This window comes from Microcebus murinus, chromosome 5, assembly GCF_040939455.1.
Source record: "Microcebus murinus isolate Inina chromosome 5, M.murinus_Inina_mat1.0, whole genome shotgun sequence".
NCBI lineage: Eukaryota > Metazoa > Chordata > Mammalia > Primates > Cheirogaleidae > Microcebus > Microcebus murinus.
Window position 1 is genome coordinate 54,837,567 of NC_134108.1, and position 72,089 is coordinate 54,909,655.

Here is a 72,089-nt window from a genome sequence, read left to right on the forward strand (position 1 = left end):
TAGGTTATCAAAATCTCTGCTGTAACCCAGAGATTATGATAAACTGTGTCACTATTATTCATTTTGAAAATTTTTAAAATTTCCATCTTGATTTCCTCATTGACCTAATGAGCAGTTTGTTTCATTTCTATTTATTTGTATAGTTTTGAGAGTTCCTCTTTGAATTAATTTCCAGTTTTATTCCACTGTGGTCTGAAATTTATTGAAGCTTGATTTGTGGTCTAGCGGGTGGTCTATCTTGGAATATGTTCCAGGTGCTAATGACAAGAAGGTATATTTTGCAGTTTTTAGGTAAAATGTTCTCTAAAGATCCATAAAGTTCATTTATTCTACAGTCCACTTGAAGTGCAGGGTTTCTTTGTTGATTTTCTGCACCAATCATCCATCTAGTGCTGTCAGTGGAGTGAAGTTCCTCACTATTCTGTTATTGTCTATCTCTTTTCTTAGGTCTAATTGTATTTGTTTTATGCACCTTGGAGCTCCAGACTTCACTGCAAATATATTTAGGATTGTTATATCTTCTTGTTGTATTGATCCCTTTATTACTATATGATGGCATTCTTTGTCTTTTTTACTGTCATTGATATAAAGTCTGTTTTATCTAATGTAAGAAAAGCTAATCTGGTTGTTTTTGTTCTTTATTTACATGGCATATTTTTTCTGCCCTTTTATCTTGATCTATAAGAATCTTTGAGTTAAGTGCATCTTCTTAGGCAGCAGATGTTTAGATTGTGTGTTGGTGGGGCGGGGGTTGTTTTTTTTTTTATCTTATTGTTGTTTTTTTCCATTCTATAGCTTTTAAGAGCAACATTTGGATTATTTACACTCAAATTTGATATTGATATTGAGATACTGTTCCTGATATCATGTTGACTGTTATCCAGTTGCTTTGTATTCTCCATTGTGTTACTTTTTGTATAAACCCTGTAAGTTTAATACTTGCCCCTTTCTCTCTATTCTCTTCTTTTATTGTTCCTTCACCACTGTCCTGCAAGCCATTACTGTTTTTATAGTCTTACTTCTTTGTGGTGCTTTCAATTTTGCTTTCATTCTTCTTAGGCACATATATTTTAACTCTGCCTTCTCACAATCTCTGTCTCTGTCTCTCTGTCTCTCTCTCTCTCTCTGTCTCTCTCATACACACACACACACACACACACACACACACACACACACACACACACACACACTATATAGCCAGGGCTATTTTATATTTGTTTTACATCCTTATTTTATATGAGATTGTTTCAAAAATAATTTTTAATTAGTGGCAATGTATTTTGTCAAAATATTTATCTCTACTGTGGCATATTTACTTAAGCTCTTCAGCTAATACCTATTTGATTGCCACAATCTTAGTGTTTTCTGAGAAAGCCATTTTCTAAATATTCATGTCAGGGCAGACACAAAGATGCCTTCCAGAATAAAACATCTTCTTGTAACCTAATATGTAGTGTGAGCTCTTTCAATTTTTATGTCTTCCCAGTCAATAAATATTACCCACAAAGGCTACTTACAGTGTGTCCCTTCATCCTTATCTCTTTTTAATCAGAAACTTTCTACAAATGCTTTGTTTAAAACATTAGTTTTTCAACTGTGAATTTCCTGCTTCTCCAGAATTAATATAAAACTTGGTTCAGTAAATACATCCAGCTTGTCTGAATATATGTTTTCATGTTTCTAAAGAGTGATTATTAGATTTTAATTTTAGATTAGGCTACTTACTTTAGAGGACAATATTTTTTGGCCTTATTTTATATATTTATCTATGAGCTTCCTGTCTGGGTTTGTTCCTGTAAAAGTAAATGTTACACACATACACATATAGGTACATATACATGTACAAACATGTGTATGTGTGTGTGTGTGTGTGTATGTGTGAGTTTTGGAGTACAGAGAGATACGTCTCCTAATCTCATGGATGATGACTGCGTGTTTTTCTTTTTCTATTTACCTTGTGCTTTTAGGTGGTTTTAGAGAAGAGAGAAACCATTGCTTTATTTTGAAGTTTAAAATTAGAATGGAAACTATATTTATAATTTCATATTTTACTTTCTCATAGAAGAGAGTTATAATCTACAGGTTTGTGGGGAAAAAAATTACATTACAGAGGAAATTTCTGGAAAGTGGGATAAAAAGTCATATAGGGAGTTTGAAAGAAAGCCTGCAGTTTGATGATGCTGCTGGTGGTAATTAGGTTTTGTTGTCTGGGCCACATTCTTATTTGACTTCACACATTTTCATTTGAACACCAACTGTTACAAAGCATATGGACTTCCATAGCAATCCCATATGCTACATAATGGCTGACTGCAATCTATTTAGGATTCAAACAATGATGAGATCTCATAATGGTTGTGAAGTAGGACAACTTTAAACTCTTTATCTAGTTTAATGTATATCTTAGAGACTCTAAAGTACAGACTCATGCTGTTAGGTTATGTTAGATTTTGTTTCTCCTTATGTACATTTGAAGCTTGAGGAGCAATGTTTATAAAATATTGTAAAACATAGTACTCTATGTGAGAAGTATCTTGAATTAAATGCAAATAATTGGAATTTCTAGTCACATTTTCATTTATAAGTAAGAACATCATTTTTCATATATATGATATATGTTTTAAAGGAAAATACAAAATGATCTTAATATCATAAGCAACTTAATATAATAAATTATGAATACATAAATTATATAAATGAACATGACTCAAATTACTCATATTATTATCTGGGGGAAATTTTCCAAATGAAAAAACCTAATTGGAGAGAATATATAATAGTGATAAAACAGTTGGCATATCCATGGTTTTAATGTCACTCAAATTGCTTAAATCTTTGAAAATCATTGCTTACATGAAATGTAGCAATTTTAAATTTGAAATGGGAGTTTTTAATTAATACATTCAAGATTTTAAATTATTGGGGTTTGGTATTATAGCTCTGTCTTAGTCTGTTTTCTGTTGTTAGAATACCAAAGACTGAGTAATTTATAAAGGAAAGAAATTTATTTCTTGGAGTTTGGAGGATAGGAAGTGCCAGGTTGAGGGGTTGCATCTGGTAAGAGCCATCTTATTTTGTCATAACATGGTGGAGTTCATCACATGGTGAGAGGACAAGAGCAAACCAGCTCAGGTCTTTCTTTCTTCTTATAAAGTAACCAGTCCCATCATGGGGGCCCCACCGTGATGACCTTATCTAGTCCTAATTACCTCTTAAAGGCTCCATCTCCAAATGGCATCAACATATGAATTTAAAAATTGTTTCCAACACATAAAATATGGTGTAAATATTTAAATCATAGCTGGACATTAACATACTATTTCTTAATATTGAAAGACATATAAAAGTCTATCTTCATCCATTGTTTCTGAAAATGTCATTTTCAGAAATGTTAAATATATGCTATATTAGAGTATCTTTTGTAATTTTCTAAATGATACAATTCAAATGTGGTAAAGTATTTATACATTTCTTTTATAATGTACCGGAAAGTTTTCCCAAATAATTTTCTGTTAAAAATTTTTTTATTTTGAATATTTTGGAAATGTTTTAAGAATAAAATGAACTATTAAAAGGATTATTTTTCCATAGCAAGAAGAGAGATTATAGGCAAACAGTGATTTTACAAAGCAAGAATGTACAAATTTGTCTTTTTGCTTCTCAGAAAATGACAAAAGGAAAAAAGACTTTTTAAAATTATATATTTTCAGGCTGGGTACAGTGGCTTATGTCTATGAACTCAGCACTTTGGGAAACTAAGGTGGGAGAATTACTTGAGGCCAGGAGTTTGAGACTAACATGGGCAATATAGTTGCCATCTCTACCAAAAAAAAAAAAAAAAATGGCCAAGTGTGGTGGCTATTGCCTGTAGTCTCAGCTACTTGGGAGCCTGATGTGGAAAGATTGTTTGAACTCAGGACTTTGAGATTACAGTGAGCTATGATCATGCCACTACATCTCAGCCTGGACAACAAAGTTGAAATCCTGTCTCTAAAAAAGAAATTATATATTTTCAAATGTTTTAAATCTTACACAACCTGATGAGAGTCTCTAAGAATGAGAAAAATCACTTGAGTGTTATCTTTTGGATATAATAAAAGCAACACTAAATAGGTATTTCAGAATGACATCTACATTAACTAATAAACATTCTTAAAGTCAATCTGTATTTTCACAGGCTAATGGAAGATACTAAACCTCTCCTTTTTCTAAATCCCTCCCTTTCCTCAAATTATAGATCATAAATCACATGTTCTTGCCCCTTTTGAAAATGTCCTTAGCACTTATATCTTTCTCACCTATTTTGGCATTTATAATTTATAGCCTTAAAAGTATACTCATTTTATTTAGATATATTATTACCTCATTATTTTTTTTTCCTTTTTGAGACAAGATCTCACTTTTGCCCAGGCCAGAGTGCAGTGGCATCTCATAGCCACTGCAACCTCAAATGCTTTGGCTTAAGTGATCCTCCTGACTCAGCCTCCCAAGTGGCTGGGAACAGGTGCATGCCACACACCCAGCTAATTTTTCTGTTTTTTTTTTTGTTTGTTTGTTTGTTTTTTACTGAGACAGGGTCTCACTGTGTTGCTCAAGCTGGTCTTGAACTCCTTGCCTCAAACAATTCTCCATCCTCAGCCTCCCAAAGTGCTAGAATTACAGACATGAGCCACTGCATCCAACCATATCTTCATTATTTTTAATTTATAAGAATACATCATTTTCTTCTTAGATTTACACTATGTCCTCATTGGAGGCTAGAATAACTTTACATGTGTCATAATATTCAATTAATAATTAGAAAATTAATAATAAATATAAATAAATTATTTTTCTTTAAAGAATGTATAATGTTATATCAGATAAAATCTTTGAATACATTTGTTTATGAAAAATAGTTACAGTTTAACACATTTTTACTATACCCAAAGACCTTAGCGTTAATGGACTTTTGATTATATGGGACATTAGACAAAAGAAATAATGAACTATCCATAATAGGGATCTTGCTATGTTTCTTCAAGTTTTGTTTTTCTGTGAGTTACTTTAAAATACTTGCCCTTTCCCTCCAAAACAAATATGATTCCTTTAGGAAAGAATATAATACAAACTATTTGATTATTCAATGTAAAGAATAAACTCTGTCATGGGCAGTAGCCACAGCAGAGAGAACACAATGCAAAGAAGGCCAGACTTACATACAAGCTGAGATCAGAAAGACACAGGGCCATGAAAGCAGGAAAAATAAAATAATCAATTAGTGAAACAGAGAAAAAAAAAGCCTATAGAAGGTTATATTAATGCTTATCAGTCATATATATTCATTAAACATTTATTGTGATTCTACTATGTGTTATACTGTGGTTATGTATCTCAGAATCAGGGATAAATAAGATATTATCCCATCCTCACAGATCTCATATTATACTGGGAAATAGTTGATAGAGCATTGATTGATATGTACATTTGGGGTGCTGTGTCAGAAAGGAGGTCCACCAATCTAGCTGGTGAGATGTAGCAGGAATTAAGACTTCCAGGAAAGTACAACTGCAACAAATGAAAACTACAATTAAATGAGAAAATTAGTTTATAATGCTTTTCAGGGGCATATTCATATTGTCATTTAAACCATAAGTATATAACCTTGATAAGAATCTTTGACAAATTGATGACAGTAAAAAATATACAGTTAATAAAAACTAAAATTGAAAAAAAATGGTTAGAATATTAACCTATTAATTCTGTGACCTGGAGCTGTCACTAAGCTATCCTTCCTATATTTTTTCAACCTTCACAATTGGTATACTATATTTAGCTCATAGAAAAATCATATGAATCAAATATGTATGATATTGAGCCCAGGGCTTAGGAAATAATTGTTGTTCAATAAAATGCATTGGTTCTCTTTCCAATTCACATAATACCCCTTTGAAATATGTATGAAAACAAGACTTTTAAAAGAAGACAAAGAAAAAAAAATGAGGACAGTATTTGAAGAAAGGAAACTTAACAGAATTCTGAAAGTCTTCTATCTTTGTCTTTGAATCCCTAGAGTCAAGCACAGTGCTTAGCACAAATTAGAATATTTGAGCTGAATAAATCCACAAAAACTTTGGAAAACATTTTTATGCAAATATAATAAATTAATCATTGTGCTGCATATCTATATAAATGAGAAAATTGAAATCATATATCAAAGCCTTTGATCAAATGGTTCCATTTCTATAAAGGTACCTGAAGAAAAGGGTGCAATTATTATTTGAAGCATTTAAAAGATAATATTAAAAGGTCCAGATTCTATTTGATCAGAAATAAAATATTGATAAAATAAATCCATAGAATAGCACTTGTAAATTGACACTAAATGTATATTTCAGACTCATATTTAATAATCCATGATATTGGTTATGATAATTTGTAAATTGCAGGGGACACAACTAACAAAGTGATATGAATTAGATTGCCACTGCAGTAAACATACCTATTATAAAGAGAGAACAAAATTAAAGTAAGATTAAGAAAGAAAGAATGGGAGTGCTTATGGAAAAGACTTGAAGGAGTCAAGTCTTTGAACTTGAAGCCCAAAATGTCAATAGTCCATTTCTCTGAAAATAATTTGGAGATAAGTGGTTGTGTGGCTATTGATTAACTTGGTGTATCTTTTAAATCACTTAGTTAAAAATGTATAGGCTTTTTCATGTAGATCCTACACTTCAGGTTTTCCATTTTATTGCTACACACACATGCCTACACAAACACACACATTTATCCCACTCATGTTATTCCTATAAAGATTATGCGTTTATATAATAATTTCTGCCTGTACTTGATTCACTAGAAATAGTCCCTGGGAGGTATTTGAATGCCTGCCATTTTGTTTTGAAAAAATCCTGGGACAGTATAGAAAAACCTCCCTTCAAACTGAGGTGGAGATAAGAAACTAGAGAATAACTCAGACAAGTCCAGCTTGGCAAGTTACATGAGTTTATTAGCTGTTGCTTATAAGGGCATTTGCTCCCGGATGGCATAGGAACTTCCTTCCACAGGAGCTTTCTTGCTAGCAAAATCTGCGTGTGCCCACTGATGATGTTGCCTTAAATCCCTTCCTAGTGAGTGGTGCATAATATTGTGTCATTGTATGTTCACATTGAAACAAATCAAGCATGCCCAGTACAATCATCATTTGCTGTCATACAACCCATATTATTTTAATGATATTATAATTCTGCGTCAGTTAGGAATTTTATCATTGCAATTAGCGAAATGGTATTAGAGGTCAGCTAAAGCAGTTCTAAAGCAGTCAGGGCTGGTTTACACCTATTGCCTCTGCAGCAAGAAAGTGCTGAGGCACAACCTCCTGTGCCTATTAACTATCTGTTGGCATTTGCTTAATCTATTTTGGATCAATTTTGTCAAGTATTCCAAGTTAACCCAGCACAGTGTTTCTTTGTGTGCTGAGGAACTTGCATTTTCACCTCAATCCACCCCCTTCCCCAGCTCTTACAATCATTCTCTCCATCTTCCATAATGATCCTTGAGTGGGGAATTAAGGGACATAATATCTATTATTTTTATAATGACTTGTATCTCATGGCAGTATCTTGTGCATTTAACCCACAACCAAAGTGGGTTATGCGACAACAAAAGCAAGTATTAATACTAAATATAATCATTTTACCAATTACTTAAACATAACTTCAATGCATAGGTAAAAAATGTAGTCACTCAGAAAAAGAATCAGAGACTTCTAATCACTCTGTGTTATTGATCTGGGCATCTGAATGATTTAAAGCATCAATAACACTATCTTCATCTGGGATGTATGCACAACAGGTGGTTCCTACTAACAAACAGGTTCAACCCTGAGCTGCAGTGAGCATGACCAGGATCATTCTGTTTTGTAAGACCACTTTCCTCATTTGTGCAGTTTCTTGGCTTAAGTGGTACACAGCGTATTTTGTGCGGTTCAGTGCTTTAGCTATGAATTGGGCCAGAGCATGGCCCAATTGAAGAGGCCTTGTAATGCTCCTGCCCTAGGGACTAGAATACTTGAGGTCATTCCTATTAAGCCAAAGACCTGGGGAAACAGTCTCTCAGAGTATTTATATATTTAGGCACCATGGGCAGAGTTGTATGTTTAATCCCTGCCAGGAAAGGCCTCCACATGGTACATCTCCCAGTCCAACTATGGGGGGCAGGGCATTTAAGGCCACAAGTGTGCACTGCACAACTGCCCAGCCACCAAAGGTGCAATATAAGCTCCAGCTCTCATGCAGCAGTTTTGCTTCCCTGTCCAGTCGGATTCCCATACTTGAATGGTGTGGGTACATGCTGAATGGCATAGCTATCCCATCAGCTAGGGATTAGTGGAGGACTTTATAGTATGATTTTGCCTTTCTATGCACAGGAGGTCCTTCTGGTATAATATCCCATGTGTAGCTATCATCCATCTTGATCCATCCCAAACTGATGTGTGTTTATTGTGTGTGATGTTTATATGCTGCCTCTTCAATGCAAAGACATATCTTTTAGTTTTCTTTACTGTTGGCATGAGGGAAGTATTCAAAGGTATAGGTAGCTACCAATGGTGAATGGGGGAATTGATGTCTTCAACATGGCTAGAACAACTGCTCCCCAGGGATCTCATCCAGTCACTCCAATTCTGTGATGTTAGAGGCAGCACATTCCATGGCATCCTATTCCCTCTGGACAAAGATAGATATACCCAAACCCAACAGTCAGACTGATTGGTGACCACTTTCACTGTTGTAGCCCAATCTGAAAAGACATTTCCATTTTGCATGAATAGCAGCAGCAACAGCCTATGGGCAAAACCACAGATGTTTAGAAGAAATGGTGAAGGGCAAATCTATTCCCTGGAACATCATTACTGATGTATTTTCTCCCATAAGCTCTATTAGGGAGGCTGCTACAGGCTTCCAGGCTGGTTTGCAATACCATATATGTCTTCCCTCCCCAGGACACAATAACCAATTGATAAATTTGTGGCCTTGCTCATGCCATTCACACTATAATGGCTCCAGATAGTATCATTGTTTTCACATGATGGTATTGCAAGTCTCTAGAACCTCCAATAAGAAGCACAGTTGTGGTCACCTCACCTTTGGCCACCTTCATGGCACCCTCCAGCACCATAAAGCCATTTCAATATGGAGGTAACTTCCAGCTCAATTTTAGTTCCATGTAGCCATTGCCACTAATCCAGTCTGTTGGTGTTCTCAGGAGCACAGTTTGGCCATATGCTTCAGGGCCATGGCTAGGTATCTCAGAAGCAACTCTGAGAGTTTACAGGGGATGTTTTACAGGCCCTGCCAAAAACTCATAGGGAGTGATACCATGCATGGCATGGGGTGGCTCACTCAAAACCTGTTATCACATCGACTTATCTGTCTTTATTTGAAATGTTGTCTGTCACTCGAAGTGTACATTTGTTATAAATTGGTTAACTACACATATGTGTATCTCAATTTGGACTCTTTTTTTTTTTTTTTTTTTGCTTGGGTCTATCTGTCTATCCATTTTGCCAGTCCTAAACTTGTCTAAATTAATATAACTTTATAGCAGATTTTCAAATAGTATGACTTCAATTTTGTTCTTACAGTCTATATTTCCTTGACTATTTTGATCTTTTACAATTCTTTAAAAGTTTTATTATCATATAGCACAACTTATTAAAAATTAACAAACAAAACTTCTGAAATTTTGACTTGTGGGAATTTTTTAATTTGTTATATTTTATTTTATTTTATTATTATTATATTTATTTTTTAACACTTCATTTTGAAGTCATGATGGAATCACAGGAATTTGCAGAAGTAATGCAAAGAGTTCCAATGTATCCTTCATTCAGCTTTCCTTTTTGGTAACATTTTATTGGTATAAAAATATTAACTAGAATACAAACCTTATTTATATTTTTCATATTTTTATTATAATTTATGTATGTGTACTTTATATAATTTTGTCACATGTATAGAGTTGTGTAAATACATCTTTTATTGGTACAAAAATGTTAACTAAAGCATATATCTTATTAATATTTCACCAATTTTTTACTGTAATTAATGTGTGTGTATAGTTCATGTTCATGCAACAATTGTATAGCTACTATTATAATTAACACTCAGAACTGTGCCATTGCCACAAAGAACTTCTGTATAGTCATATTCTCCAGTTCAGTTACCCTGGCAATTATTGATTTTTCTCTCTATTTATATAATATTGTCATTTCAAGAACATTATATAAATAAAATTATGCAGTATGTAAGCAACTGAGGTTTACATTTTTTCACTGAGAATAATTCCCTTGAGATACATTTAAGTTGTTTTGAGTATCAATAGTTCATTATTTTTGTATTGCTGACTAGTATCTATAGCATCAATGTATCAAAACTTAACTACTTATATGTATAAGTTCCATTTTGATAGCTTTCAGTTTTTTTAATTAGAAATAATGATGCTCTGAATATGCACATACAAGTAGTTGTGTTAAAAACATTATTAATTTATCTAGCATAAATGCCCAAGATTGCAATTGCTTGGTGCTATTTATATGCATGCTTAATTATGAAAAAGATTTTATTTATGTATGGAATTTCTTTAATAGTTATAAACCTAGTAATTTATTCTTTTTATTCCTTTTCTCTAGATGGGAAGTGTTATTTTTATAGAGATTCATCTACTTTTAAATTATCATATTATTATCATAAACTGGTTTGTAATTTCCCTTCATAACTTAATTTTTTTTACAGTGGACATTTTATATTTTACTATTACATTACTTGTATATTAGGATAACAGTTTTACATGTTTTATTCTTATTGTAATAATTACCCTGGAGATGAAAACATGTATCTTTAAATACTCAAAGTGGAATATAAATTATTACTGTAGCTCCTTCAAGGAGAGTGCAATTATGTTAGAACATTTTAACTCTTTTTCACTTCTTCCTGAATGAGATGATGGCATTGTATAATATGCTTATCTAAAAATTATAAATTCAAAATTACATTTTTATAATTATTATATAGTTGGTATTTATTTATATTTACACACATTTTTACCTTTTATTGCTTGTCTATCTTTTTTATTTTACCTTTGAGTTTCCATCTGAAATGATGGGTTTTAACATTGCCTTCTCTACCCCTCCAATAAAAAAGAAAATTAGTTTATTCTTGAATATGGATTCATTGTTCATATATTGAGTCAGTTGATCTTCTTGGTTTTTTTGTTTGTTTGTGTTTTTTGGACCAAAACTATCCATCTCATTTTCATTCCTGAAGTTAATTTTTTTCTGGCTATAGTATTTTGGGTCAAGCACGTTTTTCCCAGTATTTTTATAAAATTATTCCATGCCTATGGCTTTTACTTTTTATTATTTGATAAGTTAAGAAGTAAGTTTTGAAACTTAATTTTGCTTTTAATGGCAATATATCTTTTTCTCTGATTATTTTAAAGATTTCTATTTGTTTTTGTTTTTCAACAGTTTTATTAATATATATCTGCATGTGATATTTTTGTTTATCCTGTTGTGGTATTCTCTTTCATAATATATATTTTGATGTGCTTTATCAGTTAAAAATATTCTCAGCTATAATCATTATCTTAATCTTTTTTCTTTTACTATTTTTAGATCCTTGTGTATAGTTATCTCAGACCTTTCTCTTGCATCCTCCATTTTTAATGCATTTTAATTAATTAATTAATTTTTTTCCTTGCATCTATTAGATATTTTTAAAAATTATCTTCCAATGTATGATTAGCTCATAATGTGTGTCTATTCTCTTATTAAATCCATCCATTGAGTTCTGAATTTCCCTTCTGCATTTTTCATTTTCATTTTGTTCTAGTTTACTCTTTGCCAAAATTATTCAACTTGTTTATTTTTCATTTATTTGAACATATTTAAAGCATGGCTCTTTTATATTTTTTGTATGATAACTCCATTATTTCTACCAGTGGCTCTATTTGTATTGTCTTTTTTCACTCCTAAGTTTCAGTCACATTGTCAATCTCCATATATATTAATACTCAGTTATTATTTAATCGAATGTCTTATTTTAAATATAAAAAATCATAGAGATAATTTTGAACTTTTTTTTTTTTTTTTTTTTTGAGACAGAGTCTCGCTTTGTTGCCCAGGCTAGAGTGAGTGCCGTGGCGTCAGCCTAGCTCACAGCAACCTCAAACTCCTGGGCTCGAGTGATCCTTCTGCCTCAGCCTCCCGGGTAGCTGGGACTACAGGCATGCGCCACCATGCCCGGCTAATTTTTTATATATATATCAGTTGGCCAATTAATTTCTTTCTATTTATAGTAGAAACGGGGTCTCGCTCTTGCTCAGGCTGGTTTTGAACTCCTGACCTTGAGCAATCCGCCCGCCTCGGCCTCCCAAGAGCTAGGATTACAGGCGTGAGCCACAGCGCCCGGCCTTGAACTTTTGATAATGCCATTCCTTCAGAGATTAGCTGTGTAAGTTTCTACAAGGCAAATCGACTTAGCAGTATTTCCTTAGTTCAAAAGAAAATGAGATGACTCTAAACTGAGCTTCATCCCATGTGAAGATCAGTCTGCAGTTCACAATTATTTCTGTTGTCAACATGCAAAACCTGAGATGTCTAACATGCCTCTACCATTGGGCCTTGAATACAAATTTTGCATATTATTCTTTAAGTGAGTTGAACATTCTTCTGAGCTTCTCAGTTTATCATTCATTTGACTTAAAATTATCAGTCAGCTGACACTATTGTATTTTAATCAGTAGAAACTTCCAAGTAAAGATTAAAATTCAAAGCTGATCTCTCTGGCTAGTTTTCAAATCTAACCGCTAACAACTATGCTTCTCCGTATAAATAAATGATCCTTTTCACACCAGGAAATGGACCTATGACCCCTCCTCTCAATGGCTGAACCTCTGAATATTTTGGCTAACTGAATGTGAAAGAAGTAACATCCCAGTCCAGACACTAAGAAGTCTTCAAAGTTCCTGTATTGTACTATTTGGACCTCTGAGTAATCTAGTGACAGAGGCCACATGAAGAGGTGCTGGAGGAGGACACACCATATGGAGAAAGAGGCCGTATGGAGCAGTACTGAAGCTTTAGATATCTAATCTCAGGCACAACTCCCACTGCTCTCTGAAGGCAATTACACTAAGAAATTTAAAGTGAGGCCATTAGAGAAACCATCCAAGTCAGCTCAACCAATCTTTGGAATTGTGAGATATATATAATAATGAGTTTTGGCCATTAATTTGGTGCTAATTTTTTATGGTGCAATAGATCATGAAAACACAATTTTACACCTAGAATATCATGCTGCTATAAGAAATACTGAAAACACTGTTGTATTGGGTCAAGGTCTAAGTGTCAAGTGCAACCAGGAGAGTCTGAAAGATACTATTTGTGCACATTTGCGGGGTGATGAAGAAATTGTTGTTTGAGCTGGAGCTGTTATGTACTAGCAGGACAATTAGCTGAGTTGTCTCCAGAGGTAATGTGGGAGATAAAAAGGGTATCTAAAAAACTTGCAGATTGTGCTAAATGGATTTCCAAGTCTAAACTTCAGAAAATATCAGTGGGCTTCATTTATTTGTGCATAGTAAAACGTTTTCAGGCAGAATCTAGGTAAAATATAAAGAAACGTGAACTATTTTCTAGTTCCTAGGCTCTCCAGATGGCAAAATATTCTCAATGAAAAAAATTGGCCTTAGGATAGAGCTAAAATCCAGGCCACTGCTGGGAAAATATGGTCTCATGGTAAAATTTCAGAGTTCCTGTTAAGAGCTCAAGAAGATTTAGGATGTTATCTCATTGACTTCATTGTCTAAGCCAGAACATTTCTAAGAATCCTAAAGGTGTGGAATCTGGATCAGTTCAAATAACGAGCTATGTTCATAATACTTTAGAAATGATTCACTGCAGCTTTAGGTGTGACACATGGTAGAAATGTTCTTGACTTGGAAAAAAAAGTGAGAGTGCAATATATCTGATAGAGGTGATTATATTTGATAATCAAAGTCTCAAAAACTTTTTAAGGTACCAGCTTTGTATGAACAAGTTAGAAAGGATTCTGACCCCTCAAACTTCTACTGTCAGCAAAGGGGCTGAGAAAGACATAAGGTGAAAACATGGACTGTTTCTTGTGAATATGAAGAACAATTCACCGTGTGCAGTTAAGAGCCCATGGGTCTGAGCCCAAAACCATGAGAACCATTCCTAAAGATCAGAATTGGTCCCTAATTAAGGACTGTCAAAAAGTGTCAGAATTGTCAGTGACTACATGTTCTTTCTTTATAATTGGATGTGTCTAATGCAGTTTTACTGTTCCTCACTTACCATTTTGTCAGTGTATAGGGGCAGATAACTTGTCTGTTTTTTCCCTCCAACAAGTCATCAAATCAAGGGTTTCAGAAAAATTATCCAATACATGGAAATAGAAAATGTGCTTATTAGATTTTCTCCCAGTGCAGTGTTGGGCTTGCAACTTTGGTTGGATTTTTAATTGAATGATTTTACAACTCTGAAGTGCTAAATGTTTGCAGAGAATTTTAATGAGAAAATTTTCTTTGCAAAAATTTTCTTTGTTTAGGAAAAGATAAACCTAGAAGGTATAATTTGTTGCCCTCCTAAACATTAACCCAATTTTGACTCTAATCCAGGAATCTTAGATTCTAACCTAACTTTTATTAAATTGTCTATGAATAGTTAGCTCAAGTCTTATTAGAGCTAGTTTTAACATCTTATTGATTGCCTCATTAGTTAGAAGTAAAATCAAATCCTTTGTGCTCATTGTAATATTTTATGTTAAATTTTTTAATATTTGGGAAATAACTTTTTAATAAAAGGAAACATACTTGAGGAGTTGCATCTATGAAATAATTCCTGAAAAGCTTCATTTTCATCTGAATCTGATTTAGTTGACAAGATAATGCATTTTGAGATGATGCTATAATTGAAGGAGAATTTGTGTCTTAGGGAGGAGACAGGATTTATTTTGCACATGTTTCCAGAAATGGCCACAAAATTTCTGCACCTATCTTTTAGCACATGATGCTCTTTTCCCATTAAGAGGTGAACGTTATGTTTTCTCCCATTGAACCTGGCTTGAGATCTGTAACTGCTTAGACAAAGATGTTATAGAGAAATTGTCATCCTGAGACTTCAGAGCCCAGCTTTAAGAATCTCTGACAGCTTACCTAATTTTACTTTTTTCCTGCCAACAAAGATTTGCTTTCCTTTTGTAATGTTGTTTTTTCTTTTCCTCTATTAAAAAAGTTTGTTTAATTTTGTTTCCTTTTAACATTTTGAAAATTATACTATATAGTTATTTTCTTTTCTTATTTTCCTTAAAATTTAGCCCAAGAAATTATTGTGATTGAGTCTTTACACAAAATTTCCAAACTTATATTTTACCCCGAAAAAGGAAAATTACAAGAAAACTATTACATTCAAATACATCATATGGCTACAAACCAAATTTCTGAAATGTGTAGAGATTGATAGTATTTGTTCTTTGGGGCTAAATATATGAAAATTTTTGGCTAAGTCATTTCAAATCATACATTAAATATGGATCTATAATGTTAGTTACTAAGTAGGCAAGCTGAGTGATTTTTATAAACTCTTATATGTAAATAATTATTTTGTAATTCTATATAACATGTCAATATCAATTTTTAAAATTAGGAATTACTTATATCATGTTACTTAATACAAGAAATAAAACCAAGATGACTTCTCAATTTAGGGCAATCATTTATGGTAGACCAAAGCTAGGGATAAATTTCTTTCTAATATAATTTCCTATATGGGTTTCTTTTAAAGTTACAATAATGATGATTTTTTTATAATTGTGAATAAACTGTCATATAAATTATAGGTTAAAATAAAACTTATTTAAATTATCTAATATAAGGCAGTAGGACAGTTTATACCTGTGTTATTTACCTGATAATGAAAACTCTTATTTAAAATACTTTTATAAATTTTAAGATTAAAAATATTTATTTTTAGGAATAATTTTATTCTGATATAGTCATCAGTTAAATTATTAATTCATATCACATTCATGTCACATTATAGGTGACATGAATCCAAGAATTCATGTCACCTATAATTGCGTAGGATTTTATAATTTGGCTATCTGTCAACAGTTAAAAGCACAATAAAAACACAAAGGCACATTATGAAATAATTATAATTGTCATCAAAATGTGAGATTATCTATTATATTCATTACTAAATGGGTGGAAACAGTACATCATACCTTAAACATATTAATTTACTTACCATTGTATTTGTAGAAGTAATTATTTCCATAAAAATATCTCATTCAGATTTGGAAACCCAATATGCCAACCCAATATGCAAATCCTGTATTGGTATTCTGTTAGACTTTAGGTTCCCTGACTAATATCAAAATGTGAATGAGGCAAAAGAGGGGTATTTATTAAGATAATTTTTGTCATTCATAAATGAACTAAAATTCATGGAACAACTGAAGGTATAGAAACAGAATCATTTACTATAACTTATTTTTTTAACAATAAATCTAAGAAATTATATATGGAATTCATATTTTACACTTGATTCCATAGAGTTTCTGAGCTTTTAAGTAACTTGACCAAGATATGCTGGCATGGGGAGAATTTGGAACTTAAACTCTGAATCTTTGATATTAGATATAGTTTTTTCCTGGAGGACTCTTTCATGCACATTTTATATCGAACATCTTTTAATGCACAAAAGTCCCAAAAATAATTAGACCATTTTTATAGATGACTAATTAGTTTAAAATAATATTTCTGTTTAACTTAAAATGTCTAGCTTTATTTTAACTTTTTTTTTAATGTAGAATTTTCTACATAGATTCAGTCTTTTTGAGCCCTCTAAAGCTTGTCAAATTCTTTTTTTCTATCAGTCCTTTCCACAGGTTGGCCTTTTCCTACTAGGACACTTATTTATCAGTTATTTGACACTTATTTGATACTTATTGATCAGTTAAGGAAAATTATGAACACTTACCATTTCCTAGACTAAGTGCATATTAATACATAACAAATGATCCTAAAATAGTTCTTCTGAACAAATACATTCATACATAATTTATTTTATTTATTCATTCATTCATGAAACACTCATTGAATGTCTAGTATATGCTAGGCACTGTTGAAGATAAAACATCTATAAATAGAACAGAAAAAAAGTCTCAATTCTCTTGGAGCTTATGCTTACTGGTTGAAGGGAGAGGAGAGGATGACAGTAAACAAATCAATATATAACATGTTTGGTGGTATTGTTATAAAGTAAAATAAAGCAAGAAATAATCTTGAAGATGAAATGAGAGCACAGATTGGAGTGAAGCCAGGGAGTACACAGTATGTATGCCATCAGGGGAAAGCTTTGTCTGCAGAAGAGACAAAACATAAGAAAGTTCTGATTGGGTGCAAACACGGAGGGCTTCAAGGAGAAAAAAAAGTGGCCACCATGGCTGGAGCAGAGGAAACTAAATAGTACAGTAAGAAGTGAGATAAAAGATGTAGTGGGGGGGGGCAGGTCATTTAGGACCTTTGGGTTTTCTGAAAGAGATGAGAAACTATTAGGTGATTTTAAGAAAGGAATACAATCCTTTTGACTTACAATTTAAAAGAATCACACTGTCTGCTTTGTGGAGAACAGACTGTAGGAAGCAAGATAGGAAATAAGAAAACAAGTAAAAGCCTCATTAAACAGTCCAGGTGAAAGATAACAGTGGCTTAAATGAGCACTGCAGAAGTGTAGATGCTAAGAAGCAGTCATATTTGCAATGTTTTGAAGATAGAACCAACAAGATTTTCTGAAAGAACGTGGGATTCAATAGGCAGGTTTTGGGATAGAGCAGTTGGGAAAAGGCAGTTAGAATTCATTAAGATGATTCTTTCTGAGTAGGTTCTGAGATTAAAAAGGGAATTAGTACTATTTTATATTGTTATGGTATTTCTGTAATGTATATGTACTGTTTGGATTTCACACAATATTTGCTAGTACAAAGACAAATGTAAAATAAAAATGTGCAAATGCCTAAAAAGACTTAAAGTGAAGAACAGCTCGAGTGGAACCATAGTAAATAAGATAGGTCTTTCAAATTAGTTACCAAAGTGTTCTGTTTAGAAACAAAATAGAGTTCCCACTGATTCACTTTGGCTTTTTCTGCTGATCACGCTGGTTGTTTGAAATTGAAAGCACTGGCTGAGACAGTTGGCATAAGCAGAGCCAAATGGAAAGCATATAAGCAATGGCATAATTGTATCACAACATGAGCAACTCTAGGAAGTGCTTCAAAATGGAGAGTATCTCCCACAGTAGTATTGGTTTTCTATTGAATTCTGAAAACAGATCTCATCACTTTATATTGAATACACAGTAAACTATGTCTCTTTTGTCCTTACCTTTTGTACGAAATAGTTAAGGATGTTAATACTTGCTTCTTACATATTTTGCTTTTTCATTCAACATGTCTATATCCCACACCAGTATTTATGATTAAACCTACAAATCTTAGTTTTCTCATTCATGCTGAGAAGTTATTACTGAAAATTCCTCACTCATGTACTTATCAGGTGTTCTGCCACATTGAATCATAGTATATTCTACCTTTATTGCTACTGTAGCAACATATGTTATTTGAGGTTATTAATCGTCTTGTATTTTTATTCTAGGGTAACTTCTAATTTTATATGTCTCTGCCAATAGTCTGTGAGCACTTTGAGGTCAGAGGACTTGCCCTACTCAAACTGTGTTCTTATCACCTAGAATAGTAGCTTAATAAATATTTACAAAGGAATCAGTAAGTAAATGAATAAGTGATCTGAATCTTAAAATTGAAATTATATATATAATTTTTTGAATTAAAAATAGATAAACTTCAAAGTAAATGCCTTTGTAAAATTGTTTCTCTAAAAACAAAAAAAAAGCCAATCTTTTTTCTTTTATTTACCACATTGCTTTTGAGATTGAGCCACACTGTTGCATGTATCAGGAACTTGTTCCTTTTGTTGGTAAGAAGTATTCTACTTAATGGTGAAGAACTTAATATTTAACTCTGATACTGGAAAATAATTGTAAAATGTCAATGTGCTATACACTTTAAAGCAATACAAAAAATGATAAGCAAGCAAAGGTCTCCCCACATTTTCCTAAGCATCTCTTTTAGTTTTGTACCTGTAAGAGAACAGTGCAGAAAAATAGTGTTAATATTAAATCAAGTGAGAGTTTTCACCCTTATGGTTGTATAATATTTTTATTTATTTATTTATTTATTAGCTAATCTAAGCTTGAAATTTCAAGGTATCTTAAATTTCCTTTCTTGATTTTATGAGTTGAATTCTGCTTCTTTTATATATCATGTTATTTTATTGATCCTTCTCACATCATGACTAGAGCAGTACAGGATTATTTCACCTTTAGACTCTCAAATTATAAAAACTCTCTTTAGAGTAAGTCCTTTTATAGGGGGTTGAATACTTTTATTTTTCAAATGGACATGATAGAATGAAAAAATAAGTGAATTTCTAATTTGAAATGTTAATAAACAACAACAACTAATCAGAGAATTTCCCTGAACTGACCAACATCTGTTTCCAGATTGAAACAATCTACCGAATACTCAGCACAAGGAATGGGATGAGAAAATCAGTCTGCATCTTTGTGCAGTTGCAGAATCACCGAATCTAGTATTCACTTGGAATCCATGGGGGATTGATTCTAAAACCCCACCTCATACAAAAATCCTCAGATGCTCAAGTCCCTTATATAAAATAGCATGGTATTTGCATGCAACTGATGAACATACTCTGGTATATTTTGAATAATTCCTGGATTAATTATAATATGTAATATAATGTAAACATTATATAAATATATTAGTTTTATATGATATATTTTATTTGTATTATTTTTATTGTGTTGTTATTTTAATTTATTTTTTAACTTTTAATTATTATGGATACTTAATAGTTGTACATATTTATGGGATACATGGGATGTATTGATATAGGCATACAGTGTGTAATGATCAAGTCAGATTAATTGAGGTATTCATCACCTCAAGTATTTATTATTTCTTTGTATTAGGAACATTTCAATTCCATTTTTAAGTTATTTTAAAATATCCCCCAAATTATTGTGAACTATAACCAGTTGATTGTTCTACTAAATCTTATTCATTCTATCTAACTATATTTCTGTACCCACTAACAATTCCTAAAGATTTCTCAAAAATATTGATTTTTCTCATGGTAATGACTGAGCCATCTGTTTTGACAAATAGCAGTTATATTCTAATTTCTGTCCAGAACTGTTGGTTATCAGTTGCTTTCCTTTTCTCAATAATTTTATTAATGTAATTATATTTATTATCTCCAGCTTATTTTACAAATCTTCAATGTTGGACATACAGGTACACTATTACAATTTAATTTTTAAAGCTTTATTGAGGTATAATTGAAAAATAAAATTGAGTATTCTAGGGGTACAGCATGATGATTTGGTGTATATATACATTGTGTAATGATTACTACAATCAAATTAATTAATACATCCATCACCACTCATAGTTACCATTTTGTGTGTGTGGTAAGGACACTTAAAACCTAATCTCTTATGAAAATTTAAGTGAGCAATGCAGTATTATTAATTAGAGTCACCATGCTAAATATTATATCCTCAGAACTTACTCATTTCATAGAGAAAGTTTATGCACTTTGACCAATAACTTTCCATTTAGCTTACTCTAACAACCCCTGACAACTACTGTTCTAGTCTCTGCTTCTATGAGTTCAACATTTTATAGTCCACATATAAGTAAGAGCATACAATATTTGTGTTTTTACAACTGGTTTATTTCACTAACCATAATGTCCTCAAGGTTCATCCACATTGTTGCAAATGTCAGGATTTCCTTTTTGTTCATGGCTGAATATTATCCCATTGTGTATATATATATATATATATATATATATATATATATATATATTACAATTTAAATAGGCAGAACATTTATTCATTATACAATGTTTATACTATCAATATTATGTAGAAAAAAATACATGAAATTAAAAACTCTCAATGATAGATTATGATTAAGAATAAATACTATTTACCAGAAATGACAAGAAAGTTTTTATCTCATATGGTATCTTCAATTCATGGTGTATAGTTCTATAAATGTGTTTCTGATAAGGAAGCTGAGAGTGTCCTGGCTCATAACGAAGGTGGATTGTGATTGATTAGCAATTTCTGCTATAGAATAGAGTAAGGACAGACATAATCCACAATTTCTCTCTGTGATATACTCCTCATTATAGTAGATCATAGTGAAAGCTGCAGTATTTCTACTAAGGGCAATTTGATTCATCTGTATGATTATAAGCAATGAACTCTTTTACATGTCTTTGTGACATGTGCACTATATGTTCACAGAGTAGGTGAATAAATAGATTTGTTCTTTTCAGTTACATGAATTAGACCATAGAATTACATTTTGTTTTGGTTCATCCAAAGAAATGTTTCACTTGTTTGGATAAGATTAATTTTTAAACCATCAATATATATCATCAATAGAAATCAGAGATTGTGTTTTATTCTAGTCCTAAAAATAAATTTCATACCAGATATGTCTTGAGAGATATGTCTCCCAGAAATATTTCCCAACAAGGAACTCCATATTGTATCTCTAAAAAATAAAATGTTGGCAGTAAGTATTAGGTAGGCTTACAACTCAGTTTCAACAAAGGAGGAAAAAGAATCAACTGTGCACATGCCAAGAGAACAAGGCAAGAGAAGAAAAAAAAATCAAAAAGTATTTCTACAAATTTAAATAGTATACCACTATGCCACCATATCTTATGTATTTTATGCCAGTGAAAAACAGCTTGTCTATCAGTAGAGAGTATGATGTTTAGAATAATTGAAATGCAATTCAAAAAAGTATCTCTAACTTGGAATCAAGTAAAACTCCTATTTCTTGTTTGCTTTTTATGTTAATAAAATATGCCTGTTTTATAGAATAACCAAAGCTAGCTATACAGGTGATGTATGAAATAAACAATTTCTGCCTGGTGTTCAAAGTGAACTATAGTTATAGCTATGTAATTACAGAGTCGTTATTTTCTTTACTATCAACCACACTTGCAACTGAAATGGAAAAGTATAGCAAAAGAGTAATACAGGTAGATAATACATTTTAAAATAATGTAATACGTACACTTTTGCAATTACTATTTCCCTATAATAAAACAATGATTTCACATCTTTTTTATAATGCTTTAACTCCAATGAAGGATTTCATGAAAATTCAATATGCTGAAGAAATTGTCATTAAAACAAACAAGACACTATGCTGGATTTGAAGTCAATATATTGTTGAAAGCATGGGTCAAAGGAGGAAGAAAAAACATAATCTATATTAGAAATTTCTCTTTTATCTATGTCCTCCTGGCAAAACTATAGAACATAGTTTTGTGTTATGTGGCTGAATAGAGCTTGTAAATTTAATTTAAATGCCATTATTTATATAGAAACTTTGTTACAATGATCAAAACCCACAATTCCCCCAGTTCCTCAATTTTGCAATACTCTACATATACCGTAACTTTGCAATATCCAACAAATAAAGTTTATGCAGAGTGGGCATATATATTCTTTAGGTCTGAATAGCATTTGTATTTGCTTTAGGAATAATTTCTTTTCAATGCTCATTACACAATTCTGATAAGGCTGTGATAATAAAACCCTGGCCACTTTGGTCCAGGAGATCTAAGCTGTGCCATTTTCATTCTTTTTCTTGACTTTATTATTTTAGAGCCCTATAGGTGTCAAATATAGGAAGATCTTAATTAAATTGGTATTTTATATATGAAGAAAATCTGAATTTAGTGGTTAAGAATAAAACTAAACAGAAATAAACTGTAATGGAGGAAAGAGGAAAACAAAAGGAGAGAAGAGATATAGAAAGGGGCAGAGAGAGAGAGAGAGAGAGAGAGAGAGAGAGAGAGAGAGAGCAGAAATTCTCTGGTTAGCTCTCCACTTAATTTTAACAGTTACCTGAGGTGTCTAAGCACAAATCCTTCTGTTTTGCTTAATATTGTATAAGCGGGTTTCTATCATTTATATCTTTAAAAGGTAAATAAGTAGAAACATACAGCCAGTTAGAAAAATAGGATCAAAGACTGTAGAGTATATGTTTAATACCTTGGTCTAACCTTTGAGGCTTTGTATTTGATTGTATTGAAATTTATATATTGTGTCAATATTCCTATTATCTACTAAGGAGTATATTAACTTTAGTCAACTTATTCTGATAATGAAATAAGCATGAATTTTCAGAGTTCACAGAATCTAGATTCAAGGATTTACACCTGACATCAATCCAATGCTAATTTAAAAGTTTCTTTGCATCTGCTATAATAGCAATTGAGACAATGATTCTAGGTAAACTCTGAATTATCAAGATTAAGTTAAAAGTAGCATAATTGTCTTTCAGGAAAATCTTCATGGAAGAGGTTTTTAAATGAATTTAGATGAGCTGAAGAAGTAGTGTAGTGTCGGGGGAAGATTTGGACTAAAGGAAAAACATGAACATGAGCCAATATAGTTCAGATGGGTATAGTTCAAGCAAAAGGCACACCATATGAAATAACTGACTTAACATAAAATGAAAGGTAATTCTAAATTCTAAAGAAAGGAGTACATAGGGTGAGCATTCTAGAAAGAATGGAAGCTTACTATGGTAGCAGGGTGACACAGCAGGCTGATATTATGATGTCCCTTCATAATGTCAGAAGAGCCTGTGAGCTGTGTGAGGACAGAGTGAAGAAAGAGGACCTTGGTGACAGCTCAGTTACTCAGCTGTCAGGAAAAATTTGGCTCTGGCCACAGACTTGTAAACAGAACTCAGCAATTTAACTGCATCTATTGATTGTTAAAACAAAAGTACCAACTATCTATTGGTACTGGAGCATTCTCCTTAGGGAGACACCAACAATCACTGTATGTGTCAAAATGTTGTGGCACAGTAATATATTCCCTTATATTTACTCTCCTTTTCTGTAAAGTTAGCAGTTTCTTTGTTGGCTTCCTTGATTTTGCTTCTCTAAGTTAAAAATAAGTTCAAAAGTGCATCCTTAGTTAAATATATTCCTAGGTGTTTTATTTTCTTTGTTGCTGTTGTGAAGTATATTGAGTCTTTGATTTGGTTCTGAGTTTGACTGTTGTTGGCATATAGGAATGCTACTGATTTGTGTACATTGATTTTGTAATATGAGACTTTGCTGAATTTTTTTTATCAATTACAGAAGTTTCATGGCAGAATCTTTGGGGTTTTCTAGATACAAGATCATATCGTCAGCAAAGAGCAATAGTTTGATCTCTTCTGCCTCCATTTGGATGCCCTTGCTTTCCTTTTCTTGTCTGATTGCTCTGGCTAGGACTAGTACAACCTTTGTGGAAAGTAACATGGAGATACCTCAAAGAGCTAAAAGTAGACCTACCATTTGATCTAGCAATCCCATTACTAGGCATTTATTCAAAGGGAAAAAATACATTCTATAAGAAAGATATCTGCACTAGAATGTTTATAGAAGCACAATTCACAATTCAAAGATGTGGAAACAACCCAAGTGCCCATCAATACATGAGTAGATTAATGTGGTATATGGATACCACAGTACACAGAGTACTACTTAGCCACAAACAACAATGGTGATATAGCATCTCTTGTATTACCCTGAATGGAGCTGGAACCCACTATACTAAGTGAAGTATCTCAAGAATGACAAAACAAGCACCACATGTACTCACCATCAAATTGGTATTAATTGATCAACACTTAAGTGCACGTATAATAATAACATTCATCAAGTGTCAGGCAGATGGGAGGGAGGAGGAGGAGATGGGTATATACACACCTAACAAGTGCAGTGTGCACCATCTGGGGCATGGACATGTTTGAACCTCTGACTCAGGTGCTGCAAAGGCAATATACATAACCTTAACATTTATACCCTCGTAACATGCTGAAATAAAAAAAAATTAAAAAAAATAAAACTACAAATAAAAGTACTTCATAATAACAATCAATGATAATGGGCCCCATCAAGTCAAGAAAGATGGACTCCCTAATTATGAAGTCAACATGTAAGCAGGAAAAGCACGTACAGTGTTATTGAAATAATGCATATAACCTGAATGAGAGTAGTAGCAATGGTATTAATGAATAGTCAGGTACTGAACATATTTTGAAGACAGAGTGAAGAAGATTAGAACTATGCCATTTTGCTTTGCAAAATGGATAAAAAAGACACTAAAATGAGAGAAGTATTTGTAACACATATAAAAACAATGGATTTTCATCTAAATGTATAATGAGTTCTAAATAAATTTAAAGCAACATAACATAACCAAGGAAAATAGAGACAGCAGGTATTACACAAGAGGAAACAAATGAAAATATATTCAATTTCATTAATGACCACAGGAATGCATATTTAAAATTGATTGAAATAGATTTCCATCACCCTACACAATATTGGACTAGCCCTTCCTCCAGAAAAAAACTAATAAATCTGGATAAAATATATGAAATAAGGTTTTCAGACATTGAATAACAGGCAGTCATGGCTGTCAGCCCTGAGGAAAGTGAAAGAAAAGGAGTCCCATGCCTGTCTATTGAGAGCTATTTACCAGCCTTGGAGAAGGGAAGGGACAACTATGTAGTAGGGCAGAGTACTTTCACAGAGTTGAGAATAAAGAGCTTTGAAAATCTACACAGGAGTTCCCATGAGTTGTTGACTAAATTCTGAGATACACATATACTACTAAGATATTTGAGTTCATTAAATTCAGGAGAACAAAACAAGGATAGCTAATTTCTCATCAAGAACATATACAAGCCAGAAGACATTGGCATGGCATCTTTAAAGTACTGGAGGAAAAATATCTGACATAGATACATGAGCTCTACATTAAAACACACACACTCATGCATGTACCATAAAAAAAGCTAATTATAGGTAATTGGTAAACACTGGAAACAACTCTTTAACATCTAAGTAGGTTTATAAACTATGGTATATCCATATAATGGAAGACTTCTCAGCAATAAAAAAGAGCACACTACTGATACACACAAGAGTTTGGATAAATCTAAAAATCATTGTGCTATGTAAAATAAGCCAAGCAAACAGGACTACATAGGCATTATTCCACTTACTGTGGATACCTAATAATCAGTTCCATTGATTATAGTTGTAATTGTCCCAAAATGAAGCAAAGAGACTTGGCCTTTGTACTTCCAAATCAACTAATCATTTCTCTGGATGTGAGCAGTCAGCGACAAGGTGGGGGCAGGAGGGGGGAGGTAGGCTTAGCAGAGGAGTGGTGGTGATAGTGGGTGAATAAATACCTAGGTCCTAAAGGGGGGGGGGGATTCCTAGCAGTACACCATAGCATCCACTAGAGCATTTTTACTTATTTATTTATTTTCGCTTTTTTGTTTGTTTGTTTTTGGTTTGGTTTGTCTTTGTTTTGCTTTTGATTATATAATAGGTCCTTGGTTATTACTTATATAACATTGTTTCATTGTTTCTACATTCCTTGTATCTACCAACTATTTCCAAAATTTTTAAAATTATCTTAGCAATTCAAATCAACATAATATGGTTCAGAGAAAATCAGTATTGACAAAAATAAATATATACTATTCCCTGCTATATGAACAGGTACAAATTAGGACCTGAAATATTAGGCTGGTGCAAAAGTAATTGTGGTCTCGGACTGTAAATTTTAAGTCATTAAAGGCTCAAACACATCTTTATTGATCAAAATAGGAACCATTATAATCAACACATTTTTGTGAACGAGAAATAAGTTTGTTTATTCCTGTAGCATAAAAATCCATGATTCAGGATTCAATGAACTTTTGAAAAGCATTTGCTGCATCCTGCTGGTTGTGGAAGTGTTTTCTCTGCAAAAAAAGTTGTCAAGATGCTTGAAGAAGTGGTAGTTGGTTGGCAAAATGTCAGGTGAATATGGAGGATGAAGTAAAACTTTATAGCCTAATACATTCAATTTTTGAAATGTTGGTTGTGCAACATGCACTATCTTGGAGAAGAATTGGGCCCTTTCTGTTGACCAATGCCAGCTGCAGGTGTTGCAGGTTTTGGTGCATCCCATTGATTTGCTGAGCATACTTCTCAGACATAATGGTTTCGCTGGGATTCAGAAAGCTGTAGTGGATCAGACCAGCAGCAGACCACCAACCAGTGATGATGACCTTTTTTGGTTCGAGTTTGGCTTTGGGAAGTGCTATGGAGCTTCTTCTCAGTCCAACCACTGAGCTGGTTGTTGCCAGTTCTCTTGTCATATAAAATCCACTTTTCCTCACATGTCACAATCCAATGAAGAACGGTTCATCATTGTTGTATACAATAAGAGAAGATGACATTTCAAAATGATGATTTCTTTTGATTTTTGGTCAGCTCATGCACCCACTTATTGAGCTTATTCACCTTTCCAATTTGCTTCAAATGCTGAATGACCATAAAATGGTCAATGTTGAGTTCTTCAGCAACTTCTCGTGTAGTTGTAAGAGGATCAGCTTTGATGGTTGGCCTCAGTTGGTGGTTGTTGGCTTCTGCTGTCCAGCCACTGTGCTCCTCATCTTGAAGGCTGTCCTCTCCTACGCAAAATTTCTTGAATGACCACTGCACTGAACATTCATTAGCAGTTCCTGGGACAAATGCAATGTGATGTTATGAGTTTTCTCCACAATTTTATGACCCATTTTGAACTTGAATAAGAAAATTGCTTGGATTTTCTTTTTTCTAACATCATTTCCATAGTCTAAAAGAGGGGTCCTCAAACTTTTTAAGCAGGGGGCCAGTTCACTGCCCCTCAGACCATTGGAGAGTGCGGTACACATTCCACACATGCGCACCGTGGGCCCGGGTCGAGTTGGCTGCTAAGCAGGGCAGGCAGGGGCAGCAAAAACACCCGGTGGGCCGGGTAAATGTCCTCGGTGGGCCACAGTTTGAGGACCCCTGGAAAATAAATATAAAACAAACAGCAAATAATATGTCATTAGCAAAAAAGCATAAAGCAAGAAATGCATATTAAAATGATGTATAACATAATCACATTTATTTAAGAATTTATTCCAAAATCAAACGGCAACTGTCAGAAATGCTACAACTGCAATTACTTTTGCACCAACCTACTAAACCAATTAGAAGACATTACGTATATAGTGAGATACATATTCTGAAAATTATGTACATGAAAAATGAAACAATATGAGGGTTTATACACTGATATAGTAGAAAATATACAATGTTCCAATATATCTCACAAACAAAATAATGGATGAGAACTTGTATTCATTATTGAATGCCATTCTATGTGTCACTTATACTTTCACAGGAAATTTTATAAGAATCCTCATCTCCATGTCTCTCAGCATCTTTTGAAACTTCCTTGGCTTTGCAGGCTTTCTCAGACTTAGAGGCAAGTGTAAATAATGTGTTTTAATGATTGATGTTTTGAAATCCTATGAAGTTTAGAATAAGATTTCCTAAAAAAGAGACTTGAAGAGACTTGGTCTAATTAAGAGTAGGTACCATATATAAAAGAACTGGGAATGAAGTATTGAATGTGTACTTTTTTTTTTTTTTTTTTTTTTGAGACAGAGTCTCACTTTGTTGCCCAGGCTAGAGTGAGTGCCGTGGGGTCAGCCTGGCTCACAGCAACCTCAGTCTCCTGGGCTCAGCGATCCTACTGCCTCAGCCTCCCAAGTAGCTGGGACTACAGGCATGCGCCACCATGCCCGGCTAATTTTTTGTGTATATATTTTTAGTTGGTCAATTAATTTCTTTCTATTTTTGGTAGAGACGGGGTCTCGCTCAGGCTGGTTTCGAACTCCTGACCTTGAGCAATCCGCCCACCTCGGCCTCCCAGAGTGCTAGGATTACAGGCGTGAGCCACCGCGCCTGGCTGAATGTGTACTTTTGGTAAGCATTTTTTTCAACTGTCAAATGAAGAAGGGAGGATCATGCTTTATATGGTGCTAATGGATTTTCTGTCTTCTAATAAACTCAAAGCTTGAAGTAAAGGAAAATTGGTACATATCCCCATTTCCATGATATTCATATCCATTTCGCTGTTATTTTATTCTTAAATGCAAATTTGAAATATTCTCACACATGTATTATTTATGCTTTATGCTTGAGGTTATGTTGTGTGATTAAAGAACAAACAACTGGAAAGCCATATATTTATCCTTTTCCTTTATAAAGCTACTATGTGCTTGCAGGAAAATGAGATTAAAATTGGAAGTTTTAAAATTGACATCGTAATTATTTGAAGACCATATACGAAATCAAAATATAATAAATGTTAAAGCAATATGATACCAAAACATTAAATAAGGCTATATTATGTTTGTTCTTTCCATGTGTGTGTGTGTGTCTACATTTATTTTTTATTTTTTTTAATTTATTTTATTTTATTTTTTTATTTTATTTTATTTTATTTTTTTATTTCAGCATATTAAGCGGGTACTAATGTTTAGTTGTGTGTGTTGCCTTCCCGCACTTACCCCCAGAGTCAGAGCTTCAAGCTTGTCCATCCCCAAGATAGTGCACATCACACTCACTATGTATGTATATACCCATCCCCTCATCCCCCCCTCCCACCTGCCCAACACCTGATAAATGTTATTCCTATATGTCCACTTAGGTATTGATCACTTAATACTAATTTGCTGGTGAGTACATGTGGTGCTTATTTTTCCATTCTTGGAATACTTCACTTAGTAGAATGGGTTCCAGCTCTATCCAGGAAAATACAAAAGGTTCTATATCAACATTGTTTCTTATAGCTGAATAGTACTCCATAGTATACATATACCGTATTTTATTAATCCACTCATGTATCGATGGGCATTTGGGTTGTTTCCCCATCTTTTCAATTGTGGATTATGCTGCAATAAACATTAGAGTGGAGATGTCTTTTTTATAGAATGTCACTTGTTCTTTGGGTAGATGCCCAGTAATGAGATTGCTGCATCAAATGGTAGATCTACTTGTATCGCTTTAAAATATCTGCATAGTGCTTTTCACAGAGGTTGTACTAGTTTGTAGTCCCACCAGCAGTGTAGGAGTGTTCCTGTCTCTCCTCATCTATGCCAAAATTTATTGTTTTGGGACTTTTTGATAAAGGCCATTCTCATTGGAGATAAGTGATATCTCATTGTGGTTTTGATTTGCATTTCCCTGATGATTTGAGATGTTGAGCCTTTTTTTATATATTTCTTGGCCATTATTCTGTCTTCTTTTGAGAAGTTTCTGTTCATGTCCTTTGCCCACTTTTTGATAGGGTTGTTTGATTTTTTCTTGCTGATTTTCCTGAGTTCTATATAGATTCTAGTTATCAGCCTTTTATTGGATGTGTAGCTTGCAAAATTTTCTCCCATTTTGTAGGTTGTCTGTTTGCTCTCATAATAGTTCTTTGACTGTGCAGAAGCTTTTTAATTTGGTCATGTACAATTTATTTATTTTTGTTGTTGATATGATTGCCTTTGGTGTTTTCTTCATTAATTCTTTGCCTAGGCCAATGTCTAGAAGAGTATTTCCAATGTTTTCCTTTAGAATTCTAATAGTTTCACACCTTAGGTTTAAGTCTATTACCCAGAGTGAGTTGATTTTTGTGAGAGGTGAAAGGCATGGGTTCTGTTTCAGTCCTCTACATGTGGCTATCTAGTTTTCCCAGCACCATTTTATTGAATAAGTATTCTTTTCCCCAGTGTATGTTTTTGTCTGCTTTGTCAAAGATTAGATGGCCTTATGAGGACAATTTTATATGTGGGTTCTCAGTTCTGTCGAACTGGTCCTTCTCCCTGTTCTTGTAATAGTCCCAAGCTGTTTTAATTACTATAGCCTTGCAGTATAGTTTGAAGTCTGGTAAATTGATACTTCCCATTTTGTTTTTATTGCCTAGGATTGCTTTTGCTATATGGGGTCTTCTCTGGTTCCATACAAAATGTAAAATTATTTTTTCGATGTCTTTGAAAAATGATGATGGTATTTTAATAGGGATTGCATTGAATCTGTAGATCACTTTGGGTAGTATAGACATCTTAACAACATTGATTCTGCTGACCGACAAGCATGGTATGGTTTTCCACCTGTTTAAATCCTCTGCTATTTCCTTCCTCAGAGTTTCATAGTTCTCCCTGTAGAGGTTTTTTACCTCCTCCTTAGTTAAATATATTCCTAGGTACTTTATTTTCTTTGTTGCTATTTTGTAGCTAATTGACTCTTTTATTTGGTTCTCAGTTTGATTGTTATTGGCATATATGAATGTATCTTTTCAGATGACAGTGGAATAAAAGTAGAAACTAACCCTAACAGAAACTCATTTCTATACAAAGTTGTGGACACTAAACAATCTTTTGCTGAATGATTACTTCATAAGTGAGGAAATCAAGATGGAAATCAAAAGATTCTTTGAACTAAAGACAAAGAGGCACAAGTTATCAAAATCTGTGGGACATAGCTAAATCAGTCCAGAGAGGAAAGTTTATTTCCATAAACACCTATATCCAAATGTCAGAAAGATCACAAATAGAAAACCTAATGAATCATCTCAAAGAGCTGGAAAAAGAAGAACAGACCAACCTCAAACACAGCAGAAGAAGTGAAATCATTAATATCAAGTCATAACTAAATGAAATTGACAACAGGGAAACTATACAGAAGATTAATAAAACAAAAATTGGTTCTTTGAAAAAATAAGCAAAATTGGCATGCCTTTGCCTAGACTAACAAAAAGCAGAAAAGAAAAATCTCTAACAAGCTCCATCAAGACCAATAAAGGAGTAATTACAACTGATGCCACAGAAATACAAGATATTTTATGAATATTACAAAAACCTTTATGCACACAAACTGGAAAATGTGGAGGAAATGGACAAATTCTTAGAAACATACAGCCTCCCTAGGCTCAATCATGAAGAAATAGAATTCATGAACAGACTACTATCAAGTACTTAAATAGAAACAGCAATAAAAAACCTCTTAAAAAGAAGTGTTCTGGATCAGATGGTTTCACACCCAAATTTTACCACACCTACAAAGAACTGGTGCCTATCCTGCAGAAATTATTCTACAACATCAAGAGGGATAGAATCCTCCCCAACACATTTTATGAAGCCAATGTCACTCTGATACCAAAACTAGGAAAGGATGCAACAAAAAAAAGAAAACTACAGACCAATATTCTTTATGAATATAGATGCAAAAATTCTTAACCAAATCCTAGCTAACCAAATCCACGTGTTTATCAAGAAAATAATCCATCATGACCAAGTGGGCTTCATCCCAGAGATGCAGGGATGGTTCAACATATGCAAATCTATAAATGTAATTCACCATATAAACAGAAGCGAAAACAAAGACCATATGATCCTCTCAATAGATGCAGAAAAAACATTTGATAAAATTCAACACCCTTTTATGATAATGCTTAACAAAATAGGCATAGACGTGGCTTACCCAAAAATGATACAAGCCATATATGACAAATCCACAGCCAACATCATACTGAGTGGGGAAAAATTGAAAGCATTCTCACTTAAAACTGGAACAAGGCAAGGTTGTCCACTATCTCCGCTTCTATTCAACATAGTGCTGGAAGTCCTTGTTATAGCAATCAGACAAGAGAGCAAAATTAAGGGCATCCAAATGAGGGCAAAAGACATTAAACCTCATTCTTTGCTGATGATATGATATTATACCTAGAAAACCCCAAGGATTCAACAAGGTGACTCCTGGAATTGATAAATGAATTCAGTAAAGTCTCAGGATACAAAATAAATACACACAAATCAGAGGCATTTATGTTTATTCCCTCAATTAATTTTTATTTTTAAATTTTTTAAGTTTTTAATTTTTTTGAGACAGGACCTCACTCTGTTGCCCAGGCTATAGTGCCATGACGTCAGCCTAGTTCACAGCAACCTCAAACTCCTGGGCTCAAGCAATCCTCCTGCCTCAGCCTCCCCAGTAGCTGGGACTACAGGTGCAGGTCACCATGCCCAGCTAATTTGTTCTATTTTTAGTAGAGACGGGGTCTCACTCTTGCTCAGACTGATCTTGAACTCCTGACCTCAGGCAATCCTCTCACCGTATCCTCCCAGAGTACTAGGATTACAGGCCTGGGCAATAGTACTTGGCCAATTAATTTTTAAATAGGCAAATTTAGAAAGCAACAAGGATAAAAATTTAAAAATAAGTGATTTAAAAATAAAATGTAATTCTTCCATTCTGTTTTTCAACAGACAATTGATGTTTATTTATTTCTTTTAAAAATATGAAGTCCATATTTACATAATAATCTACATATATATATGAAACCTATTTTTTCTCCCATTTTGCATTGACAAATACAAGCATATGGTTCTAAGACAATAATTAGTACTCTAATAGATATGGGAAGTACATAGAAATGCAAGAGGAAGTAAATAAATCTTAGAAAGGTAGGAGTCAAAGCAGTCTTCTCAGTAGCATCAGGCAATTTTTATTTTTATTAAAGTAGTATCAAAGTAATATATACTCAAACCTTAGGATCCAAAAAAACTGTCTCCTGCTGTACACCTTCTCACCTCTGAGGCCATTCTCCCAAGAAAATCACCTGAAAATATTTCTAGTTTTATGTCTTCTGATGTTTAAACTCTAAAACTCTAAGTGACGTCTATGGAAAATATCCATTGACTCCATATATTATTATTTTTAGTTCTTCTCTTTTAGGGAAAATGTTAAATTTTAATTTTTTTATGCTTTCCAGCCATCTATCTTTTCATTACAGTTATTTATCTCTTTACCTATTGTCATGTGTATGTGTATTTATACACACACACACATACTTTAAAATCTATTGAGAATATAGAACAGATTATTCTTTAATTATAAAGAATTTTAATCACAAAAATAATAGTTTTAAAGCAAATATTTCCAAAAGAGAATAAAAAGCCTCCAAACTCAGTTTTCAAAAATAATAACAATACACAGTGTAGTATTTCTAAATGTTTGATTATATACAAGCACATATACATGGATGCATTAAAATAAAATTAATTGGTCTTATGTGGCTAGGCTTTTCTTTGTGCTGTTTCCTATTATAATCAAATTAACAATAAACTTCTTTGAAAGTATATATAGTTTGCAAATGTTATAGGATAAACTTTTAGGAGCAGAAATGACTCAAAGCATATACATTTTATATTTTTACAGCTATTTTCAAATTGTCCTCTAAAATCTATATGTTGGTTTACAACATCATTACTTGAACTTTCATGTCTTATAATCAATTATGTTCCTCTTTGCCAATCTGATAAGCAAATGGATTCATCACATTTTTGTTTCAGCCCACGTGTACTTAATTGTTAGTGAGGGTAAATAACTTTTAGTGTTCTTATTGCTTATTTGTCTTTGTTCTGCTATGAACTCCTTCTTCATAAAACTTGTCTGTTTTTGAGTTGTTTATTTTTATTATACATATCCAGATTTATTTTTATTTCTAATAATTACCCTTTTGTGCAATACATTTGTTAAAAATAATTTGCAAGTTTGCTCCATCGTTAGGTTCATCTGGGTGGTTTTTCCTTGGTCCCCCCATTCCCAGTGTCAAGAATGTGTTCTGGTACCAAGGGGAGCCCATGACGGACTGATCACAAATACAGAACAATTTTATACAGACAGTTTATCGAATAAAAGAAAGAATGAAAGCAAAGAAGGAAGCTACACAAAAAGAAAATGCATTCCAGAATGAGTGAAACGGGGCAGTCTCCAGGAGAAAAGACCCTGAAGCGTAAACACATGCTGCCTTTTATAAGCTCACTAGTTTGTCCTGCCTTTCTCCTGGCAGGATTGGCTGTTTCCTGCCTTTTGGGGTGGTTGACAGGTTGTGGTTATATAACAGGCTATATAACAGTTTCTGTAACAGATTCCCTAGAATGCTTCATGAAGATCCACGATTTTATGCTAATGTAAGAAGCTCTAGGTCAGTTAAAGGTTACTAGGAACTTTTTACTATACATTAATATGTTCCTATTAGGGTAACAGTTCCTAGTCACAGTTTGGTTCCTAGCTACAATTTGGTTTACACTCTCCACCCTTAGCTAGTTCTTTGCTACCTGTTTACCCTCTGCCAGACCTAATACTATGGTATTTTTCCCATTCACATTTTTAAAAATATGTTTTGATCTTTTCAGTCTTTCCTTCTAAGCATTGTTATTTTAACCATCTGAGTTTTTCCATAATACTTCAGCATATTATTTATTTTACTTTTAAATTGAGTCCAGCAGAACTTTAAATATATTTTCTTATGTTTCTTTTCATCATTGTTTTTACATTTATATTATCTAACTTGGCTGCAGTGTACCTCTAAATAGTAGAATCTTTGGAAAGATTCCAATGATGTTATTAGTGCTCATTTACCTGATTTTTATCTACTCATACTTTAAAGCTTCAAAAGTCATCAGGACTAGTATTTTCCAATGAAGTGTTTTTGTGAAATTTGTTCCCTATGAAGTAAATCTGTTTGGTTTGTCTGTTTTTTCTATCTCATCAACATTACAACTATACCTCAATTTGTTGGCCTACCTCTTATTTATTATACACTATACATTTTCATTGTGGATCCAATGGCCCTTCTATCTCTTATCCTGAGTTTATTCATATAATTATAATTATTTTGTGTTTTGTGTAAGCAATCAGTATCGTTACTTTAAAGAACCTCCAACTGATAGAGTTTATCTTACCTTCGTAATGGATATTAAATCACTCCTATCAAACCACCACAAAAATTATGACTATGTGAGGTAAGGCATTCATTAATTAGCCTTATTTAGTCATTCCACACTGTATATACTTCAAAACATTATGTTGTATACTGTATATACATACAATTTGATCTGTCAATGTAAAAAATAAAGTTATATATGTGTATATGTTATATATATATATACACACACACACACAAAATCTTAAGCTAGAAGTTTGATTGGCATTATGCTATCTGTGAAAGCATCCCCTAGGTTCACTGCTTAATGTACTTGTACTAACATGAGTTACTGATTACAGAGGGAGCTTGCAAAGTTTGTTTTCCTAGGAATGACCACTAGAGTCCATTAGATTAAAAATTTAAGTTTATTGTGCTAGTTAACTGACATTACCAGATCAGCAAATTCAAGTTTTCATGGGGTTTCAGATAAGGGCAACTTCAGCAGAATTAACATTAAAAATCTTACATCCACTTTCCAAAACTGTTTCTTTCCACCCTGGTTGTCCCAGGTTGTACACAAGGGAAAGTAGGGAAAATCAATTCTAAGCATGAAGCATTAAATTCCCTCTGGAAAGGGAGACATGTTCATCTCCTGCTAATCACAACTCCTTCCTCAAAATAGTTCCTATTAAGTTAGACTGTTGATTTTTACTTGTCTTAAAGTGGGAGAACCAATGACTGAGGAAAGTGTTGCTTTGTTTTGGAAAATGGGCCAGGAGAGAGACAATGGAGTTGGTGTGGGAGCTCCAGGGAACCAGTAGAAGAGTTTATTCCCCAGCCACCATTCAGTTTTGCAACTTATAGGCTTTTCCTGAGAGTGAGATGGACAAGTAAGACTTAACTCATCCTGCATATACTCATAGACATTGAGTTCTGGGTGAATGAAATGCCAGAAACATTGTGTAAAATTCAAGCTGAAGTCTGAAAGAGAAAAAGAGAAAAGGCCTCAGTAAGTGTTTCATATATGTAGACTGAGCCCTGCAGAAAACAAAGGCTATATAGAAATCCATGAAAGAGCCAGTGTTTGTGTAGCTGCCTCACAACTAGAGCTGATTTTTTCTTGGAAGAAATGAAAGGAGAAAACTAGATACATTTGATTTTGAGATATTTGTGAACAAAAAATAATCCATTCACAGTAATTTTCAATATATTTAAAATATTTATTCAATTAAACCACTGTAAAAAGGTAGTGATTTTCACTGAGACATAATTTTAACTTACTGAGCTAAAATTGAACCATGGTTAACTAATCTTCAAGTCAAATAACCTAATGAGTACCATTTTCATCTTTTATCTATTATAACATCAGCATTATATCAGTAATACAGTGCTCAAACTCATATTTTAGGGGAAAAGTAATGATAAAAATAAATATATAAGATAAAAATAAATAATACTACCTTTTTGTCTACAAAATCAGTTTATATCCAGCCAGAAGTTTGTTGTACCAGATAACAACACCTGTCAAACATTGAAAATATATACCTACAGAGTATCTCCAGCTTCAGATAAGAATAGTTCCATTGTTATATGAATGCAAAACTACATTGCTCTATCCTAGAAAACTTTCCCCAGGCTTCTCTATTTGCTAGACAATGAAAGTAAACACTTAATGTTTATTGACCAGGATTTATGAAGCTGTCAGTGAACTGACATATGGCAATAAAACGTATTGTGGCTAGAGCCTAGATAATCTGCAGCTGAATAAATTACACTAATTCTGGTGCTTGCATATTCATGCAATGGAAATAGTTCTTGTAACAGATTTCTTCATTGTCTGCAGGTGCCACAGCGTGGTTAGAAGTACAGTTAATTGCACTCTAGGACTTGTGGGAATTCACACGTCTATAGAATTGGCTTGTTTTCTGGAAGAGTATTCATGATTTGTGTAAGGAAGCCAAAACACCCATAATTAAATTATCACAACTGCAAACACTTAACTTTTGAAAAGATATTCAAAATACAGATAAGTATTTCTTCCTTACATTAATATTGAAATTTTATCTTAATCCACCTGCCAGTTAACACACACATTTACATTCTAAGTTTAATGTCACTTGATAAAATAAAAGTGTTGGTTACACCACTACAGTCAAGCTGTATGCATAGCTGCTATACCTCCTAGCTCAATGAGATTACCTAGTTCTATAAGCTTAATTAGAAGAGATGCTTTCCCTCATGGGGCATAATTAAAAGCAAAGTGTTTTATTTACTTCAGCAGAAAATACATTAGAGGATCTCTGAAAGGAGAGAAATGAATCAAAAATAAGATGCACACACTATTTCCTTATTACAACCTAGTGTACACAGGTCTCAATAGTGTATTGTAGGACTCAATCAGAAAAATGTGCCAATAATCTGGATTTTGCATTGGTTAATGATTAGAAAATTGTTAATATTAAAAATTGTTTTTAAAATTCAGAATTATGTTAATTGTTATTCAAACTATATGGCCTATTTTTATTCAAGCCCCATTTATTATTTTGTCACAGATCTTCCTTGCCTTGAGACATTTTTTTCTCTGGTAGACTGTGACTTTTACTCTTCTGTTCAACAGGAGCAAATATTTTGTGGACTATTGCTACATCAACATACTAGAATCATGGAGACAAAAACACAAAAAGATTTATCACAATACTATTAACACCAAAATGTAATGACATATATAAAATCTCTCTATAGCAATTTGTAGAAAAATAGAAAAATCAATACCTTATGTCATCTTGGAAAATCAAATTATGTTTTCTGGAAGAGGTGACATTAGTCCTAAATTTTGATAAGGAAAAAGTCATTAACTTTTACCTAATTGAAGAAAGTGTTATGTTTATTTAGAGGGATGGCATTGTTAAAATGAAGGAGATTCAAAGTCCTAAGTTATGGAAAAGTATGTTGAGGGTGCCGATGAAGGATGTATCTGGGATTAAAAGAGAGAATAACATGGGAGAGAAAAGAGAATAAATAATAGGCTATAAATCTCATGCTAATGAATTCAAAAGGAATGCAAACAGTGACATTGAAGGATTTCTAAAAAAGAAATCTACAAATCTTTCAAATCTACAAATCTCTCTGACAACTATGTGGAGGATGAATAAAGCGAAAAAGAGTGAGAATCATCAATATTCAAGCCAGGTAGTTGTATCAGGAGAAAACAAGATTGAATATTTTAAGTATTTCAATTGTAACATTAAAGTGAAAATTTGTGGAGTTACAATTTTTATTTCTAGTGAGAGTATATTTTGTATTAACAAAACTAATATAGTTACTGATGTGACATATTAATATAATTAATAGCTCCAATATCAGTTCTCTTATCTTCTAAGTATATTCACCTGTGAAGTAGAGATCTATTATTCCTAAATTTTGATCTAACTCTTAAGTTATGAACAGAAAGTTTTGTGCAGCTTCCAACAGAACTTAAATGCATAAATTATATGAATAAGAAAATATCATTTGTAAAAACATTTCACCATAAAGTAGAAGTTTCCAGTACAGTGATAAAATTCAGTAATCTATTAAAATTTCAATTATAAATAAGAGTTTTTCAGGTGAACAAAGTAATACAAATATGTTGGAAAAAATTAGAATCACCATTTCTTATGTCTTTTTCTCCTGAGGTTTCACATTTTGTTAAAATTGTGGATTTGGGGATAAGATTCTTGTAGATATCCATAAGAGTAACTTTGTGTTTAATACACTGTTTATTATTCAATGCTATTTATTTTTAATTTTAAAATATTAAAGAGTACAAATGTTTTTGTTACATTGATACATCGTATAATGCTTAAGTCAGGACTTTTGATGTGTCTGTCACCAGAAAAGTGTTCATTATAAAAAAAATAGGTAAGTTTGTTATATACAACACCTCACCTCCTATCATCCTTTTGGTTCTCAATGTTGTATATATCTCTTTTTGCCTGTGTGTACCCAGCATTTAGCCCCCACTTATTGTTGAGAACATATGGTGTTTGGATTTCCATTCCTAAGATATTTCACTTAGGATAATGGTCTCCAGTTCCATCCAAGTTGCTGAAACCAACATTATTTCATTCCTTTTCATGGCTGAGTAGAGCTACATGGAATATACATACTGTATTTTCTTTTTTTTTTTTTTTTTTTTTTTTTTTTTTTTTATTTTGGCATATTATGGGGGTACAGATTTTAAGGTTTCAATAAATGCCCATTCCCCCCCTCCCCCCAAAAGTCTGAGTCTCCATCATGACCATCCCCCAGATGGTGCACATCTCACTCACTATGTATGTATATACCCGCCCCCCTCCCCCCTCCCACCTGCCCAATACCCTACCACTGTAGCACCTATGTGTCTACTTAGGTGCTACTCAGTTAATACCAGTTTGCTGGAGAATATATCTGGTGCTCGTTTTTCCATTCTTGGGACACTTCACTTAGTAGTATGGGCTCCAGCTCTAACCAGGAAAATATAAGGTGTGCTATATCACCATTGTTTCTTAGAGCTGAATAGTACTCCATGGTGGACATATACCACATTTTATTAATCCATTCTTTGATTGATGGGCACTTGGGCTGTTTCCACAGCCTTGCAATTATGAATTGTGCTGCTATAAACATTCGAGTGCAGGTGTCTTTTTTGTAGAGTGTCACTGGATCATTTGGGTAGATGCCCAGCAATGGGATTGCTGGATCAAATGGTAGATTCACTTGTATCGCTTTAAGGTATCTCCATATTGCTTTCCACAGAGGTTGAACTAGTTTGCAGTCCCACCAGCAGTGTAGGAGTGTTCCTCTCTCTCCGCAACCACGCCAGCATTTATTGTTTGGAGATTTTTTGATAAAGGCCATTCTCACTGGGGTTAAGTGATATCTCATTGTGGTTTTGATTTGCATTTCCCTGATGATTAGAGATGTTGAGCATTTCTTCATATGTTTGTTGGCCATTCTTCTGTCTTCTTTAGAAAAATTTCTGTTCAAGTCCTTTGCCCACTTTTTAATGGGGTTATTTGATTTTTTCTTCCTAATTTTCGTGAGTTCTAAGTATATTCTAGTTATCAGTCCCTTATCGGATGCATAGGATGCAAAAATTTTCTCCCATTCTGTAGGCTGTCTGTTTACTTTCATGACTATTTCTTTGGCTGTGCAGAAGCTTTGTAGTTTGATCATGTCCCATTTATTTATTTTTGTTGCTGCTGTGATTGCCTTTGGGGACTTCTTCATAAACTCTTTGCCCAGGCCGATGTCTAGGAGAGTGTTTCCAACTTTTTCTTCTAGAGTTCTAATAGTTTCATATCTTAGGTTTAAGTCTGTTATCCAGCGTGAGTTGGTTTTTGTGAGAGGTGAAAGGTGTGGGTCCTGTTTCAGCCTTCTACAGGTGGCTATCCAGTTTTCCCAGCACCATTTATTGAAGAGGGATTCTTTTCCCCAGCGTATGTTTTTGTCTGCTTTGTCAAAGATGAGATGGCTATATGAGGATGGTTTTATATCAGGATTCTCACATCTGTTCCACTGGTCAATATTCCTATTCTTGTGCCAATACCATATTGTTTTAATTACTACAGCTTTGTAGTATAGTTTGATATCTGGCATATTAATGCCTCCCATTTTGTTTTTGTTGCCTAGAATTGCTCTTGATATTCGGGGTCTTCTTTGGTTCCATACGAAGCGTAAAATTATTTTTTCTATATCTGTGAAGAATGCTGATGGGATTTTAATAGGTATTGCATTGAATCTGTAGATCAGTTTGGGTAGTATAGACATTTTGATGATATTGAGTCTGCCGATCCACGAGCATGGTATGGATTTCCATCTGTTTACATCCTCTGCTATTTCCTTCCTCAGTGTTTCATAGTTCTCCCTGTAGAGGTCTTTTACCTCTTTGGTTAAATATATTCCTAGGTACTTTAATTTCTTTGTTGCTATTGTGAAGGGAATTGAGTCTTTGATTTGGTTCTCAATTAGATTGTTGTTGGCGTATATGAATGCCTCTGATTTCTGTGTATTAATTTTGTATCCTGAGACTTTACTAAATTCATTGATCAGTTCCAGGAGTTTCTTGGTTGAATCCTTGGGGTTTTCTAGATACAATATCATATCATCAGCAAACAGTGAAAGTTTGATCTCTTCTGCCCCTATTTGGATACCTTTGATTCCATTTTCTTGTCTGATTGCTGTAGCCAAGACTTCCAGCACTATGTTGAACAGAAGTGGAGATAGTGGGCAGCCTTGTCTGGTTCCAGTTCTAAGTGGGAATGATTTCAATCTTTCCCCATTCAGTATGATGTTGGCTATGGGTCTGTCATATATGGCTTGTATCATTTTTAGGTATGTCCCTTCTATGCCTATTTTCTTAAGTGTTCGTATCATGAAAGGGTGTTGAATTTTGTCAAAAGCTTTTTCTGCATCTATTGAAAGGATCATGTGATCTTTGTTTTTGCTTCTGTTTATGTGGTGAATTGCATTTATAGATTTACGTATGTTGAACCATCCCTGCATCCCTGGGATGAAGCCCACTTGGTCGTGGTGGATTATTTTTTTGATAAGTGTCTGTATTCGGTTAGCTAAGATTTTGTTGAAAATTTTTGCATCTATATTCATTAGGGATATTGGTCTGTAGTTTTCTTTTTTTGTTGCATCCTTTCCTGGTTTTGGTATCAGGGTAATATTCGCTTCATAAAAGGTGTCGGGGAGGTTTCCGTTCTTCTCGATGTTGTGGAATAGTTTCTGCAAGATAGGTACTAGTTCTTCTTTGTAAGTATGGTAAAATTCAGGTGTGAAGCCATCTGGACCGGGACTTTTCTTTTTAGGGAGATTTTTAATTGCTGTTTCTATTTCAGCTGTTGAGATTGGTCTGTTCAGGGAATCTATTTCTTCCTGGTTGAGCCTAGGGAGGCTGTGTGTTTCTAGAAATTTGTCCATTTCCTCCACATTTTCCAGTTTGTGTGCATAAAGATTTTTGTAGTATTCATAAATTGTATCTTGTATCTCTTTGGGATCAGTTGTGATATCTCCTTTTTTATTCCTGATGGAGCTTATTAGAGATTTCTCTTTTCTGCTTTTCGTTAGCTTAGCCAACGGCGTGTCAATCTTGTTTATTTTTTCAAAGAACCAACTTTTTGTTTTATTAATCTCCTGAATAGCTTTCCTGTTTTCAATTTCGTTTAGTTCTGATTTGATCTTGTTGATTTCACTTCTTCTGCTGGGTTTGGGGTTGGTCTGTTCTTCTTTTTCCAGCTCTTTGAGTCGTTTCATTAGATTGTCTATTTGTGATCTTCTTGCCTTTTGGTTATAGGCATTTATGGAGATAAACTTTCCTCTCAGAACTGCTTTAGCTGTGTCCCAGAGGAGTTGATAACTTGTCTCTCCATTGTCGTTTTCTTCATAGAAGTTTTTTATTTCCGTCTTGATTTCTTCATTTACGAAGTAATCATTTAGTAGGAGGTTGTTTAATTTCCACGTTTTTGTGTAGAAATGTGCGTTTCTGTTAGGGTTGATTTCTAGTTTTATTCCACTGTGATCTGAGAAGGTACATGGTATGATTTCTATTTTTTTAAATTTCTTGAGATTTTCTTTGTGTCCTAGGATATGGTCAATCTTAGAGAATGTCCCGTGAGCTGATGAGAAGAACGTATATTCAGTGGATTTTGGGTAGAATGTTCTATAGATGTCTGTCAGACCCAATTGTTCTAGAGTTTTGTTTAAGTCCATTATTTCTTTATTAATTTTCTGTTTGGAGGATCTGTCTCGTGCCGTCAGTGGGGTATTGAAATCCCCGGCGATTATGGAGTTGTTATTAATCCATTTGCTTAGCTCCAGTAAGGTTTGCTTTATGAATCTGGGTGCACCTAAGTTGGGTGCATATATATTTAAAATTGTTATCTCTTCTTGTTGGACTGTGCCCTTCACCATTATATAATGACCCTCTTTGTCTTTTACTACTTTTGTTGGTTTAAAAACTAAATCGTCTGAAATTAGAACTGCCACACCAGCCTTCTTTTGGCTTCTGTTTGCTTGGAATATTGATCTCCACCCTTTTATTTTTAGTCTATGTGCATCCTTGCAGGTTAAATGTGTTTCCTGAAGACAGCATATACTTGGCCTGTATTTTCTTATCCATTCAGCCAGCCTATGTCTCTTGAGTGGAGAGTTTAAGCCATTCACATTTATTGAGAGAACTGATAGGTAAGGTAGATTACTGATCATTCTGTTGGGTTGGATGTTGTTGCTATGATTTGTGTCTTGAGCCATTGTAATATCTGGCCTTTAATATCTTTGGGTTTTGGTTGTTTTTATATCCGTGGATTATTATTATGATGTTCCGTGCATAACGCTGTTTTAAGTACTTCTTGTAGGGCTGGTCTTGTCTTGGTGAATTCTCTGAGCCTTTGCTTGTCTGCGAATGTTTTTATTTCTCCTTCATATATGAAGCTTAGTTTTGCAGGGAATAATATTCTAGGCTGGGCATTGTTTTGTTTCAAAAGAGTGAGAATGGGGCCCCAGTCTCTCCTTGCTTGTAAAGTCTCATTAGAGAAGTCTGATGTTATTCGAATTGGCTTTCCCTTGTATGTCACTTGCTTCTTTTGTCTTACAGCTCTTAGAAGGGCCTCTTTAGTTGATACTTTGGTCAGTCTGATGACTGCATGACGTGACGTCTTCCTGTTTGCATTGAATCTCCCAGGGGTCCTCTGGGCTTCTTGAACTTGTATATCGAGATTTTGAGCAAGACCTGGGAAATTTTCCTCTATTATATCTTCAAAAAGCTTGTCCAGCCCTTGAGTGCTGTCTTCCTCCCCTTCGGCTAAACCTATGACCCTCACGTTAGGTTTTTTCACATAATCCCACAGCTCTTGTAGACTTTGATCTTTTCTCTTGTTTCTCTGCTGTATTTCTGTGACTGATTTATTTAATTGGAAGGTGTTATCTTCAAGCTCTGAGATTCTTTCTTCTGCTTGATCCACCCTGTTCTTGAGACTTTCCACAGTATTTTGTAGTTCTCTGATTTGATTCTTCATCTCCAGGACTTCGGTTAAAGTTTTCTTCACTGTGTCAATCTCTTTGTTGAACCTTTGTTCCATTTCTTGGAGGTTTTTTGTGTTTTCTTGGTGTTGGTTATTGAGTTGTTGTTGCAGCTGGGTGAGTGTTCTTATGATCCACATACGAAATTCCTTTTCTGTCATATTGGTTGCCTGATTTTGGTCGGTGTCCGTTTCTAGGGGGCTGGTGCTCCTCCTTGGGGGTGTGTTTTCCGTTTGGTTCTTCATATTTCCTGAGTTCTTTCGCTGATTTCTTCCCATGTCGATCAGTTGTTGTTTCTTTCCTTAGGTTATTGTTTGGGTATTCACACACCTTGTTTAGTTTCTGAGGCGTTAGGTGGTGCCTGTGGGTGAAATTGGACCACTCCCTGTATGTTGAGTCAGTGGGTGCCGTGGAAAGGCTGTGCAAGATGCTGTCCCTGTCAGTAGGTGGCGTTTGCTTGGAGGAACAGGCTATGGTGTTGATTTTGAGTCCTGTTATCAGCTCTCGTTCTGGGCGGAGCTGGGTTGGGTAAGCCTGCCCTCAGGCCGTTAGCAGGGGTCAAAGTTCTGTTCTCTGCTGTCAGGGCGGGGCTGGGATGGTCCCGCTCAGCCAGAAAGTCTGGGTGTGGGGGTGGGGCTGTCTGAGACCCACAGTCTGCAGCAGGCCTCGCTTCTTTCCACCCTCCCCAACTCCGCAGCTACTCCTGAGCCTCTGCCAGCAGGCCAGACCACAAGCCACCAGGCCTCCCCGGACTGTGATGCCGGCGGGGAGGTTCCCTGCACAGGAACGCCACCTGGGTTGGGCGCACGACCTCCTCCTGGGACGCCGTTCCGCCCGATCCGCCCCTGGAGGCACACAGACCTCAGTAGGCTGTTCACGTATAATCCTTCTGTGCCCCGGGCAATGCTAGCCCTCGGTGCAGGGGATCTGGTCTGCAGGTCCGACCTCTGGGTCCCAGAGTTCAAACTGTATTCCCACCAGGGAGAGGGTTTCCGGTCCTAATTCACCCACAGGGAGCCCAAGCTGGGTCTATGTCTCTCAGCCTCTGAGTCGGCACCGTTTTCCTGGGAACAAGGTGCCAGCAGCACCTGGGAGGGCGGGCGGGGTCCCAAACGGGAATGTCCCGTTCCCTGGAGGTGCCTCCGGCTGGTGGCTGTATTGTCTCTCTGGGCAGCCGCGGGTAGGGTCGGCGGAGGGGGGGAGGAGGCAATATGGCGCCTGCCGCGCGGCTCTCCGTGCACACGGAGGTGCCCGGAGGAAGTTGGGAACCTGGTGCCACGTCTGTTACAGGCTCACCGTTGGCAGGCGGCGGCAGTCTCTGGGCTGATGTCCGCAGGTCTCTCCACCCGCTGGGGAGCCCACCAGCAGTCCCGAATGCAGGGGAGGGGAAATAGCAAATCCACCTACCCTTGCCGCTGGTCTCCGGGCTGCTCCGATGGTCTCAGCCTCCAGTTCTCCTCCGCAGCCTCCTCCCGTGGAGTCTCCCGGGGTCTCAGGTACCCCTCCTTCCGGCCCTTGTCCGCTGTATGCTCGTCTTCTTGCTTCTTTTCTCTAGTTTCTGCTAGAATCGGTCTTTTCTGCAGAGACCCTCTGTCTGGCGGTGTTATTCGTCCGCCATCTTGCTCCATACTGTATTTTCTTTATCCACTTGTGAATTGATGAGCATTAGGTTGGTTCCACATCTTTGTAATTGTAAATCATACTGAGATAAACATTGGGTGCAGGTGTCTTTTGATAAAATGGCTTCTTTTCTTTTGAGTGGATACCCAGTAGTGGGATTGCTGGATTAAATGATAGGTTTACATTTATTTCTATGATTAATCTCCATGCCATTTTCCATAAAGATTATACTATTAATAATTTGCAGTTCTACCAACAATGAATAAATTTCCTGTCTCTCTGCATCCACACTACTATCTATTGTTTTTAATTTTTTAATAAAGGCCATTCTGATGGGAGTAAGGTGGTATTTCAATGCAGTTTTAATTTGCATTTCCCTGATGATTAGTGATGTTGAGCATTTTTTCATATGGTTGTAAACCATTTCTCTATCTTCATTTGAAAACTTCTATTCATACCTTTTGCTCACTTTTTTGATGATGTTGTTTTTTGTTTGTTTGTTTGTTGTTTTGCTGATTCGCTTGAGTTCTTTGTAGATTCTGGATATTAGTCCTTTGTTGGATGTATAGTTTGCAAATATTTTCTCCCATGCTATAGGTGGTCTATTCATTCTATTGATTATTTCCTTTGTTGACATCAGCTTTTTTTATTTAATTAAGTTCTATTTATTTATTTTTGCTGTTGCTGTATTTACCTTTGTGCTCTTAGTCATAAATTCATTGCCTAGGTCAATGACTAAAAGAGTTTTTTTCTACATTTTCTTCTATAATTTTTATATTTTCATGGCTTATTTTTAAGTCTTTTCTCATCTTTAATTAATTTTTGTACATGGAAGAAATTGGGGTCCTTTTCATTCGTCTGCATAGGCTTGTCCAATTTTCCCAGCAACATGTACTGTATAGAGCATCCTTTTCCCAGTATATGTTGTTTACTGCTTTGTCAGCGATCAGGTGGTCATAGCTATATGGTTTTATTTCTGGGTTCTCTATTCTGTTCCATTGATCTATATCTGTACTTTTATACCAGTACTATGCTGTGTTGCTCACTATGGCACCTTATAATATAATTTGAAATCAGGTAATATTATGCTTCCAGGTTTGGTCTTTTGCTTAGGATTGATTTGGTTATTTGAGGTCTTTTTGGATGCCAAATTAAGTTTAAGATTTTATTTTCTATATCTACAAAATAAGACATTGGTATTTTGATGGGAATTGCAATGAATCTGTAAATCACTTTGGGCAGTGTAGACACTTTAACAATGTTGATTCTGCCAATCCATGAGTGAAGGATGTTTTCCAATTTGTGTGGTGTACAATTTTATTCATCAGTATTTTCTCCTTGTAGAGATCTTTCACCTCCTTGGTTAAGTATATTCCCAGGTATTTTATACTTTATGTATAGCTATTGTGAATGTTATTGAGTCTTTGACCATTATTTTTTCATTCAATTTCTGCTTTGATGATCTGCCCAGTTCTATCAGTAGGTTGTTGGTTGTTGAAGTCCCCAGCTATTAAGATGCTACTGGACATTTTTTGCTTATATTTTGCCAAATTTACTTTATGAACCTGGGAGCACCTGTGTTAGGTGCAAATATATTTAGGATTGTTGCGTATTTTTGTTGAATTGCTCTCTTTACCATTATATAATTACCATAATTATCTTCTTTTATGATTGTTGATTTAATGTCTATTTTATCTCATATGGCAATGACTGCTATCTTTTGGTTTCCATTTACATGGAATATTTTTTTACATCTCTTTACCTTGAGTATGTGTGTGTCCTTCTGGGTTAGATATATTTCCTGAAGACAGCAGATATTTAGGTTGAGTTTGTCATGCACTCAGATAGTCTATGTCTTTGAAGTGGTGCATTAAGATCATTGAGGGTGAGTGTTAGTATTGATAAGTGGGATGTCGTGCTGTTCGACATGTTCAATTATATCTTATTGTTTTGTTTTTCCTCTTACATTATTGTTTTATAAGAGCAATGGGCTTTAATTTGAGGTATGTTTACACAGGTTTGTTTGCATTGTGTTATTCCATGTATAATATACTCTTGAGCATTTTCTGTAGGGCAGATATAGTGGTGACAAATTCCCTCAGCATTTGCTTGTGTGTAAAAGTATTTATTTTTCCATCATTTATAAAATCTAGTTTTACAGGTTATAAGATTCTTGGCTGACAAGTGTTCTGTATAAGAAGACTAAAAATGGAACCACAATACCTGCTGGCTTGGAAGATATCTGCTGAAAGGTCTGTTGTTGACCTGATGGTTTTCCTTTGTAGGTCAGTTACTGTGGCATCCAGCAGCTTGTGGAATTTTCCCCTTCATTTTGCCATTGACCACGTTGATGATTGTGTGTCTTGGAGAAGTTCTATTTGATATGAATCTTCCCAGTATTTGATGACCATCTTGTATCTTGTTATCTGAATCTCTGGCTATACCAGGGAAGTTTTCCTCAATAATTCCCTCAAATAGGATTTCCATGATTTTTGGTTTTTTTTCTTCTTCTCCCTCCAGGATACCTATAATTCATATGTTGACCCATTTCCCATAGTCCCGTATTTCTTTGAGTGATTGCTCATTCTTCTTTATTTTTTTTCTTGCATCTTTGACTGGCTGAGTTAGTTTGAAATTCTTGTCTTCAAGATCTGCAATTTTTTATTCTGCTTGGTCTAGTGACTCTGCTGTTGAAGCTTTCTACTGTTTTGTAACTTCTTAAATGACTCTTTTATTTCTTTAAGTTCTATTATATTCTTTCTTATGTTGTCTATGTCTTTAGTGAGTTGTCCATACTTCTCACTCATGTCCTGAAATATTTTTTTGATTTCTTTGTTTTGGTTTTCAACTTTTCATTAAATTCCATTCATCTTGTGTACCATCCATATTCTGAATTACATTTCTGACATTTTAACAATTTCCTTTTGTTTGGGGTCTGTTGGTATTGATCTATTATAAGCCTTTGGGGATGTTGAACTAACTTTCTTTTCTCATGTTGACAGAGTTCTTTTGCTGGTTTCTTCTCATCTGAAACCTCTTCTCTCAGCTCAGGTCTTATAGGTTTGTGGTGCACCTATTATTTTTTGCTGGGAACTCTCTTATCTAGTGAGAAGGAGAAGACATCCCTGAATAGCACTTTTGTGTCCTACTCCAAAGGATTGACCCAGTGGGAGGGGGCACATGCACAGATAGTCTGTAACGCAGCTGTTCCCCTACCCCATCCCTTTCCCATGTGGTTGTCACAGTCTAAGGGAGTGCTGAGAGATATTTGTTCAGATTGGTGGGTTTTCCCCCAGGCCACTGTTAAAAGTTTGGACAGGAGGTTGGGCAAGCTCCTCTTCACAGAGGTAGGAGGTGTGACCTGGCTGGCACCTGGGTGTGTTATGGGAACTCAGCTGGCAATGGTGTGGGTTGCAATATTTTTGGGAGATGCCCAGGCACATTGAAGAATCTTGGTCAGTACCTGGGCAGGTTGTAGGACCTTGGCCAGTGCCTGGGAGTGATATGGAACCTTCTCCAGACAGTGGTAGGGTGGGTCATAGGGCCTTGATGAGTGGACACCTGGACAGATTGTGGGTCTTGGCCAGTGCCTGGGTGGGTTGCAGAACTGCAACTGGCAGTGGGGTGGCTCCTCAGGCTGCCACAGCTAGACCACCCATAGCTAGTGAGGCCAGTGTAACATACAGTGCCCCACCAGGGAGTCACAGTGGCTATAGCTCTCCCTCCACCCCGATCTGACTGTGGCAGCTGCTGTAGTCCTATTCAGGTGACAATGGCAATGATACCAATATAGCAGGATGGCAGTGGCAGATACTGAGGGCCAGTGGGCACCTTCTCTGCTTGAATCCCCAGGAGGAGACCAGTGGTAGGGCACTAGTCATCGTGACACCCAGTCACAGTACACATAAGAATGTCCATACTCCCCACTCCCTCTCTGACTTGGCAAGGGCTACTGGGGTGGCAACTGCAACAGAACCAACCCCTCTGTAGACTGGGTGCTCTGGGGCTGAGAGCACAGATTGGTGCCTGTTGCTGCAACCTAGGATCAGAAGTTGGAGTGAACCTATTGTTGTTACTCTCTTGTGTAATGCTGCTGCAGTCTCCAAGCAGCTCCCTGATCAATTCAGAGGCCTGCTGTGGTAGGAGAGCCCCCTCACAGCTCAGATTCCAATGTCCACTGGGGGAGTTTGGAGCCCTGGTTATCTCTTACCTAATCCTTCCCCATGTGTGGATGCTTCCTCCAGGTACCTTCTGATCTTACAAAGTGGATAACCACGCCTCTCTCATCTTGAATGTGGGTATCTCTAGTCACTTTTCTGAAGATTCACAATGCTCTTTCCAAGACAATGCATCCATGGATGAACCTCTACACATAACATTTTATCCTCTCCTTCAGAGCAACGAGTGCAGGATGCTTCTAATCTGCCATCTTGGCCCTCTCTGCAATGCTATTTATTTAAATATGAAGTGATATAGATGAGCAAAATAATCATTAACATGTAATTATGAATAAATATATTAAAATGTAATATATACGTAATTTATTACAATATAAATATAATTGCTTGCATTGATATATATTTAATACAGATTTATATTTTAACAATTTTTAAAAATGAAATTAACCTCAAATATATATAATTTTTGACATAAAGTAAAACTCACAGTAACACATAGGTTCTTAATTTTATCTTCAGTATAAGTTATAGTCATTTTCTTTGGGAACTAATGTTAAACTCTCAGTGTCTCCAGAGAATATTTCTATAAACTAATGTAATATGGAGCTATCTATATGATTCTCACATAACAAACATATTAAACTATAGTAAATACATAAAAACTGCACAAACATTTTTCCAGATTTCTTTCTCTCATAGATGGACTGGTTTCTTCAATGTCGTATAATACTGACTCTTTTTTCAAGATAAGCCCAAAGCAAAATATCTGTTACATATTTGCAGTGATATGTTATTCTATACAAATCTATTACTAATTTAAAATTATTTCATTGAAGATTTTTCCCCCCAAGATTTCATTGACACATTCTGGGGACAGTTTGTTTGATTGTTAGATACTCTTCATAAAGTTATAAACTTTCAGAAACTTTGAGGCAATAAATAGAATATTTTTAACATTTTGGAATAATACTCCTTGAAATACATTTATTATCAATTATTCTAAAGCTTTAAACTGGTAGACCAACTATTTAAAAGATACGCAAATAAATCAATAAGCATTATTAGTTTTATTTCTTTTTATGTCTCTTGAGTGTTTGAAACATTTATTTTTTATTACATGTTTATTTATCAAACACTACTATTATGTGCCAGAAACTATTTTAACTCTTGAGATATTATACATAAGTGAAAAAAACTAACAGAAATGCCTACCATTTTGAAAGTTTATGCTTAAAAAAAAATTTTTTTTATTTCAAAGTATTAAGGGAGTACGGATATTTTAGTTGCATAGATAGCTTTAGAATGCTTTAGTCAGGGCTTTAAGTGTGTTTATCACCTGAATTTTTTTCATTGTACCTGTTAGGTTGCTTTTTACCCCTTCCCTCCTCCTCCCACTAACCTTCTTGATTTTCAATGATTTTTGCTTCTTTCTGTGCCCATACATGCCCATCAATTACTTCCAAATTATTAGGGAGTACATGTAGTGTTTGTTTTTCCATTCTTGAGATACTTCACTTAGGTACAAATCTCTTTCACTTTCATAAGTGACTCTATGTAACTGCTTACTGTAGTTTAAAAGGTATCTTAGATATTTATTGGTCATTTGGCTCTTATAATACTTTATTTGTTTGTCTTTAAAGCACCCTAGATTTTGAAAAGACTATAATGCCATTACAACATCAATTTTGCTTTGTAACTACAAGGCCATATATCTCCTCTGGAAATTTTCTAATTCAATATAGCATAATTTTATCACATTATTTTTGTAATTAAATTTTATTGGGATCAGTTTCATGTTACTTAAGGTTGTTTAATTAAAATATTTGTTTGGCTTGTTAAAGCAAATTAATGATATGCAATTAAAATGTTCGTTTTATTTTACCACAAACCATACCAAGATTAGTGGTTTATTTATAGGTTGATCAATCTGTTGTTAAGATAGTTTCTACAGAGAAATTTGTTATTTTTATATTAGTTCAAACAAAATATATATGTAATATATATGTGTTCCCAGTTTACATCTTAATATTTAAAATATGTTTCTCATATTCAAAATGAAGATTGTTTGGACTTACTACTTCATGCTTTTATAACTCTTCCTTTTCTCCAAAATCATTCCTTGTAATTAAGCATTGGTTTTACCTTTGATAATTAATGGCTAAAAATTTACCTAAATATGATCAGTTTTTTAAAAAATAATTACCTATTTTTAATAACTATGAACATTTTAATTGTATCCAAATTACTTTAATCATGTCATTTTCTACCTGATTTCTTCAGGAAAATAACTAATTGCACCAGAGTTTCAGATCGTGTCTGTTTGTGTGTGTGCCCAAGTGTCCATGCATGCAAGCTATATGATGTGGACTTACTAGTAGTCTTTTAAAAATGAATACTTTTCTATCAAGTGATAAAAGTATTGTAAATTCAGAAGACCCTCAATTTTTTTCTCTACTTTCTCAACTGAAAAGGTCAGGTGTTAACCCCATTTTCTTTGGGAAATTCAATCTTACCTTTTTTGAAAAAAATAATATTATTACTTGTCTTCTGAACATTTAATATGCTTGGGTGTGTGTGTGTGTGTGTTGGTGTATGTGTGTGTGTGTGTGTGTGTGTGTGTGTGTGTGGCCATTAATGGTATGCCTTGACAGGAAATCCAATAGCTCAGTGTGAAAAAGATCACAGAAATATAGAAATGTGTAACTGCAGTTCAGAGTAACTCCCTTTCTTATAATAAGTTACATCCTTAAGCACTAACATACACTGCTCCCTCACCTAAGGCTATGAAATCCACAGCTCCTGGTTCCTTTGCTCCTTCATCCTGTAAAGTTTCTCATTCCCTCAAGAGTATGTCCTGCCTATCGAAATATATGAGTTTCATCGTGAAAAATTTTAGAGTTACTGGTAAGCTTCTGCATCTACTGATTTGCATCCTTATTTTGTACTTACTCTGTTCCAATGTTAATTTGAGAGTAAACTGAAGTGAAAGCAACAGTAAACCAAGTTTGAGTCATCCTTATCACCAGTAATCTATTCTGGATTGTCTTTTGATCTAGTATAATTTAAAGCTCTTCCTCAGACTACTTTATACGTTTTTCATGTTCCCTGACCCTCAATACTGGAGTTGTTAACAGGCATCTAAATACCTGATGAATAATATCATCTAGTCCAGTGACTTTAAATAGCACCTGTACACTTGCTATTCCCAAATTTTATGTCTAACCCCAAACATGGCTTTGAAATCTAGGTTTATCTATCTAACTGTCTCCTTGACATTTCAACTGGGATATTTAATAAATGAATCAAAACTAATTTATGTAAAACTCAAATTTGGTTCCTTTCCTACTCCTCTGCTACTCCTCCTTCAATGTTCCCAACTCAGTAAGCCACAGTGCTCTTTATCCAGTTGTTTATGGCATATTCTTAGACATATCCTATGTTTATTTTTTATTCTCACACTCTAAACCTAATACGTCTGTAAATTATTCTATACACTATATTAATAACATACACATCTGAAATCTAATCATTGTCACCAATGTCTCAACCACTCTAGCACAATCCACCATCATATGCATCCTGGTCTGTTATGGTGTCTTTTCAAATGATCTCATTGTTTCCACCCTTGAACACCTACAGGAAATATTCCATTTAACAGCTATGATGACTCTTTAAATAAATCAAACATATATATATTGGAACATGTTCATCATGTTACCTTGTACAAAAGCCTCCATTTCTTTTCATTATACTTAGAACACAAGTCAAAGTATTTATTTTAACATACACAGGATCCATATTGGCTGACCCCTAGTTAATTTCTTCCTGGTTCACTGCCTTCTAATCACACTGAACTCTTTACTGACCCTGCCACTTGCCCCAAATACTGCTCCACCACAGGAGATTTGCACTTACTATTTCATCTTGCTAGAACACTTTATATATCTACATGTCTAACTCACTGTATTTAATTATTCTCTACTCCAAAGACAGTTCCTAAACATACAATGTAATTTTACACTCCTATTGCTACATATATCTGTACAACATATCATTTTTCTCCATAGTACAATTCACTAACTAAAATTTTATATCTCTATTTCATCATATGTTACTGACACAAAATAAGGTTGCATATAGTAGATATCCAATAAAAGCTATATAATGCTTAATGATACTATTTTTTGTAATTATAGAATAAATACAGGGTAATTATTAAATATCACTGTTTCTCTAATATTTGCAGTAACCTGCTACATCTTCTAACCCCAGTAATGTGTCATAAAATATTACATTTAAAACGTGGTAGCTCCAGAGATAATAAAGAAGGATGAAACTACATCATTAATATCTCTAATTCTAGAAAACATTTATATTTTTTCCTTACCCACGCTATCTTATTAATCTTTGGAACTATGCTGTATTACGTTTATATCTTGCCTACTCTCGTTCTTGGATAACCTCTATGCTAGTAACCTCAACACATAGTAATATTTATGAGTTTAAAATAATATTTAAGTGTTTAATAATAATAATTTACTTTTCCTAACCATATCCCAGTCTATTTTCTTTTTCCTGTTATTTTGTTCATAATCAATGTACTTATGATTTATAAAAACCTCTTGATGAAATAATTTCATAATTTGTCAAACCTAAATTACCATTAATTTTAAGATGTTCCATTATTGTAAACATCACTAAGAAAAAATGCTCTGGAATAAATTATGATGGACTTTCAACACATGACACATACTGATTCACAATTATTTTATAGTATAAAATGTGATGAGATAGCATAGAAAAATCCCCTAGTAACTATTTATTATAAAGATAGGAGTGCTGAACAAAGGATGATGCATTATTTAAATAAGCAAATTGTCTAAGCAAATACTATTTACTTAAATATTTAAAGTTATGTCTTGTAATAATCAAATTCGTAATAACTAGAGTGAGTGTTTCACATGCAGTTAGGGTCCTATGTAAATCTTTCTTAAAATGTAGAAGGCTTAGCAGCAAGAAATTTTAAATTTTATAGAAACACATACATTTTGTGCAGAAATATATGGGACCAAGAATGTGGGAAAAGTAGAAATAGAAAGAATACCATGAAATGTGGTCCTTATACTAGCCCCTTAACTAATAAATGAGCTCAAACAAGGGAAGCTTAAGCAAATAACTTTGTTTTATCCAGAAAATATGTAGGGCATATATGGCAGATAAGGTGAAAACAATAGCATTTTTGTTGTTGTTTTTAGTCTAGGTGAAAATGTGAGATACATAGTTGAGATTTTTTTTCCCCCAATTTTAGTTTAGAACATAGCATAGCTCAGCTCAAGTGGAGACTAAATGGAAATGAGTCGTAGTTGATACTTCCAAGGTTTTGCAAGCTAGGTAACTCTCAACTCTCTCTCAGCAGGGAAATAGCTTTCTTCTCTAGGAACACCAGAGAAGCAGTCCCCAGGCACTAAAGAGATCACACAACTTGAGAGAAAACTACATGTTCTCAATAGAATTTTGTGCTAGAAATATGCTCAGGAGACTATAGAAAGAAAGATGGCAACAGACTTATTTGTAAGCAGAGGTCAGACTCCTGAGAGTCTCAGAAATATTTCTCATGGTCGTTAAAGGAGATGGAAGACCTTAATATGCATGTGAAAAAAATGTTTGTTTTATTATTCACAAATGTAATACATACACATAAACTGATGAAATAAGAGAATTCCAAGTAATCCAAGAATATATCCACATATTTATGATACTATAGGTAATTAAAATTGGATTAAGATAATTTCCTATTGAAAAACTCTGATTATTTTATGTTGATTTAACTTATTATATAAACCAATGGTTACTTATTTTGACTTTAGAATTTTTTGTGTCTATGGTAGATTGATTATAAAGTGTGAAGAAGAGGTATAGGGCTGCACATGCTATCGCCCTAGGGCAAGAGTGCACAACAAAGGCAGCTGTGGAAAACAAACATAAAATTAAAAAGCCACAAATATGTGCTGAACACAGAACTATAGCTATGGCAGGAACAGGAACAAGAAGAACTCATCTCTAAAACCCAAGCACACGGTGCCTGCCTAAAACTGAGTCTTAACCAGTACAATCTAGAATCCTCCTATTGTCCCACTCACAACCAGGCTAACATGCAAGGAATAAGTAATGTGAAAATATTCCATGGAATATGGAATATTCCCCCATCCTGAGGAAAGCTGGAGGCCCTCACTATTTGCCTAACACCAGTACTCTAATATCGCATACTTGAGCAGTATCTTAGTCTGTGAGCAAAAGGAGAAAAATATACTTAAAATCCATATGTTATATATGAATGCATGTCATCATTTTTCTTTCATTGGTGAAACTTTTTAAGTTATGAATGAGCACAAATGAGATACAAATTAGAAGAAATACATGAAAAACACGGTTGCTGTACTTTGGGACAAGCTAACAATCCACTGATCTGCATACAAAATTTTACTATACGTGCACTCTGTTCTTATAGAACTTACTTACCATCAGGTTTTGACTGAAAATCGAGTTATCCATACAACATAGTATATGTTGAAATAATGTAAAATAAAGTAATATGGCATAAATTTCAAAAATCAATATGATGTGTACAATCATGTGGTTTTTATATTAAGTTATATAGTCATCCAGAAAAGGAAAATCACAATAGGCAGGTGAGTTTAAAGTTACTGAATTGAATAGCTGGGATTTAATAAGGAGAAAAGGTGAAAAAGGGTGGGGGCCAAGCAGGAAAGAAGAGTTTAAAGACAGAACATCACATCATTGCTTTGCAAACTAATTTCTCTACTGTTAATGATATCCCTGCTTTATAAAATAAGGATTTGTTAGTATGCATGATACAGACTTGTTTCTTTCTTTCATTTAAATTATAAACATTATTTAATACTTTTACATTTTTGTAAAACAGGATCATTTCCCATTGAAACTAGAGAATTATTCCTCAGCTCCTGATTCCCATCAAAAGCATAATAATTAATTTAGCTAAATGTGAGAAATTTTTAAATAGTCACAAAAACATCTGACCATTCATATAGTTGATTATGATGTGTTTATCAAATTGCATTATCCAAAGAATTCTTACAGTATTAGTAAAAGTAAACAATAGCTATTTTCTAACAATTTTTTAGCTTAATAATACCTCCATTTTCTACCAGCAGATAATAATAAAAATATATTTGGGGATATTAATTTACTAAACTCTGTTTCATACTCTAGGTTACATAGGATTAATATAATATAGCCATCTAGAAACCAAGAAACACAATGTATTAAGTGCTAGACAAAAGAGAAAAAATACTCAAATGTAATTCATTGGGAAGATTATGGCAGGGATTTCAGTAACTGGGAGCAGCATGAACATAGAGAATTATGAGAAAACAAAGCACTTTCAAAAGAAAGAAAGATTATTCAAGATACCTGAGTCAGAATATGTATAAGAATCAAGTAACCAGATATACACCTAATTTTTTGGGAAAGAAAGTATATGTGTGTATGTACACACATTTTCTAAGAAATTTGTAATAACTTTGCCAAGCAATAGATAAATGTTAAAGAATTTTATAAAAATAAATTGTTATTTTCAGCTTGTAGCTAAATAGAGTACATAGAATATACTTAGGGCAATTTTAAGTTCAATTTGAAGAAGGTGAGAATGCAGATATGATACCAAGTTAAAAGGATTAATTTTATAGTTTAGACAAGAGGTGATGAGTGTTAGAGGGAATGGAAAGTGGATAGAGAGGTTAAAAATGCTTATTTCTAGCTTTAGATGTTGGATAGTTGGGATATATATTAAAAATTAATAAAAGTTCATTTTTAAGAAAAACTTTGAGAAAGAGATATTTAGTATTATTTTGTGTATGTTGACATCTATTTTAGGTACATGTAGTAAAAGGTTTTGTGGAATGTCCTGTGGCAATTTACCTTAAATATATGACTATACATCCAGGCACATTACTGGTTTGAAGATACAGAGTTAGTATTCATTAGCATATTGATAAGAGCTCAAAACTGAAGCAGAAAATGTATAAAAAATGAATGCGTAAAGAATTTGAAGTGAAGGAAGACGAATATACGACCTTGGAAAATGAGCATTTAAATGAAAAAGGGAGAATGGGGTCACATAAGAAAACATAGGTAATATTTAATAAAAGAAGAAAGGCAGGAAAATAGTTATTGAACATTTTGATCTATATTGCCATTCTATTACCTGACTCTGTGCAGTATGATTTTCTTCATCATCATTTTATCCACTAGGGTGAGGATATTTTTCTGGTCCTGCCTAGGTCTAGTATAGTATGTTAAATGTGGAACATATATTTAAATAATTCAAATTCTGATGAACAAACTGAAAAGTAATTAATGCAAAATTTATACAGATTAACAGATTCCACTTATATTACCTGTTAAATGGTTTCATCACATGCATTCTATCTGTATGTGGGCCTAGGTTCTAGTGATTGTTTTGTTTTGTCCTATGCCACGTGTTGTGTTTTCACAATTTTTTGTTGAGTTCCAGAAATCATGTATAGAACACTACTGAATGAGGTATTTTGTATGCCTGGAAATGGGCACATCTTTCCTGCCAATAGGCCTGTAGTGGCTAAGACAATCTTGTCTGAAGTTGCACTGGCTTTGATTTTGTTGTTTCAATGGTTACTTTGAGTATACCATAAGCTTCAAATACATCAAGTAAAACCTGGAATTTGGGATGGAGGCTGGTAAGCCAGAGGATTTTTCTCAATTCCATTTCCACCATCTTACAACAGTCTCCACCATCTGATACAGTCTCTTTATGTAGTTCCTGTAACTCTCCATGGAATATTTTCACATTACTTATTCCTTGCAGGTGTCCCTCTTCAGATAACCTCACAGAGGGAAAAGGAAGACACTGCCAACCAGAACTCAGCATACTAACTGCTAAAGCTGCTGGGGATTCCTAGAAGAAGGAATTCCCAGAAAGACAAGCAGCACAGGTGCAGTAGGATCTGGAAGATGGTCAAAAGTAACTTCAGACCAATTATCATGTTGTTAGCATAAGTCTGCCTTGCGGTTTTGCACCCCCCTTACCCCAGTGGGCTTTCAGAGAGGCTCATGGGAAATCCGCATGTACAGTAAGACTTAGGTTATATAACCAACAGCTGTCTATCAAGGTGACACATGGGCCATACCTGCCACGAAGGGTCCAGCCCAGGCAATATAAAATAAACCTTTAGTTGATAGTCAGGGCCTCCTGTAGCAAGAGGGGCCTATTTGCTGTCTGTAGCGAATGTATCTTGCTTTTGTTCAATAAACTTTACCTCCTGCTTGCATTACTATTTGTGTGTCTGACCGTTGCCCAGAATACACCAAGAACTGAGAACTGACCACAGATCCAATACTAGCACTATAGAAAAACATAGTGAATTTGAATATGATGCAAATCTTTAAAGATCAAGATGTCTTTTACTCATTTATTGTTTTCAATTATTTAAAATAAAATTACTAATGCCACTGTTCATCTCTGGATAATTTCCATGGTCATCCCCACTTCCCCAACCCCTTCCCAAATGTTTGCAAATGGACTCAAAGCTGCTTTCAAAATCTAGGAAAATCTGCAAGTTGCAAGGCTAGTAATGGGCTTGAAAAGCATAGAATATCTACTCTCTCAAAAGTTATTTTTCCTTTTTTCAGTAATGCAGTGTGGTATATTGTTGTCATTAATTTAACAGATATTTTATACAGGTACAGGTAAATGTAGCTTCATTCTATTTCTATATTTCTTTTTCCACTGTAAGGGCTATTTGTGCCCACTTAAAGCAATATTTTCCCCTATCCATTTCATTAAGATTGATTAACCAATTGTTATCATTTCTCTGTGATAATGAAATGAAATTATATTAATCATATGTTTTCTAGTCCCCTTTTTCCTAATATAAACAGGAGAAAAGGAAATGGTGACTGATCTTCTTTTGAATCCATTAGAGTTCTAATTTTAAAACAATAAATTATTTAAAATTTATAAAGACATAGTATTAATTTATAAATAATTTACTTATTAATGGTTATCAATGTCATATGAATATTTGAGGCTTTAAGGAAAAAATTATAATACATTGGATATATACCATATTGCTTTGTCTTGTAGGCTTTCTGGTATAAACTATCATGTTCCTAAAAGATTTCCATTCTCTGGATAAATGGATTCATTCAGAATTGGGCTAATGATAAGCTAGTGAGTTCTTTCCCTAAAAGTTTTGGATTTGGTATGTAGAGAACAGGCTGTTAGACAAATAAGTAAGACTTCATATCTGAAATTTAGCCGAAGCTACATTTTACCTAAGTATAGTATAGCAATTGGAGAATTCTGTTCGTCAGAGAAAGATAAAGGAAAGAAATAGATGTAGAGAGAGGAAGATAAATGAGAGATAAATATTCTGATAGTATTTGAGTCTCTGATTCAATTTGTTACTAATCTTACTTTAACAAGCCATTGTAATTCTCCTGAAATCATTTTCTCATTTATTTAAGCTAGTTTGAATTTTTCTGACATCTAGTAAGATAATCCTAATAAAAATACGTTACACTTTTTAAATGACATACACAAAATAACATTGACTATTGAAAGGTTATAATATATAACTGTTACCACAAAACCATAAATTCTTTATATTTAATGTATATTAAATTTAAATTGGGTATACATTAAATATTCTTCTTTGGATGATTAGATGCAGCATAATCTTAATATAAAGTAAATAATTGAAATTAAAAACATAGTGACAAATATTCATTTTATAAATTTTTTTAAAATAAAGTTTTTTTATAATTTGATTTTATGTACTATTAAAAAAAATAAGGATAATGACATAGAACAACTCTAAAAGACTGAAACACATAATTGTACCTTCTAAAATCCCATTATAATTTAAAAGGAATTATGCTTTTCATCCCAATACATGCCTTTTTTTAAAAAAATATTATCACCTTTTAGGTTTCTTAAAATATTTTGAATTTATTCATATATTTTTAAATAATTTTTTATCCTTCAGCACTTTCTTTTTTCCACATTTACCCTTAATCATTATATATCAGAAATTTAATAGCGAAAATAATGATGATGAGGAGGAAAAGAGTAATAAATAACATGTAATAACTACTTACTTTGTGCTAGGTAAGGATCAACTTTCTTTGCATTTTAACTCAATTTTCATATAACTACCTAACCTCAGCACTATGTTTAATCCTCATTTTGTAGATGAAGAATCTTGCCCCAAATAGCTCAGAGAAAGTTGGTGTCATGATTTAAATAAGCATTTTGACTTCATAGTAAACACTTTTAATACTGACTTTATTAAATTCCTGAGAATAAAATTCAAAAGGATTTCAGAGTCAGAATACCTACGCTTAAGGCCTCACTCAGTTATTTAAACTAGGTCAATTTCCCTCATTGTAAAATGAACTATGTAATTATAACTGCTTTATTTTCAGATCACTGTAGGAATTAAATAAAGTAATAGCTGGAGAACAGGTTTTATAAGCTAGTAATTAATATTCATATGAGGTTGTACCTACTTACTATATGATATCCAAGTTATTTCAATTTGTTTTAGTTGGATTATCAATTCTTATTGCCTCAACTATTGGATAATTATGACAATAATTAGTACTTTTTAAAATTGAGTATAATTTAATATGTGATGTTTTAGATACAAAGAAGCTTTGGTTTTCAAATTGTATGTTTTTTTAAGTAAACTTCCCAGCTCAGATTTACCTGTTAGCTTTTATCATTGTCATATTCTAATTATTTTGAAATGAGAACAAGGAAAACAAAAAACTTAGATATAATGAAGGAGTATTATCTTCCATGAGTTTTTATTATTAATTGAAACAAAGAGCCAATCAGTTAAAAATAAATTAACTCATTCGTATTCATTAAGGATTGAAAGAGAATCACAATGATGAGTTCTTTATTATTCATAAAGGCCTTTAGCTATGGTGACAAAAATTGTATCAATTTAAAATGCAATTAAATGTAAACACATTGCATTTCATACTTTATAGTTTTCTAATTTGCATTAATAAGTACATGGGATATTTTTTTCATGTAAGAAAATTGGGTAGTTTAAATTTTGACTCTTATTCTGTTTCAATCTCTACCACCAATTTTTGTCAACGATGCATATAACAAAACTTTAAAGTCCTACAAAAGAATTCCCATGCAATCTTTGCTATTAAAGAGAGGAGAAAGATCTGTAGAAACATGTGTGAGTGATTCTGCCTTAGTACTTCTATCTTGTAATTACAGAAGAGACATCACACAAGTACTGAGAATGGCAGAAAGGAAGATTGAAGTTGCCTGAGTTGAACTACCAGACCGTCCCTGGGACTACCTGCTTCCAAATTGCTTGTCGAAAAAAGAATACATGTACATGAAGCTTAAAACACTTTTATTTGGACACTTGTTTTTTTTGTTTTGTTTTTTTTGCATAGGACAATCTCTAAATCATACTTTCATTAGTATTCTTTAGTGATTTTCCACTAGTAAATGTAAAAGCTCTTAGTTTCCAAGGATAAATGATCTATGATAATAACTTACTAAAGAAAGAAACTGTGTCTCTGGAGATAACTGAGGAGAGGAACTGTCTATATATATATACATAACACACACACATTTTTAAATGCATATGAGTATTCCAGAAAGAGAACACAATGGATAATGACATCCAGAGTTGGAAAGAAATATGAATCCAAAGAAAGAGTATGACATTCTTATGGATGTAGGTGATGTTCCTGGAGAGACATATTAGAGCCAGTGAAGGCAATTTTAAAGATTTTATACTCCACCCAAAAAGCAATGAGGTGTTGTTGGTGGTGGTTGTTGTATCTAAACCATTTTAAGCAAGGCATTTCAGTATGCTTTTTTCATACTATATGAAACAGAATTAAAAGATGAGGCAAAAGTAAATGAGTGTGATCCAGGTAGCAAACTTTTAGTTATTCAGGCAAGAAATTGTATGATTCTTAGGATAAGAACTTTTGGTGATTGGAAGAATTTGAATGTGAAGGAGAAGGGTGTTATCCACTTACATAACAGTTTCCCTGGCATGAGATGGGCGCTTTTTCCAAAAATAGAAAACAGTGGAGAAAGCCACACAGGTTCTTCCTTTCTTTTTTCTTCCCTCCCTCCCTCCCTCCCTCCCTCCCTCCCTCCCTCCCTCCCTCCCTCCCTTCCTTCCTTCCTTCCTTCCTTCCTTCCTTCCTTCCTTCCTTCCTTCCTTCCTTCCTTCCTTCCTTCCTTCCTTCCCTCCCTCCTCTGCTTCCTTCATTCTTTCTCCATTTTCTTTTACTTTTCTTTTTCTTGATAGGAAAAGTAGGGGTGGTCATTTGAAACTTCAACTTTTTCACAAGATGTACAATTGAGACTCCTATGTGGCATCCAAGAGAAGACATTGATTAGCAATGTATGTCGGGATATGACACTATGGAAACAGATAATGGAACTATCAGCATAGTATGATACACATAAAACCATAAGAGTAGTTGCCAACAAATGAAACAGACCATATCTTGAAAGTACAATATCTTTTAAATAGTTTAGAAAAGTACAAAATGAAGACAAAGCTGGGATGTCAGAAAATGTGTAGAAACCTAGGAGAGTGTGATATCACAGAAATCTGTTACATCAAGAAAGAAATGCTCATCTGTACTGATTGGCACTTAAGATGAGGACAAAAACTGTCTACATAATGTAAAAACATAGTCATTATTAACTTACTTAGAGTCATTTTAGTACGGTAGTATAGGCAGAAGCCAAATCAAAATGGTTTAAGGAAAAACAAAAAAAAATCAATTTATTCAGAAAGTGTAAAATGTATTTCCAGTATTATCCTGTAAGGGAAAATTAAGGTGATCTCCCTAGGGTAGGGGTCTTAGAACACTGTAAGATTTGTTTATGAGAATTTTCTGTCTTTCACTTTGGTTAAAAGAGGAAAACTAGAGCTAGCTTTTGTAATGATGAGAAAACAGTACATCAGGAGAGTTTGTAGAAACTGAAAAAAGGGAGGGGATATTCAACATTTTATGCTTCTGGTAAATGTTTGGATGGGGGAATGGGAGCTGAAGAATGGGTGAGGGATTGACAGGAAGAGGAAAACTTCCTCAATTTAAACAGGTAAAGAGTACATATGTAGATGAAGCTTTTGTTTGCTTGATTCTTTGTCTCATTTTGGAGATCTAATATTTAAAAAATTCTGTATTCTCAATAGGTCATTTTAGAAACATTAAAGGAGTTAAGGAATCAGAAGAGATGTAGAAATTCTGAAGCATGTATGAGAAAGTATATAATTACAATTTCAGGGAAAGTGTAATGAAGACACTAAAAATAAAAAGGAAAAGCAAATGGAATTTTGAGTACCAAACTGACATTTCTTATGATGACTTTGGAGAGGTACTAATTCACGGTCTCATATGATTTTCCTAGCAGAGATCAGCAGGCATGTAATGGGAAACAAAATAGAAAAAGGAGAAAGTGGAGGAAAGGAGAAGTAGATAAAGAGGGAGGAGAAGGAATAAGAGGGAGAGGAGGAAGGAAGAAATAAGGAGGTGACAGCACTGTGCTCATCATTTTGCCTAATTGTTCCACTTAATTTTTCCAACCTTATTAAGTAGGTAATTCTAGTATTTCCATATTTATTACAGATAAAGGAGAAAAGAGCATAGAGAGTTCAAATCAATTGTCAAAATTGTCACAGTTAATAAGTGCTCAAGACTGACTTGAACCCTGGATTGTCCAACATAAGAGGCAGAATTTTAACCACTAAGCATTATTGCCTTTTATAAATCAATGTTGGGCATTGCATATTTGAAGAAAAAGTTTTCTTTTGCCAGAGACTGTGGTTAATTTAAGGAGTAATGGATGATATAGTTGAAAGTATAGATAAGAAACAAGTTTGTATAGGTTATATGAAATCAAGCTGATAAGCTCTGGGTTTTAACTTCAACTTAATTTAGAATTGTTAGAGCAGTCAGGGTTGGGCTAGGGTAACATATGTAAACTAGGACTTCAGGAAATTTAGTCATAAAAAAAGAATGCAGAGAAACCAAATGTGATAGTTTTGTGTTAATGTAGGTATTTGTCCATAATGCCTATCCAAAACAAGAAATAAATAAGTAAAAGTTAGGCATATGATGATATTAAAATGATCAAAAATGTTAACGGAGAAAAATTTTTGCCTAAAACAAAAATTAATAGGCATAAACAAATTTAAAAAAATAAAGTATTATTCACATCAGTTTATCTGACTGCTAAGTTGATCATCTTCAACATCTGCCAGGTTGATCTATTTATTCCTTAGTTAGCCTAACTCAAGATGCCTAGACTTAAGAATGCAAAGGCAAAACCAATTAGTAATATAATATAAATATATTGCATATTTTAAGTCAAGTACATAAATTTAAGTAACTTTTCAAAGCACTGAAGAAGTGCTGGTTTGAACGTATTTATTCTCTTATACAATTAACTTTATACATTTTTAATTTTATTACATAATATATACAAACATATTCTAAATTGTGTGTATGTGTGTATATGTGTATATATTATGCATATGTAGTTGCATATGATAAGGTCTTACAGCTAATACACAGATGATACATTTTGATAATATGGATTCATTTTGAAAATAAGACTTCATTATTCTGAGTCCTTTATATTTCAAATGTCATGTGTGAAAATGAAGATCTTCATACATTTATTCTCTCATATTTATTGAGTTTTGTGGACTTTCTGACAGAAGAACCTTTCTGAGAAGTGTGTCCACACCTGTTGCCCCATTCCCACCCCATTTTTCAGGGCTCCAGAGTGAGCTGCAGTATTTTTATGTTATCCCGCCCTCTTGTGCCAGTTGGTTAGTCCAGGGGTTTGCATTCAATCTAGCCTAGACTGATGAGTCACTTCTTGTCAAGAGAATGTTGAGTTTCTTGGCAACAGCAAAAAAACTCAGGGAGAATAAATCTGACTTATACAGAGAAATTCCAACCAGGGACAGAGAAATACTGGCGAAATTCAATCTTAGTCTTAGTCTTCTTCTGTGCTCTGCTACGTGTCTGCCCTTCACTTGATTTGTCTATTGAACTCTCTGAGGATTTTTTCAGTCCATGGAGGACCATTTTTCTGAAGCTGGATACCCAGACTTCTGCTATTTGGAACACAAAATTAACACAAGCACCTAGTCTATACTAATGTTCATATTAATGCAAAGGTTCAATCAAAGATTGTATAAAGTCAGCATGGGGAGAAACACTTTTGAACTAATAAAGAATAGAATGCACTTACCATTTAAAAATACATTCTGAGTGGGATGGTTAAAATTCTGACTTTCAGCCCACTCAAAACACCCCAGGTTATAAAATACTAATGCTATAAGTAGAGCTCATCTCTAATGAATAGATGTCAATGGACTAGCATTTTAAATATGGGATGACAGCGTGATAGCAACAAACATCTGTAAAATTATTGCTTTTCATCTACATTAATTTGCTAAATGACTACTATGCAAATAGCCCCAAACCATAAATAAAAAAAGCATTTGGGAATCATTAGTGAATTAGACCATGGTTACCTGATTCAAAAATCAAAAAAGAAATTAAATGTCTTGGTGCATAACCTACAGTGCTAGAATGTAATGAGGAAGTACAGGTTAGTGGAAACCAAGGCACTTTTGTGTCCAAAGAGACTTTCAGAGAATGAGTACATGCTGTTTTTAGTGCTTATTGTTGTCTATTTAAAAAAAGATTGATGTATATCACTGTGTTGTAAAAGAATGTTTCACATGCTGTGACACAGTGGTTACCTTTGCATTTCTGCCTATGGATATGAATTTGTGTATTGAGATTGTTTCACTGGAGTGAGTTTATACAGGCACCATAGCTACTGTAATCATCTTGCTGAGAAGTTGATGTCAAAAAGAGAAAAAAAGAGTCAAAACTATAGGCAACTTGGTAAATAAATACCTATGTGGCTCTATTTCAATGCATCACTCATGCTTGTCAAGTCTTCAAAAGAATACAAATCACATATATATTAAAAGGTTTGTGAATCTTGCTTCATTTTGAAACAGTGACTTATTAACATGTAGCTATGTTCATATTCTATAATAAGAAAATTTAATTCAGCCAAATATTTTATTATTTAATCCTGTATGTGTGTTTAATTATTTTACTGAATTGAGAAATTTTAAAATTAGTCTGAATGTGTGAACGTAGTCCAAAATATTAAATCCAAAAATTCACAATCTCTTATCTCATATTATCTAAATGAACAGAATATATAGTGTATACAAATACTAATATTAATAACAAGCACTAGTTATAGTATAGACACTGTCATGCACTGTGCTAAATTTATTAAATCTATTATCTTGAGTCCCATTTAAGTTCAGTGTTTCTTTATTTATTTTCTGCTTGGCTTATCTATCCAGATATGTCAGTGTGGTGTTGAAGTCCTCAGCAATTACAATGTTGGTTATCTCTTTGCTTAAATCTAGTAGGATTTGCTTTATGAAGTGCTCCTGTGTTAAGTGCATAAACACTTAGGATTGTTATGTTTTCTTGTTGAATTAATTACTCCTTTTACCATTACATTAATACAATGACTATCTTTGCCTTGCTTTACTATTTTTGATTTAAAGTCAATTTTATTTGATATGAGAATGGCTATACCTATTTTTTTGTTTGTTTGTTTTCCATTTGCATGGAATATGGTTTTTTCCATCCTTTCACCTTGAGTCTGAGTCTGTATGAATCCTTGTGGGTTAAATGTGTTTCCTGGAGACAGCAGATAGTTGGTTTGTATTTTTTATACATTCAGCCAGCTTATGTCTCTTGAATAGGGAATTCAAACAATGCATGCTGATTGATAGATTTGATATGTGGGATGATGTTCTGTTCATCCTGTTGGGTAGTGGCCTATTGCTGTGTTTTTCTTCTTGTACTATTGTTTTATATGAGCTCTGAGCTTTAGGTTTTGGGTGGTTTTACACTGATGGGTGACTCTTGTGCTGATCCAGGTGTAATGTAGTTTTGAGTATTTCCTGCAGGGCAGGTCTGATCTATTAGCACATTTATTTTTCTAACAATCATATGAAAAAATAATCATTACCCCATTTTACATAGGAGAAACTATTGTTTAAGTGTGTTAAGTGATTTCCCTGAGATTACAATGTCATAAGAAGTGCTGATACTTGCTTTAACTCTAACTTCAGTGACAACATGATTAACCAACCTGTAATGTCGCTTAAAGACAGACATTCTATTCAACCAGGCTCCAGCTCCCTCCTACCCTCAAGTGCCAAGTGCTCAACATATCAAGCCAATCTAAATCCCTATCTCTGTTATATACTCTCAAATATGCATACCTTGATTAATGTTGTGCCTCCTTAAGTTTTCATGTATTATCTTTAAGGCACAACCTCCTTTATTCTAAGAAGCTCAGCAGAACATATTTTCTTCTTTCCAGAAAGAAGAAAATTTGTCTGTCTTTCCAGAAAACAAACAAACAAAATCAAATAAATGAACTCTCTTGAGTAAGACGGTGATGCACTTCTTTCACTACTGTCTTGTTACTATTGCACTGCCTTGAATTCATTCAATATGTATCAGTCAGTCTATAAATGGTAAGATCGTGGATGTACAGAGTCAAGACTTTTCTGTCTCATATCCCGAGTTTTTACATGCTGCCTGGTATACTGTAAATTCTCAATAATGGTTTGCTAAATGAATGAATGGATCATATGGTTGATTTTTTCACTAGGACTTAGAATCATTAGATGTCACCTTTGCATTGCTGAAAATTATGCCATAGTACTTAAATCTTTTCTTGTCATCTTAGAACAAGCTTATATTGAATTGCTATTAGCTGTTTCAGAGATATATGGTAATGTAATCTCTTCTACTTAAATTCTTAGAAGTTTTTTAATCCTTCTTTATTTTATAGCTATCAAGATTATATCTTTAATAAAATTGCATGATTCACTTTCATAGAAATCAATCCACTCATAACTATGTGTTATTTTAGTGAAGTTTGTTTGAAATATGTCTTGCCCTGAGTCCTGTATATTCCATAAGAAGAATCCATGATTTAATAAAAATGTCTGTAGAAACTATTGTACATTATGAACAGAAATAGAACCCATCATAAATGAATAAAAAGTTATTGCCTGAATTTATGAGTTTGAATAAATCAATTTAAGGATTTTATTTATTACAAAATTATTAATTGAATATTAAAATATTAAGAATTGCCTAGAATCCCTAAATGATAAATGTGAGATTCAATCATGGATTGAAACATCCCAACTATCCATCAATCCATGAGTCAATTAATAAAATGTGGTTTATGTATACCGTGGAGTTCTACTCAACCACAGAAAACAATGGTGATCTAGCACCTCTTATATTATCCTGGATAGAGCTGGAGCCCATTCTATTCAGTGAAGTATTACAAGAATGGAAAAACAAGCATCACATGTACTCACCATCTCTTGGGGGAAATATGATTGAGGAATTAATGAGATATATCTCATAAGATCATTATTTTATTGTATCACCCAATATTGCTATATTAAAGACAGAAACAGGAGTTTGCAGGGTTTTGCCCTGAAGAAATATATAAACTCATTAGTTCTTTTATCAAGGGCTGTCTGGCTTGGGAGTGCTCTCATGGCTCCCGTAGGGATGTTTTCCAAGAATGCTTCTTTGTATCTCAGAATCTGTGAACCTCCTTGTTTCTTGAAAGGCAAAGCAGGGTAAATATCTGGCCTCACAGGACAGGAGCTGGAGACAATGAGTGCCCTTTGCCCAGAGATGTGCCCCTGTGGTTATAAACAACTTGTTTTGTAGAGATGGTCTTCCTGCTCTCTCCTGACTGTCTACCTTTAAGTCCATAATAACTAGATCAAAGAAATATAGGGTCACTATACCTCCTTTGTTATACCTTTGTTAATTGATAACTATCTCTTAGAACATAGAAGTTAGCCCTTGAAAGACTTTGTACCTGTTTGTTTACCTAGAAAGATTAGAATTTGTTAGAAGCCCTTTGAGAAGACTTTTGACCCTAACCCACTACCTGTGTAATCCTGTTCCTATAGCAACTGCATTCTCTGATATGTAAATGCGTCACTATGGCAACTGGTAATTGATGTCTGTGGTTATAAAAACCTATGTGAATCTAACCTTATTGCTGGACCATTCATGGGCATATGGTTCAGACTCCTGAGTACCCTTGCTGTTTATTCTGATCTTCTTATATAAAACTATAAACTATACCTTAGTCTCTGTATATTCTTTTATTATCTCTATTTCCTATCAATTTTCTTATCCTCTGTGGTGACCCCTATCTAAGGGACCTGGCTTCATGGGGAGAAGTAGCTAATCTCCTCACGAGCCTGCCAAATTCCCTGCAAACATCAAATTGGTATTAACTGATCTACATTTATGTGCACATATAGCAGTTACATTTATTGGGTGTTGGGCAGATAGGGAGGAGAGTGGATAGGTATATACACACCTAATGAGTGCACTGCACACCATTTGGGGGATGGACATCCTTGAAGCTCTGACTCAGGTGGGGCAAAGCCAATATATGTAACCTAAACATTTGTACCTGCATAATATACTGAAAGGAAAAAAATATAAATCCAAGTAGTGCTAAAATAAAAATTGAGCTATTTTACAGATATTTAATTGACCAAATGGGGCAAATGTGAGCATTGAAATGAGAACAATAATTATAAATAATTGTCAAAAATTAAGTATCGTGAAAATCGTGTCCTTAATCAAACTTGGGAATAGAACATTTAGTGGAAATTGCAGAAACAGGTACAAAGTGATAGTTGTTAATATAGAAAAGAAATTAATTTTATAAGTGGATGATTTTTAAACTAAATGTTGATTAAAGGAGGTTAATATATACCAGTATTTTATTAATAGATCTCTTAAGTGCATAGTAGATCATATAATGTGGATTTATAGTATACTCTTTTGTTAGTGGGCAATGGTTAATGGGAAGAGTAAGTATTCTCATTAGTTTGGAAAATTTTACAAGTATTTATTATTATTGCTTACACATATAGATCAAGTAGAAAGCTGATTTAATAATGTATTACAAACTAATGGATTCACTAAGTGTCCTAAGAGAAATACTAAAGTTATAGACTCAATCTATCTTATTCTAAAAGAAAAAAAAATCTTTGATTTTGCTAATCATTATGGTTGGTAACTGAAAAGGCACACTGAAGGACCGATTAATACATCTATATGTGTTCAATATCTAACAATGGTCTATACAATGGACTGTGTAACACTGAAGAAGTCAAATTTGAATAACACATTACTTGGAT